The sequence below is a fragment of the Spinacia oleracea genome, chromosome 4 (assembly GCF_020520425.1).
Source record: "Spinacia oleracea cultivar Varoflay chromosome 4, BTI_SOV_V1, whole genome shotgun sequence".
NCBI lineage: Eukaryota > Viridiplantae > Streptophyta > Magnoliopsida > Caryophyllales > Amaranthaceae > Spinacia > Spinacia oleracea.
The window spans coordinates 97,471,038-97,543,126 of record NC_079490.1 but is presented as its reverse complement, the minus strand read 5'-3'; the positions used below and the strand labels follow the sequence as shown (position 1 = coordinate 97,543,126).

The window sequence follows — 72,089 nt, the reverse complement described above, 5'->3', positions numbered from 1 at the left end:
AACATTTCTAGATTGACCATGATTCTCACCAGATTCTTCTAAAGATCTCTGAGTCTCATCCTGAATGTCATCTTGAGCATTCTCTAGAGTTTGTTGTTCGACTCGAATTTCTTCGAGGTCTACTTTTCTCCCACTTGTCATTTTGGAAATGTGATCCTTTTCCAAAAAGACACCATCTCGAGCAACAAACACTTTGTTCTCAGATGTATTGTAGAAGTAATACCCCTTTGTTTCCTTTGGATAGCCCACAAGGATACATTTGTCAGATTTAGGATGAAGTTTGTCTGAAATTAATCGTTTGACGTATACTTCACATCCCCAAATCTTAAGAAAAGACACATTTGGAGGCTTTCCAAACCATAATTCGTATGGAGTCTTTTCGACAGCTTTAGACGGAGCTCTATTTATAGTGAGTGCAGCTGTATTTAGTGCATGTCCCCAAAATTCTAATGGAAGTTCGGCCTGACCCATCATTGACCTGACCATGTCTAGCAAGGTTCTGTTCCTCCGTTCCGACACACCGTTCCATTGTGGTGTTCCAGGAGGAGTCAATTCTGATAGAATTCCACATTCTTTCAGATGGTCATCAAATTCATAGCTCAGATATTCACCGCCTCTATCAGACCGCAGTGCCTTAATCTTCTTGCCTAATTGATTCTCTACTTCACTCTGAAATTCCTTGAATTTGTCAAAGGATTCAGACTTATGCTTCATTAGGTAGACATAACCATACCTACTGAAGTCATCAGTGAAAGTGATAAAGTAGCTGAAACCACCTCTAGCATTTGTACTCATTGGTCCACATACATCTGTATGGATTAAATCCAATAGTTCATTTGCTCTTTCTCCAACTTTAGAGAAAGGTTGCTTTGTCATTTTGCCAAGTAAACATGATTCGCATTTACCATAATCCTCTAAGTCAAATGGTTCTAGAATTCCTTCCTTTTGAAGTCTTTCTAAGCGTTTCAAGTTTATATGGCCTAATCGACAATGCCACAGATAGGTGAGATCTGAATCATCCTTTTTGGCCTTTTTGGTATTTATGTTATATACTTGTTTGTCGTGATCTAATAAATAAAGTCCATTGACTAATCTAGCAGATCCATAAAACATCTCTTTAAAATAAAACGAACAACTATTGTCTTTTATTATAAAGGAAAATCCCTTAGCATCTAAGCAAGAAACTGAAATGATGTTTTTAGTAAGACTTGGAACATGGAAACATTCTTCCAGTTCCAAAACTAGCCCGGAGGGCAACGACAAATAGTAAGTTCCTACAGCTAATGCCGCAATCCGTGCTCCATTTCCCACTCGTAGGTCGACTTCACCCTTGCTTAACTTTCTACTTCTTCTTAGTCCCTGTGGATTGGAACATAAGTGTGAGCCACAACCTGTATCTAATACCCAAGAAGTTGAATTAGCAAGTATACAGTCTATAACGAAAATACCTGAAGATGGAACGACTGTTCCGTTCTTCTGATCTTCCTTTAGCTTCAAGCAATCTCTCTTCCAATGCCCCTTCTTCTTGCAGTAGAAGCATTCGGATTCAGAAGTGGGTTGACTGACCTTCCTCTTTGCAGATTTGGCGCCAATTTGCTTAGTTGGGCTGGCCTTGTTGCCACCTTTCTTAGCATTCCTCTTCTTTCCAGATTTCTTGAACTTGCCCCCACGCACCATAAGCACATCCTGCTTATCACTTTTGAGCGTCTTTTCAGCGGTCTTCAGCATACCGTGAAGCTCAGTGAGCGTTTTGTCCAGACTATTCATACTGTAGTTCAGTTTGAACTGATCATACCCGCTATGAAGAGAATGGAGGATGGTGTCTATAGCCATTTCCTGAGAAAATTGCTGATCCAGCCGACTCATATTCTCAATGAGTCCAATCATTTTGAGAACATGTGGACTTACAGGCTCGCCTTTCTTAAGCTTGGTCTCAAGAATTTGCCTATGAGTCTCGAATCTTTCGACTCGAGCCAGATCTTGGAACATGTTCTTCAACTCACTGATGATTGTGAAAGCATCTGAGTTGATGAACGTTTTCTGCAGATCCGCACTCATGGTGGCGAGCATTAGACATTTCACATCCTTGTTGGCATCAATCCAACGATTGAGGGCTGCCTGAGTGACCCCGTCGCCTGCAGCTTCGGGCATCGCCTCATCTAGGACATACTCCTTTTCTTCCTGCATAAGAACTATTTGCAAGTTCCTTTGCCAGTCAAGGAAGTTTTTCCCGTTCAACTTCTCCTTTTCGAGAATTGATCGAATGTTGAATCAATTGTTGTTTGCCATATTAAAAACTACAATTGAAAAGAATAAACAAATAAATAACCATTCACAGTTTCTCTTAATAAACTTAAATTCTAGCATACATGCATAATTCAATGTTTATTAAGCATTTTATTCAAATTATGTGTTCCGGCAGGTGTGAATAAAATGATTCCAAGATCCTAAAATCATTGAAGAACTAAGCACAGTTTGTCGACTTAATTCTAGAACATCTTAGGTAAGCAAAAGCCTTTTGCTAATAGTCTAGAAACTATTCTTGGTTGATAGGTACGTCTAAGAACTTATTAGGTAAACCTATCGAATTTGCCACGACATAAAAGGACTCCTTACTTATATCGTTGAGTTTCACCAAAACTAACATGTACTCACAATTATTTGTGTACCTTGCCCCTTTAGGACCAATAAGTAACACCTCGCTGAGCGAAAACTATTACTAGATTGATGTAAAGGATATCCAAGCAAGTGTATATTTTGGCATGGCACCTTTTAACTCAATTTTTAAGTTTGGAACTTAAGGCTCTTACTATGTTGGTTAGATTTTAAGTGAACTAAAATCCTTAATCATGCAACATAATCAAGCTTTTGATCTCATGCATTTTAAGACATATTTAAAAGCAATAAATAACTTAAAACATGCATAAGATATTTGTGATCTAGTATGGCCCGACTTCATCTTGAAGCTTTAACTTCAAAGTCCGTCTTGAAAATCTCCGTGGGAGGCACCATTTTCTTCAAATAGGATAAGCTATAACTAATTACAACTATTTGATGGTACGCAGACCATATTTGAATTGAAAAACAACTTTGGTACTTTAGACCAATTACATTCAAATTAATGGTACGCAGACCATATTTTCTATCCTATTTGGGCCATACTAGTCACTTCATAACCTGCAAAACAGTACATATACAATATATACCATTCACCCATTCATTATCATGAATGGCCCACATAGCTGGTTAGTAAAACACATTATGCATCACGTAAACATTTGCAGCAATTAATCAAGGGCACCAATAATCTACCAATTATTCAGTCCTTATTAATTCTAATCAAGTTGTTTTAACCTTAAGGATTTGTAGACCTAATCAAGAGTTTATGACTAAAAAGCGCTCCCACTTAAACCAATAAATTTATATGCTTTACTAATTTTAAACATAAAAATGTATTTCTAGTCCAACCGGAAACATACAAATTTAATTAAAATTTAAAGCTCATATCAATTTATAATTGAATCCAAAAATTTAATTTAATTTCAGTCGTATTTAAATTAATTCATGATTTTAATTTTAGTAAAATAATTAGAATAAATAAAATTTATTATAATTATAATATTCAAAATTAAAATCCAAGAAAATAATTTAAATTATTAATTTTAAAATTAATTAAAATTACGTGAACTGAAATTTTCAAATTAAACATTCAAAACGATCTAATCGTAACGCAAACACCCTACGCATTGCACGCCCATGGGCCGCACGCACACAGCCATTGCTGGCCATGTGCGCGCAGCCCATGCGCTCGTCGCATAGCTGCTGCATCCCCATCGCAAGCCTCCGCACGCATTGGTGCTCGCTGCGCGCGCCAGCGCTCATCGCACGCGAGCTATCGCTCGCAGTGCGCGCGCGACATCGCTCGCTGGGCGCGCGAGCCATCGCTCGCTGGGCGCGCGACATCGCTCGCTGGGCGCGCGAGCCATCGCTCGCTGGGCACGAGACATCGCTCGCTGGGCGGGCGACATCGCTCGCTGGGCGGGCGACATTGCTCGCTGTGCGCGCGAGTAATGCTGGGCGCAGCGCTCGTGGCACGCTGTGCGCGCGAGTAATGCTGCGCGCGAGGCTGCGCGCTCTTGTGCGAGGCAGCGCGCGTTGTGGCGCAGCTCGCTTGCTGCCCACACGCGACTGCCTTGGCTCGCCCTTCGCCCATGCCCATTCGTTCATTGCTCGTGGCACACGACACAAGGCAGGGCTGCTGCCTTGTGCTCGTGCACTACGCCCTTGCTCATTGCATTCGTGCCGCACGGGCGACGAGCTCCCTTGCTCGTCGTCGCATGCCCGCATTATACAACACCCCTTAAGGGTAACACGAAGCGTCCATTGCTTCGTGCGTGCAAGTTTTATGAACGAATCGCATAAAATTTAAAATTTATATTTAAAATTAATGACAAATTAATAAATAATATTAATTTCATAATTTTAGGGCGAAAAATCGAAAATTTATTATCCAATTGATTTCCGATTGTTATGGATTCAAGTCTAGGTCATAAAAATTTAAAATTTATGATAAATTTACGATTTTTATAGTGGTTTTTAATCATAGGTTTCTAATTAAATTATAATTAATTATGAAAATCAAATTAATTCTAAATTATTCTAATTTTCAACAAATTAATCATAATTACAAATTAGATTGCATAATTAACAAGACTAGGCATTCAAACTTGTTAAACATATGCAGTAGGTCAATCAAAAATTCAAGATTTATCAACAAGAATCGCAAATATTTAATTTAACATCTTAAATTTACGAAATTTTGCATTCGAAAAACTAAAACCTTCGAAAAGTCATAGTTAGGCTTCGAATTTGAGAATTCTGGGTTCGGCAGAAAAATACTATTTTTGCCAAAATTTTAGAATGCCTTTTACATGCGGAATTGACACAAAAATCACTCAATTCGGATGAGTAACGAAGAAACTACCGAAAAACTGCGTACGTATAATTAAATAAACGCAATTTGCAATTAATTAACAATTACGAAAATTAATCACCCCTTTTAATTCTTGCAAATTTGTAATATTTAACCATGTTCATGCAATTTAGATTATGAAAATAATAAGGGGCTCGTGATACCACTGTTAGGTTATGATACATATGACATTACATAGATCATGCGGAAACAACCATAAAACCCAGGACAACATATTATTTACACATAATCATATAGCATAATTTAGATGCATACTCTTTGTTGCGTGCCTTCCCTAGCTGCGCCCGAACCGAACAAGAACAAGTCTTTAGGACTCCAAGTGTCGTCCCTCCGTAGATAGTCCACAGCACGTCCGGATCCGCCTTAAGATTGACCAACTAGAATCGCCCTTAAGGTACTATTATTTTCGGCACTTTATAGGCAAATGTGTGACTGAATTTTTCTCTCAAAACTCACTTTGAATACTTTTAAACTTGTTATAAATTGTGAGCCCTAGCCTCATATTTATAGGGGTATGGAAAGGGAATTGGAATCCTATTCAGATACAAATTAATTAAACCTAGAATTCTACAAGAACTCTAATTTAATTAATTTATCAATTAGAATTAGGAATTTAATCATTAACCGAACTCTGCATGTTTTAGGAAACGTGCACGAACACAAACACTTGCACACACACGCACGGCAGCCACGATGGGCCCCATGCGTGCGCGCGAGCAGCAGCCCACGCAGCGCCCGCGCGCGCTGCGCGCTGCGCGTGCTTGCGTGCTGCGCGCGCTGTGCGTGCTACGCGCGTTGTGCGCGCTGCGCAGCCTGCTGGGCCTGGCCTTGCGCTGGGCCTGGCGTGGCTGTTTGTGCGGCGCGCTTGGCTTGCTGGGCGATGGCCTGGCTTCGTGCTGGGCCTCGTCCGGCAGGCCTCGTCCGATGCTTATTCGTACGATGCGCTTCCGATTAAATTTTCCGATTCCGGAATTCATTTCCGATACGAACAATATTTAATATTTCCGATTCCGGAATTAATTTCCGTTTCGAACAAATATTTAATATTTCCGTTTCCGGAATTATTTTCCGATTCCGGTAATATTTCCGATTCTGACAATATTTCCGTTTCCGGCAATATTTCCGATTCTGGCAATATTTCCATTTCCGATAATATTTTCCTATACGTACCATGTTTCCGTTTCCGGCAACATCTACGACTTGGATAATATTTATATTTCCGATACGATCCATATTTCCGTTTCCGGCAATATCATCGTTTCCGGAGTATTCATTTCTTGCCTGTGACGATCTTAGCTCCCACTGAAACCAAGATCCGTCGGTTCCGAATATTCATAGATTGAGTATTTAATGCCATTAAATACTTGATCCGTTTACGTACTATTTGTGTGACCCTACGGGTTCAGTCAAGAGTAAGCTGTGGATTAATATCATTAATTCCACTTGAACTGAAGCGGCCTCTAGCTAGGCATTCAGCTCACTTGATCTCACTGAATTATTAACTTGTTAATTAATACTGAACCGCATTTATTAGACTTAACATAGAATGCATACTTGGACCAAGGGCATTATTTCCTTCACAACCCACTTCTGAATCTGAATGCTTCTACTGCAAGAAGAAGGGGCATTGGAAGAGAGATTGCTTGAAGCTAAAGGAAGATCAGAAGAACGGAACAGTCGATCCATCTTCAGGTATTTTCGTTATAGACTGTATACTTGCTAATTCAACTTCTTGGGTATTAGATACAGGTTGTGGCTCACACTTATGTTCCAATCCACAGGGACTAAGAAGAAGTAGAAAGTTAAGCAAGGGTGAAGTCGACCTACGAGTGGGAAATGGAGCACGGATTGCTGCATTAGCTGTAGGAACTTATTATTTGTCGTTGCCCTCTGGGTTAGTTTTGGAACTGGAATAGTGTTTCCATGTTCTAAGTCTTACTAAAAACATCATTTCTGTTTATTGCTTAGATGCTAAGGGATTTTCCTTTTTAATAAAAGACAATAGTTGTTTGTTTTATTTTAAAGAGATGTTTTATGGATTGCTAGATTTTTCAATGGACTTTATTTATTAGATCACGACAAACAAGTTTATAACATAAATACCAAAAAGGCCAAAAAGGATGATTCAGATCTCACCTATCTGTGGCATTGTCGGTTAGACCATATTAACTTGAAACGCATGGAAAGACTTCAAAAGGAAGGAATTCTAGAACCATTTGACTTAGAGGATTATTGTAATTGCAAATCATGTTTACTTGGCAAAATGACAAAGTAACCTTTCTCTAAAATTGGAGAAAGAGCAACTGAACTATTGGGTTTAATCCATACAGATGTATGTGGACCAATGAGTACAAATGCTAGGGGTGGTTTCAGCTACTTTATCACTTTCACTGATGACTTCAGTAGATATGGTTATGTCTACCTAATGAAGCATAAGTCTGAATCCTTTGACAAATTCAAGGAATTTCAGAGTGAAGTAGAGAATCAATTAGGCAAGAAGATTAAAGCACTGCGGTCTGATAGAGGCGGTGAATATCTGAGCTATGAATTTGATGACCATCTGAAAGAATGTGGAATTCTATCAGAATTGACTCCTCCTGGAACACCACAATGAAACGGTGTGTCGGAACGGAGGAACAGAACCTTGCTAGTCATGGTTAGGTCAATGATGGGTCAGGCCGAACTTCCAATAGAATTTTGGGGACATGCACTAAATACAGCTGCACTCACTATAAATAGAGCTCCGTCTAAAGCTGTTGAAAAGACTCCATATGAGTTATGGTTTGGAAAGCCTCCAAATGTGTCTTTTCTTAAGATTTGGGGATGTGAAGTATACGTCAAGCGATTAATTTCAGACAAACTTCATCCAAAATCTGACAAATGTATCCTTGTGGGCTATCCAAAGGAAACAAAGGGGTATTACTTCTACAATACATCTGAGAACAAGGTGTTTGTTGCTCGAGATGGTATCTTTTGGAAAAGAATCACATTTCCAAAATGACAAGTGGGAGAAAAGTAGACCTCGAAGAAATTCGAGTCGAACAACAAACTCTAGAGAATGCTCAAGATGACATTCAGGATGAAACTCAGAGATCTTTAGAAGTATCTGGTGAGAATCATGGTCAATCTAGAGATGTAACCCCGCGTAGATCGCAGAGATATAGATCTCAACCGGAAAGGTACTTAGGTATTTTGACGAACGAGAGTTATGATGTTCTATTACTTGAAAGTGATGAACCTGCGACTTACAAACAAGCTATGACGAGCCCTAGCTCCAAGCAATGGCATGAAGCCATGCAATCTGAATTAAACTCCATGTTTGAAAACCAAGTATGTGATTTGGTCGATTTGCCAGATGGCTACCAAGCCATTGGAAGCAAATGGGTTTTCAAACTAAAAAAGGACAAGGATGGGAAACTTGAAGTTTTCAAAGCTAGATTGGTAGCAAAAGGTTACAGGCAAGTCCACGGTGTGGATTACGATGAAACCTTTTCACCAGTTGCAACGCTAAAGTCTATTCGGATAATGTTAGCAATCGCTGCATATTACGATTACGAAATATGGCAGATGGATGTAAAAACCGCCTTCTTAAACGGCATTTTAACAGAAACTGTGTTTATGACATAACCTGAAGGTTTTGAGGATCCAAAGAATGCTAAAAAGGTATGCAAGCTAAAGAAATCAATCTACGGATTGAAGCAGGCATCAAGGAGCTGGAATATACGTTTTGATGAAGAATCTTGTGTATACAAGAAGGTCAGTGGGAGCAAAATTGCTTTCCTAGTATTATATGTCGATGACATATTACTTATCGGAAATGACATTCCTATGTTGAACTCTGTCAAGATTTGGCTTGGGAAATGCTTTTCGATGAAGGATCTAGGAGAAGCACAGTACATATTGGGCATCAAGATTTACAGAGATAGATCTAAAAAGATGATTGGACTTAGTCAAAGCACTTATATCAATAAAGTACTTGATAGGTTCAAGATGGCAGACTCTAAGCGAGGCTACCTACCCATGTCTCATGGAATGACTCTAAGCAAGACTCAGTGCCCAAAAACACTTGATGAGCGTAGACGAATGAATGGGATTCCGTATGCATCATTGATTGGTTCAATAATGTATGCTATGATATGTACACGCCCGGATGTTGCGTACGCACTCAGTGCTACGAGCAGATACCAGTCAGATCCAGGAGAGGCACATTGGACAGCTGCCAAGAATATTCTGAAGTACCTGAAAAGGCACAAAGATGACTTCCTGGTCTATGGTGGAGATGATGAATTAATTGTTAAAGGCTATACGGACGCAAGTTTCCAAACCGACAAAGATGATTTCAGATCACAGTCTGGGTTTGTCTTCTGCCTCAAGGGAGGTGCAGTAAGCTGGAAAAGTGCTAAGCAAATCACCATTGCAGATTCTACAACTGAAGTGGAGTACATTGCTGCACATGAAGCAGCAAAGGAAGCTATATGGCTAAGGAAGTTCATAGGTGAACTTGGTATAGTCCCCTCCATTAAAGGACCAATAGCCCTGTATTGTGATAATAACGGAGCTATTGCACAGGCAAAGGAGCCTAGACACCACCAAAGAGTCAAGCATGTACTTCGTAGATTTCACCTTCTACGAGAGTTCGTTGAAAGAAAAGAAGTCGAGATAAGAAAGATTGGAACTGATGACAATATATCAGATCCATTGACTAAACCTCTACCGCAGGCGAAGCACAACTCGCACACTGCAGCTATGGGAATCAAGCATATTGGAGAATGGCTTTGATGTCCTTATTTAATGTTTTAAAGTTTTAGAGTTTAATTCTTTGTAAAACATTATTGGTTAATCATTCACAATAAATGAATAGAATTAATTTTTCCATTTAATTTGTGGTTTATTAAATGATGAGTCCCTTCAATTTGACGATATATTCAAGATAGACTGTCAGGACCAGTCCTGTGACTAAGAAATGTCTATCAAGTGAACTTGAATGTCAAAGGTATAAAATAGTCCCTGGTCGGAGTTTTCTATAAAAATTGGACGCATAGAAAACGTTAGACGATTGGAATGCAAGATCACTAGTAGTTCTGTTTCTTGAACTATGTGGACATGGCAATGTCGTAATCATTTGCATAGATACTTACTTTGGGAAGACTAGTATCGGACAGACCTATGAAACTTTACTGTAAGAGATGAAAATCTGTCATAAGTAAATTTCATTAAAATTATTAGACACTAAATCCTCAATACCTGAGTGATTTGAGATTACTTGTTTGAGAACTGGTTGCTTTGACGTTGAGCAACCGTCGCACCGTAAAAGGAGGCTATAAAGGCAACGCTCAGGTAATCACCTATCGAACGGAGTCTAATCTCAAGATCACAAGATTGGGATTGTCCTCCCATAAATCGGGATGAGATGCTTAAAAGTTGTACAAGGCCACTCGGAGAGCTAGAAACTGTGAAATGCATGGCCGTGCTCGGATGAATCATAGGCTATGATTATCTGTTTATTTGATCAGTTGAACTCTGAAACCGAGAAACACCTCTGGACATAATAAGGATGACAACTCTTACCATATGTTCAAGAGCAAGCATCGAGCGATAAAGGAATTAGGTAATGCACACTTGTCCCTAAGGACAAGTGGGAGACCGAAGGAAATAATGCCCTTGGTCCAAGTATGCATATAATATTAAGTCTAATAAATGCGGTTCAGTATTAATTAACAAGTTAATAATTCAGTGAGATCAAGTGAGCTGAATGCCTAGCTAGAGGCCGCTTCAGTTCAAGTGGAATTAATGATATTAATCCACAACTTACTCTTGACTGAACCCGTAGGGTCACACAAATAGTACGTAAACGGATCAAGTATTTAATGGCATTAAATACTCCATCTATGGATATTCAGAATCGACGGATCTTGGTTTCAGTGGGAGCTGAGATCGTCACAAGCAAGAAATGAATACTCCGGAAACGATGATATTGCCGGAAACGGAAATATAAATATTATCCAAGTCGTAGATGTTGCCGGAAACGGAAACATGGTACGTATCGGAATATATTATCGGAAATGGAAATATTGCCGGAATCGGAAATATTGCCGGAAACGGAAATATTGTCAGAATCGAAATATTATCGGAATCGAAAAATAATTCCGGAAACGTAAATATTAAATATTTGTTCGAAACGGAAAATTAATTCCGGAATCGAAAATATTAAATATTGTTCGTATCGGAAATGAATTCCGGAACCGGGAATTTAATCGGGGCGCATCGTACGAATTAGCATCGGACGAGGCTTGCTAGACGAAGGCCCAACACGAAGCCAGGCCCGCGCCCAGCAAGCCGAGCGCCCAACATGGAGCTGCCACAGCCTCGCCAGGCCCAGCGCAAGGCCAGGCCCAGCAAGGCCTTGGCGCGCGCACGCTGAGCGTGCTGTTGGGCTGCGAGCCGCGACTGCTCGTGTGGGCCGCAAGGCCTGCGTGGGTGGTGCGATGCTCGTGGCCATACGATGCTCATGTTCGTAACGAATCCTAATCCTATCGGAATTCGTGTATTGATTAAATCCTAATCCTAATAGATTAAGTTTATTATTTAGAGTTCAAGTTGGATTCTAATTAATAAATCCAAATCCTAGTAGGATTATAATTCCTTTTCCATACCTCTATAAATAGGTGCATAGGGTCATAATTTATAGACACAATTGAAGTATTCTAAAGGTATAATTTTGAAGAAAAATCAGCCATACACTTGCACCTAAATAGCCAAAATTCCTAAGCTACCTTAAGGGCGATTCTAGTTGGTCAAGCTTAAGGCGGATCCTGACGTGCTGTGGACTATCTACGGAGGGACGACACTTGGAGTTCTAAAGACTTGTTCTTGTTCGGTTCGGGCGCAGATAGGGAGGGCACGCAACAAAGTGTATGCATCTAAACTATGCTAAATGATTATGTGTAAATAATATGTTTTCCTGGCTTTATGGTTTTTCCGCATGATTTATGTTTTGTCATATGTATCATAACCTAACAGTGCGCACACACATCGAGTGTGTGTGCGTGTTTTGTTCGTTCATTCGTTCAATTCTTTCGCCCCATCACAACTTTCATGGTTGTTCCGTGCTATAGGCCGGATTGGTATAATCCTCTTCTTCCTTACCTATTCTATTTCAATTTCGTATTTTAAATTATATTATTATTATTGTTTTGAATAATTAAAATGCGGGGAATCGGTTATGAACACCATACTTTGAGGATTTATATGTTGTGATTCATGAGGCGTATTTTAATTATTAAAGCATGAATTTTCAGATTCGTTTGTTTAATAAAGAATTGATTTTTATGATGTTAAATTGGTTTTATTGGGAATTTCAAATTAGGGTTTTAACCTAGACCTAATGGGTCAATTGATTAGCATATATAATTAGGTGATTAATTTAATTATGAAAATCAATTATATTTTTAGATTTATAAAAAGGTCTAAAGTGTTGATTTTTATTGATTTTAAGGGTGGAAAAAGTATGTGTTCATACTAGGGATTAGTTTTACAAATTGAGACGATTATTTTATTAAAGGACGATTAAATTCTTAAGTTTTAACAAGGTTTTATATTTTATAAAGTTGCTGGAAATTTAATGAACATGGAAATAATTAAAGTTTCATTATTTTGATGATAGGAGGTGATTTCTAAGTAAGTGATCGTTTTGCAAAGTGGCCCCTACGCTTAGGTATTCAAGGTACGTACAAGTCTAGGGCGACCACACTATTTGTCAAGGACATTACATAATTGTTGTTGATGTGAATTATATTATGTGGATTCATATTTGTTTGGTGAACGATCATGTGGATTATTATATTGACATTATTGAATTATTGGTTGAACAAGCATGTTGGGATTATTATGAGTATGGATTTCATTTTCAATCATGTTGTTCAATATTTATGCATGTATGGTTTGTTTCACATGCAAGGGATGAATTATTTATTGTTATGCTATTGTACGGGATGTCTAGCATACTTTGAGCCAATTATTCGTACCACGTTGTACTATTTATTCTACCACATGTGAAGGGTTAGCTCACGTAAGCCACCGCACATGTAGGGTTCAGTTGGGAATATTTTATATGAAATGAATTAGGATTTGTCGTGCAAGGGCACAACCCTCATGTTAATGGGCATGATGTGGAATCTCACCTTTTGGGAGAAGGAACTTGGTAATAATTTCACAATTTCTTGATGATTGACCACAAGTCCTAAAGAATTAAAATAAGATTATTTTGGTTGTTGTTTATTAATTGTATGTATGTATGATTGTTTGAGTCGCGAGTTCGCTTTAATAAAATATTAATAAACGTAAAGTGCAACCAGAACAAGCTTCAAAACTCTTGGAACGTATATGCCTTGAGTATGAACAATGGGGGGAGACTTGAGCTTGAATCTCCTACTAATGATACAAGACGTTATTTCATTCATATTATGCGCTGGAATTCCGTCGGTATGGCCCGACACTCGGTATGGTCCGTTATTTATTATTTATTATGGTGTTTGGTGGGATCCCAACACCCTTCCTTTATGGAACATTCTTTTGGCCCGTTCGAAGCTTATTCTAATTAAATTTTGAGTCAAGAGTCGAGTCAAGAGCCAAGTCTTGTATTCATTATTTGCTTGTTAATTATTAAATGGCTTTTGCATGTTGATTAGTACTTAGTGAGTGTTGTATGATTATAGCTCTATTTCACTCTAGTCTCGTAAGTGCTCAGCTTTTTGCTGACTACGTGCTTTGTGACTTTTGGTCATGGCCTTTGCCTTAATGACCCTATGATGATCCATCATTTTCACTTGCATATTGTTGGGGAGTAGAATAATATAGCAGGTTGGTAGATCGAAGTACGATCAAAATCATGTGGCTTGGGATGATTGAGAGAGTTGCATGCTTTCGTACTTTAAAACTATTTTTAGCTACAATTAAATTGTGTTTTGAATTGTTGAACTTTTAATACTTTGGTTTGGGCCATAATGGTTCCAATTCGTAGGAGGCCTCGATAATTTAATTATTTACATTTTGAAAAGTTAGTTGACATTAAATTCCGCTGCGTAATTCTGGTAATAGCCTTAACCGTTATCACAATGGCGGTAATACTTTAGTAATTCCTTTATTTTAAGATGGAAAATGGTTTTATAAAAGCAAGGAATTATTAGGGTGTTACAAAGTGGTATACTAGAGCTTAGTTTCATTCCTTCTTTGTAGTAAGCAATACTACAAAGTGGTAATCGGAGACTAATGCGGAACTTTAGGATTTTTAAAATGTTATTTTCCTAAAGTCAAAACGTATTATTTTGAGTACTCAATATTTTAAAGGTCAAATACCAATTATTTTGGGCCATTTTAAACAAGTTGAAAAGTTTAGATTTTTTTTATTTAATTTAATCAAATTTTAGAAATCTTTAATTATTTGAAATTTTCGAAATAAATTCGAATTAATTTTTCGGATTTTCCTTTAAATTTCCGAATTTATTTATTTATTTATTCTGATTTATTTTCGAATTTTAAAAAAAAAATCGGATTTTCTTAATTATTATCCGAAATTAATTTATTTAAATTAATAATTCTTATTAATTTTCGATTTTAATTTTAATAATTTCAACTAAGTTAGGAGTTATTTCTTAATTAATTACAAAAATTAATATTACTTTCAAGTGAGGATTGGATAGATTAAGAAGGGCATATTAGTTTAAGTATGCATTTTATGTGATTATGTGAGCTAAGAATTGCCATGTGTGTGTTATAACCATGTTTTATCTTGCTTTGTATGATTATTTGCATCATAATTCATGTTGAGCATATACTTGTGCATTGAAATTGTATGGCTCCACGAACCATTTATTGTATCCTTTTTGGGTTGGAATTTCTATGGGAACGCGTTAGTAAGACTTTCTAGTTGTGAATTTTCAGGAGTTAAGATGCTACCTTCTAAGTTCCCAAGTCTAGGATACCTAGAGAAGCTGGATAACGAGACTCCTCATATGTATGTCCAGAAGATCGTGTTTGCTTGCAACTATTTTGCTTCGACCAAGGATATGCCCCATCTTAAGCATAAGGATATGATGGCTAGTATGGTTATTCATTGTTCGCCCCATAAGAACCCTTACATAGACCTTAAGAACAAGTTCAGTGACATGCACTATAATGATGGTACCCCTAATTGGTACAAATATGGGGCTGGAGATGGTAGGTGGAAGTATGATACTGAGGTTCTCACTACTATCTTAGAGGTTGCGGAGAATAGCTATGAGGATGGGAAGTACTCTGCGGGTCTAGGTATGGGCTATCGAGGAGTAGAAAGTGATGGTGAAGATGGCATGATTCATGATGAGAAAGCTAATGATGTTTAGGAGGATGATGATGATAATGTAGTGGAGATTGAAAATCCTAATCCTGTAGTTCCTGAACCAACAATTGAGATATCTAGTGGATCTGAGGATGAGCTTGAAGAGAACAATGTGGTTGATAGTGAGCCACAACAGAATGATGAGGCTATGGATGAAGACTTTGATCCGGAAGAAGACTTGGATGATTCTAATGATCAAGATTTTACTCCAGAGCAATACAAAGAAAGAAATTATCGTCGTGATGACATTAGTCTTTAGAGAAGTGTAATCCTTAGTTATTTATTTCGTTGAATAATAAAGTGGCAAAGCTACTACTTATGGTTATTATTTCTATTATAGTTTGGATCAGAAATAAAAGTTATATCATTGGTGGATGTAAGACTTTATCATTGAAGCATTAATAAAAGCATAGAATTTCCTTTTCGTTATCTCTTAAGTTCAATTTCCAATTCTAAGTTTCTTGGGTATCGCAAAGGAATTAATTGTTATTTCTTCAATAAAATTTTATGTGCAAGGTGGTCAAAGTAGCAACCATCTAAAATTACATGCATCGAATAGGTGGGAGAGAAGGCCCAAAGTGGCGCCAACTCCCCTAGGGCACGTGTTGTTTGTGTTCTTGTTGTGAGTGGGTTCGTTGTCGAACTAGTGCCTTAGTAATGTCGTGTCCAACCAATATTAAAGTTATTCTTTTATTCGTGGCTAACCAAGAGATTTATGAAGTGGTTAGACAACTAGCTGAGGTAGTTAGAGACCTAGCTCAAATTAGAGCCAACCCAGTGCATGATCCGGCTGGGGAAATGTTTAAGAAAATAGCCCAAAGCAAGCCTCCACTGTATAGCGGAGAGATTGAACCAAGTGTGCTTGAAAACTGGTTGAGAGAATTCGATAAACTTATTGTAGCTGTGAATTGCCCCGAAAACCTTAGGGTAAACAATGTTGTGTACTACCTTAGAGGTGAAGCTGATTTATGGTTGCAACGATGTGAGAATACCCTTAGAGCCAAACCTAACTTTGGGTGGGAAGCGTTTAAAACCGCATTAAGGAACAAGTTTTACCCACCTTATGTGAAGAAGCAAAAGGCGCAGGAGTTCATCCAACTCAAAATGGAGGGTCTATCTGTGACGGAATACTATTCTAAGTTTATAGAACTGTCTAGGTTCGCACCTGAAGTGGTGGCGACGGAAGAGCTCAGGGCTCAAAGATTTGAGAATGGATTGACCATGGACTTGCAATTGTTGTTGTCTAGAGAGACCTTTACCTCATTAGACACCCTGTACGGAAAAGATGCTCACCTGTATGGGCTACAACAAAGGAAGAATGGAAGTACTGAGAAAAGAAAGGATGTTGGAAACTCGAATCAAGGGAATAACCAACAAAGTCAAGGGAATTTTAAGAAGCACAAAGGGAATGGGAATATCTAGTTTAAAGCTAACAATGGTGGAAACCGCAACAACCAAGGTGGTGGAAATCATTCTGGAAGCAATGGAGTAAGGACCTACGACTATAGGCTTTGTAACATGAATCACCCTGTAAAGGATTGTGACGGAAACTTAGTGACCTGTAGATTCTGTCAGAAGTTAGGCCATAGGAAGTACGAATGCTATTCTAAGAATGGAAAGCCTAACCAAGGTAACCACCAGAATAATAATTGGAACCGAAATGGAGGAAATGGAGGTGGAAACCCAAGGAATTACCAAGGTGGTAACAATAGTAATAGCAATGGCAATCACCAGAACCATGGAAAGCCTGGAGGAAACCAACAGCAGAATGGGAACCGAAACAGCAATGGAAACACCAATGGAGGTGGCTATAACAAAGGAGTTTCCCAAGGAAAGATGAATGTTATATCTAGGCAAGAAGCGGAGACTTCATCTGACGTCATAGTGGGTACTTTCTCTATTAACTCTGTTTTAGTTAAAGTTCTATTTGATTATGGTGCAACATATTTGTTTATCTCAGTAGACGCTTTGGGGAAATTAGGTTTGAAAAAGCCTGAAACAATTGAAGTACCTATAGTCATACCTACTGGTAGCATAGTAAAGTGTAACCAAAATCCATAGAGATGTGCCTTTGACCATAGCTAAGACCGTATTCTTATCTAACCTAATCTAGTTTGAGTTAGGAGGGCTAGATGTAGTTCTAGGAATGGACTGGTTGGCCATGTTCAAAGCCAAAATAGATTGTGAGAAGCTGAAGGTTCACTTAAGGTCTAGCTTAGGCAAAGTAGTGTCGTATCGTCATTTTGGTAAGCCTAAGAACATAGGGATTATCACGGCAATGGAGCTTGTGAAGCTAGTCAGTAAAGGGAACCTAGTCTTCTTATGCAATGTGAAAAACCTAGAACATGTAATCAAAGATCAACCTGAAGACATTGTAGTAGTTAATGAATTCCTTGATGTGTTTCCGGAAGAGATCCCGGGAATGCCTCCCAATCAACCTATTGACTTTACCATAGACTTAGTGCCTGGAACCGCGCCTATCTCGAAAGCACCATATCAAATGGCTCCAGCAGAAATGAATGAGTTGAAAGGCTAGTTGGAGGATCTATTGGAGAAAGGTTACATTAGGCCATGTGCATCGCCTTGGGCAGCACCAGTCTTGTTTGTGAAGAAAAAGGATGGAAGTATGAGGCTCTGTATAGACTACCGGGAGCTCAATAAGGTCACGATCAAGAATGAGTGTCATTTACCTAGGATAGAGGACCTATTTGACCAACTGAAAGGAGCAGGAATATTTTCAAAGATCGATTTGCGCTCGGGTTATCATCAATTGAGAATCGCTGATCACGATATACCAAAGACAACATTCAGGACTATACGGACATTATGAGTTTACTGTTATGCCTTTTGGGTTAACCAATAGACCTGCAATATTTACGGACTTAATGAACCGTGTGTTCCATGCCTATTTGGACAAGTTTGTAGTGGTTTTTATAGATCACATCCTAGTGTATTCGAAGAGTGAAGAGGATCACGCTGAACACTTGAGATCTGTGTTGAGTACCTTGAGAGATAACCAGTTGTATGCCAAGTTCTCAAAGTGTGAGTTTTGGTTGGAAAGGGTTGCATTTTTGGGACATTTTGTGTCTAAAGAAGGAGTGGCAGTAGACCCTGCAAAGATCAAAGTTGTTAGTGAATGGCCTACACCCAAGAGTGTGACTGACATTCGAAGTTTTCTGGGATTAGCTGGCTATTATAGACGCTTTGTGCAAGACTTTTCTAGGATAGCCAAGCCAATGACAACCTTGATGAAGAAGGAAGAAAAGTTTAAATGGAATGACCAGTGTGAGGAGGCGTTCCAAGCCTTGAAGACGCGATTGACAACCGCGCCGGTGCTAACCTTGCCAGATGAGAGTGGTACCTATGATGTGTATAATGATGCTTCCAAAAATGGTTTAGGGTGTGTGTTGCTGCAGAACGAGAAGGTTATTGCATATGCGTCGAGGTAGTTGAAGCCATATGAATCCAATTACCCTACCCATGATTTAGAGCTAGCCGCCATAGTGTTTGCATTGAAGATATGGAGACACTATCTTTATGGTGTGAAGTGTAGAATATTCACGGATCATAAGAGTTTAAAGTACATTTTCACACAGAAGGATCTGAATATGCGCCAACGAAGGTGGTTGGAGTTAATCAAGGACTATGATCTGGATATTCAGTACCATGAAGGAAAATCCAATGTAGTTGCGGATGCCTTGAGTAGGAAATCAAGTCGTAGTGTTAATGCGTTAGTAGTTGCTAACGAGTTGCGTAAGGACATGCAGCGTTTGAACCTTGAAATAGTGAATGGTGAAAGTCTTGAGGGAATGATGAATGCCTTAACCATCCAGCCGTAAATATTTGATGAGATTAAGGAGAATCAGGCTGGTGATGTGAAGTTGGAGCGAATCAAGGAAAATATTTCGCAAGGTAAGGAATTAGATTTCAGAATCTATGATGATGGAAGTTTGAGGTACAAAGGCAGGTGGTGTGTGCCTCAAAAGTGTGGAGAATTGAAGGAGAAATTGATGAAGGAAGGGCACAATACGCCATATTCTGTGCACCCAGGGGGTGACAAGTTGTATAAAGATTTGAAAAAGATCTATTGGTGGCCAAGGACGAAAAATGAAGTGGCTGAATTTGTGGCTAGATGCCTGACTTGTCAGAAGGTTAAGATAGAGCACAGGAGACCTCATGGAAAGGTCCAACCTTTAGATATTCCAAGCTGGAAATGGGACTGTATTTCTATGGACTTCGTCACTTGTTTGCCTAAATCGAAAACCGGAAATGATAAATTTGGGCCGTGATAGATAGGTTGACCAAGTCAGCAGTGTTTATACCAATGAAAGAAACCTGGAAAATGGAATAACTTGTTAAATCTTACATTAAGAATGTTGTGAGGTTACATGGAGTTCCTAAGGATATCGCATCAGATAGGGATTAAAGGTTTATTTCGAATTTCTGGAAAAGTGTGCAGAAGAGCTTTGGTACGACATTGAAAATGAGTACAGCCTTCCACCCAGCCATAGATGGATAAACTGAGAGAACCATCCAAACCCTTGAGGACATGCTGCGAGCATGCGTCATCGATTTCCAAGGAAGTTGGGAAGATAGCCTGGATTTGATTGAGTTTTCATATGACAATAGCTATCATGCTAGTATAGGGATGGCACCATTGAGGCCCTGTATGGACGGAAGTGTAGAAGTCCCCTTTGTTGGAATGACATTAGTGAAACCGTAGTGTTGGGACCTCAAATGATAGAGGACACCATGAACCAAATCCGAACCATCCAATCGAAAATTCAAGCGGCGCAGGATCGCCAAAAGAGTTATGTGGACTTGAAACGTAGGGATGAAGAGTTTAACATAGGTGATAAGGTGTTGCTCTAAGTGTCACCAATGAAAGGTGTCATGAGATTTGGAAAGAAAGGGAAATTAAGCCGTGAGTACATAGGCCCATATGAAAGCTTAGAACGAATTGGAAAGGTAGCCTATAGACTAGCCTTGCCTATGGACTTGCATAGAGTGCATAATGTGTTCCACATATCTCAGTTAAGGAAATATGTTCCGGATAAGTCGCATGTGTTGCAACCAGAGACCATAGAATTAGACCAAAGTTTAACTTTCGAGGAAAGACCTGTCAAAATCCTGGATAGTAAAGTGCGTAGTACACGTACTAAGGATGTGAAAATTGTCAAAGTGTTGTGGTCTAATCAAGAATCTGAGGAAGCAACTTGGGAAGCGGAGGACGAAATGAGAAAGAAATATCCGGAGCTTTTTCCCGAGGTTAGTTGAGTTACGGGGTCGTAACTCGTGTCTTTTAAGGGGGGTAGAGTGCGGTAGAATTTTGCGCTTTTACCTTGTTTACCCCTATTTTATGCTCAATTTAGTGCTTTCTATTGAATTTGCACTTATTATTGTCCTGTTTAATCATGTAAAGAGTACAACAACTTAAAATTTTGCAAGTGAACGCATTAAAGTCTCATAAAGTCTCAAGTTTTGAGTTTGAATTTTGATTTCCGAAGCCAAGTTTCGGGACGAAACTTCTTTTAAGGAGGGTAGACTGTAATACCTTGTATTTTTATAATATTAATAAATATATTTTATTATATTTATAAACCATTTTACGATTTTTAGAATTTAGTTCGCATTTAAATATTATTCGAATGTATTTCAATTAATTAGAATATTTATTATTTTAATTAATTACGAAACGAATTTAATTTTCGAGTCGGGAAATTTAATGGGTCGCAAGTAATTTTAAAAGGTTTGGGTTTAAAATGAAAAGTCTAAGTCGTTTTATTAATCAAGCTAAATCAAAAGGATTTAATTCTAAAGCTTAAGGCTAGCCCAATCATTTAAATGCTAAGCCCAATATCAAATTGCCAAGCCTAGCCCACTAGTGATATGAGAGCCTATAAATATGACTCTCCTCATTAAATGATCCCCCTTATTTTTCATAAACCCTCTCTTGCTTTTCTTGCCCCACACTCCTCCTCTCCTTTCCCTCTTGTCCGGCCCACAGCCCCACACAGCACGAGCAGCCTCGTGCCTTCGTGCTCGCCCGTCGCTGCCTTCGCTCGCCCACTCCCTCTCTTGCCTCGCAGCCCGCAGCGCTCACTAGAGTGCCCTGCGCTGCTGCTCTGCTTGCTGCCCCTCTCGCCCTGTCTTGCTGCTGCCCCTCTCGCCCAGCGCGCACACCCCCGCGCCCAGCGCGCGCGTCCCTGCTCTCATCCCTTCCTCGTGCACAGCGCCCAGCGCTGTTGTGCCTTGCTCGTCGCCCCTCTGCCACGCGCACACACGTCGAGTGAGTGTGTGTGTTTTGTTCGTTCGTTCGTTCAATTCTTTCGCCCAATCACAATTTTCGTGGTTGTTCCGTGCCATAGGCCGGATTGGTATTATCCTCTTCTCCTTACCTATTCTATTTCAATTCCGTATTTTAAATTATATTATTATTATTGTTTTGAATAATTAAAATGCTTGGAATCGGTTATGAAAACCGTACTTTGAGGATTTATATGTTGTGATTCATGAGGCGTATTTTAATTATTAAAGCATGAATTTTCAGATTCGTTTATTTAATAAAGAATTGATTTTTTATATGATGTTAAATTGGTTTTATTGGGAATTTCAAATTAGGGTTTTAACCTAGACCTAATGGGTCAATTGATTAGCATAATTAGGTGATTAATTTAATTATGATAATCAATTATATTTTTAGATTTATAAAAAGGTCTAAAGTGTTGATTTTTATTGATTTTAAAGGTGGAAAAAGTATGTGTTCATACTAGGGATTAGTTTCACAAATTGAGACGATTATTTTATTAAAGGACGATTGAATTCTTAAGTTTTAACAAGGTTTTATATTTTATAAAGTTGCTGGAAATTTAATGAACATGGAAATAATTAAAGTTTCATTATTTTGATGATAGGAGGTGATTTCTAAGTAAGTGATCGTTTTGCATAGTGGCCCCTACGCTTAGGTATTCAAGGTACGTACAAGTCTAGGGCGACCACACTATTTGTCAAGGACATTACATGATTGTTGTTGATGTGAATTATATTATGTGGATTCATATTTGTTTGGTGAACGATCATGTGGATTATTATATTGACATTATTGAATTATTGGTTGAACAAGCATGTCGGGATTATTATGAGTATGGATTTCATTGTCAATCATGTTGTTCAATATTTATGCATGTATGGTTTGTTTCACATGCAAGGGATAAATTATTTATTGTTATGCTATTGTACGGGATGTCTAGCATACTTTTGAGCCAATTATTCGTACCACGTTGTACTATTTATTCTACCACATGTGAAGGGTTAGCTCACGTAAGCCACCGCACATGTAGGGTTCAGTTGGGAATATTTTATATGAAATGAATTAGGATTTTTCGTGCAAGGGCACAACCCTCATGTTAATGGGCATGATGTGGAATCTCACCTTTTGGGAGAAGGAACTCGGTAGTAATTTCACCATGTCTTCATGATTGATCATAAGTCCTAAAGAATTAAAATAAGATTGTTTTGGTTGTTGTTTCTAAATTGTATGTATGTATGTTTGTTTGAGTCTCGAGTTCTCTTTAATAAAATATTAATAAACATAAAGTGCAACCAGAACAAGATTCAAAACTCTTGGAACATATATACCTTGAGTATGAACAATGGGTGGAGACTTGCCGGAAAGCTTGAATCTCCTACTAATGATACAAGACTTTGTTTCATTCATATTATGCGCTGGAATTCTGTCGGTATGGCCCGACACGCGGTATGGTCCGTTATTTAATATTTATTATGGTGTTTGGTGGGATCCCAACACCCTTCCTTTATGGAACATTCTTTTGGCCCGTTCGAAGCTTATTCTAATTAAATTGTGAGTCAAGAGTCGAGTCTTGTATTCATGATTTGCTTGTTAATAATTAAATGGCTTTTGCATGTTGATTAGTAGTTAGTGAGTGGCGTATGATTATAGCTTTATTTCACTCTAGTCTTGTAAGTACTCAGGTTTTTTCTGACTACGTTCTTTGTGACTTTTGGTCATGGCCTTTGCCTTAATTACCTTATGATGATCCATCATTTGCACTTGCATTGTTGGGGAGTAGAATAATATAGCAGGCTGGTAGATCGAAGTACGATCGAAATCATGTGGCTTGGGATGATTGAAAGAGTTGCATGCTTTCGTACTTTAAAACTATTTTTATTTACACTTCAATTGTGTTTTAAATTGTTGAACTTTTAATACTTTGGTTTGGACCGTTATGGTTCTAATTTGTAGGAGGCCTCGATAATTTAATTATTTATATTTTGAAAAGTTAGTTGACATTAAATTCCGCTGCGTAATTCGGGTCATAGCCTTAACCGTTATCACGGTGGCGGTAATACTTTAGTAATTCCTTTATTTTAAGATGGAAAATGGTTTTATAAAAGCAAGGAATTATTAGGGTGTTACATCAAGGAGCTGGAATATACGTTTTGATGAAGCAGTCAGTGACTTTGGCTTCGTCAAGAACGCAGACGAATCTTGTGTATACAAGAAGGTCAGTGGGAGCAAAATTTCTTTTCTAGTGTTATATGTTGACGACATATTACTTATCAGAAATGATATTCCTATGTTGAACTCTGTCAAGATTTGGCTTGGGAAGTGTGTTTCGATGAAGGATCTAGGAGAAGCACAGTATATACTGGGCATCAAGATTTACAGAGATAAATCTAAAAGGATTATTGGACTCAGTTAAAGCACTTATATCAATAAGGTGCTTGAAAGGTTCAATATGGCAGACTCCAAGCGAGGCTACCTACCCATGTCTCATGGAATGACTCCAAGCAAGACTCGGTGCCCAAAAACACTGGATGAGCGTTGACGAATGAGTGGGATTCCATATGCATCATTGATTGGTTCAATAATGTATGCTATGATATGTACACGCCCGGATGTTGCGTATGCACTCAGTGCTACGAGCAGATACCAGTCAGATCCAGGAGAGGCACATTGGCCTGCTGCCAAGAATATTCTGAAGTACCTGAAAAGGCACAAAGATGACTTCCCGGTCTATGGTGGAGATGATGAATTAATTGTTAAAGGCTATACGGACGCAAGTTTCTAAACCGACAAGGATGATTTCAGATCACAGCCTGGGTTTGTCTTCTGCCTCAACGGAGGTGTAGTAAGCTGGAAAAGTGCTAAGCAAAGCACCATTGCGGATTCTACAACTGAAGCGGAGTACATTGCTGCACATGAAGCAGCAAAGGAAGCTATTTGGCTAAGGAAGTTTATAGGTGAACTTGGTGTAGTCCCCTCCATTAAAGGACCAATAACTCTATATTGTGACAATAACAGAGCTATTGCACAGGTAAAGGAGCCTAGACACCACCAGGGAGTCAAGCATGTACTTCATAGATTTCACCTTCTACGAGAGTTCGTTGAAAGAAAAGAAGTCGAGATAAGCAAGATTGGAACTGACGACAACATCTCAGATCCATTAACTAAACCTCTGCCGTAGGCGAAGCACAACTCGCACACTGCAGCTATGGGAATCAAGCATGTTGGAGAATGGCTTTGATGTCCTTATTTAATGTTTTAAAGTTTTAGAGTTTAATACTGAATGAAATAATGCCCTTGGTCCAAGTATGTATTCAATGTTAAGTCTAATAAATGCGGTTCAGTATTAATTAATTATACAAGTTAATAATTCAGTGAGATCAAGTGAACTGTATGCCTAGCTAGAGGCCGCTTCAATTCAAGTGGAATTAATAATATTAAATCCACAGCTTACTCTTCACTGAACCCGTAAGGTCACACAAATAGTACGTGAACGGATGAAGTATTTAAGTGAATTAAATACTCCATTTATGGATATTCGGAATCAACGGATCTCGGCTCCAGTGGGAGTTGAAATCGTCAAAAGGAAAATTATGAATACTCCGGAAATGATGATATTGCTGGAAACGAAAATATGGATCGTATCGGAAATATAAATATTATCCAAGTCGTAGATGTTGCCGGAACGGAAACATGGTACGTATCGGAAAATATTATCGGAAATGGAAATATTATCGGAATCGGAAAATAATTCCGGAATCAGAAATATTAAATATTTGTTCGAAACGGAAATTTGTTCCAGAATCGGAAATATTAAATATTGTTCGAATCGCAAATGAATTCCAGAATCGGAAAATTAATCGGAAGTGCGTCGTACGAAATAATCATCGGACGAGCTTGCTAGACACAAGGCCCAGCATGAAGCCAAGCCTGCGCCTAGCAAGCCCATGCGCGCAAGGCTGTTGGGGAATACAGTTAAACATAATAACATGTGCGGAAACAATCCCCAAAGCCAGGAAACATGTATAAAGCACAGATTAAGAAAACTTACATTCGAAGCGTGTTTTCCACAATAATCTGTCAACGAACACGAACAATGAACTCCACTTGTCGTTCCTCTACTTGGTTCACCGACACGACCAGACCCGTCTTGATTATCGTAGCTTAGACAATCGATTAAGATACTTTGCTTTTGGGAAGAACTCACTTTGGAGGCACAGAGAGAATTAGGGTTCTCTGTGTGTAGGGTTTGAGTAGTATGAATTGTGTGTTGGAAAATACAATTGACCTATTATATTAATGATGTAACCGGCCAAGACTAAAGAGCCTTGACGGGCCATATCACGCAAGCACACGGACTACACAGCCCCGCCCAGCGACACACACTGCAGGCCGAAGCCCACAGCGCGCGCACACCGAGCAGCTGGGCCATGGGCCTGCTCGCTCGTCGCTGCGTTGCTTGCTGTGCGTGCTGTTGCGTACTCGCGCCCAATGGGCTGGCCTTGCTCGCCTTTGCTCGCGAGCTTTCTGGCTCGTTGGGCCTTGCACGCTTACGTGCTTGGCTCGACGGGCCGGAAACTCCGATTCCCTTCGTATTCGCGATTTAATATATTTCCGATATATTATTTATCGCTTCGTATACGACGAATCACCGTCGTACGATACGATTTATTTGTGTCGCCCAGCTTACGAATATTCAGAATACGATATACGATTCTGATGCAAGGTCGTATCGTATAATACGTTTTCCAACTAATTCCCGAAAAGCTATTAAATGAATTTCTGATTCATTTAATCCGTTGATCTGTTACGTGTCATTGGTGTGACCTTGTAGGTTCAGTCAAGAGTAAGCTGTGAGTTCAATATCCATTAGAACTCACTGATCGGAAGCATTGCTCCAGCTAACTGTTCCGATCACTTGATCTCACTGAATTAATTGTTCGCAATTAATCTGAACCTTTGGGATTAGACTTAATGCACCTTGGGTGAAGGACATATATCCTTCAATCTCCCACTTGTCATTCAGACAAGTGTGCATCCACATTCCTTTGTCACTTAGTGTTACTTACTGAACATAAGGTAAGATCCAAGCAATCCTTATTAGGTCCAGAAGTGTTTCTCGGATTACAGAGCCTGAACCATTCTGAGCACGGCCATGCATTTTACAGTATCTAACTCTCCGAGAGGCCTTGTTACACAACAACACCGTATCCTATCAAAGATAGGAGGACAATCCATTCTTGCAATCTATGAACACTCACTTTGATTCATAGTACGCCCAATAACTGCTTTTATAGCCTCCTTTTACGGTGCGACGTTTAGCTAGTATCAAAGCGAACTAATTCTCAAACAAGCAGACATAATCGCTCATGTTCTGAGGAACGGTTTCTAATCACCATTAATGAGAACTACCTATGACATGACTTTAATCTCTTAAAGTGTTCTCATGGTCAATCCGATACAAGATCCAATAAGTATCTATGCAAAAGATTCTGACATCCAGTCACTCTAGTTCAAGAAACAGAACTAAGCAATCTACTTGCAATCTAATCTTCATTAGTCATTGGTCGTCCACCTTTCAATGACCTGGATTAGGGATCCTTTGTGACTTCAATATTCAAGTTCACTTATGGGTGTTTGTTTGTCGAAGAATCCATCTTGACATCCCATTTGAATGATTTGAATCACATGGACTTATCATTTAATTCTAAACCACAATTAAATGAATATGAAATAAATAAATTTCATAAATATGAAATGGTTAAACCAATTGTTTTAAACATAGATCTAACAGATGTTCTAAAACAATACTTAGAAAATCAAAGCCATTCTCCAACATGCTGTTGCGTTTCACTTGTGGAAACGGTTTAGTCAATGGATCCGCGACGTTGTCGTCAGTTCCAACCTTGCAAATCTCAATTTCTTTTCTTTCAACGATCTCTCGAAGTATGTGAAATCGCCGCAGTACGTGCTTGGACTTCTGGTGGCTCCTAGGCTCCTTTGCCTAGGCAATGGCTCCGCTATTGTCGCAATACAAAGCCACTGGTCCTTTAATGGAGGGGACAACACCAAGTTCTTCGATGAACTTCCGAATCCAAACAGCTTCCTTTGCTGCTTCTAAGGCAGCAATGTACTCGGCTACAGTTGTAGAATCCGCAATAGTGCTTTGCTTAGCACTTTTCCAGCTTACTGCTCCGCCGTTGAGGCAGAACACAAACCCAGACTGTGATCTGAAATCATCTCTGTCGGTTTGAAAGCTTGCATCCGTATAGCCCTTAACAATCAACTCATTTGTACCACCATAAACCAGAAACTGATCCTTGGTCCTTTTCAGGTACTTTAGGATGTTAATTGGTAGCAGTCCAATGCGCCTCACCTGGTTCTGACTGGTACCTGCTCGTTGCACTGAGTGCGAACGAAACATCCGGCCTTGTACAAATCATAGCATACATGATGGATCCAATAGCCGAAGCGTATGGAATTCCACTCATCTTTCTACGCTCATCAGATGTTTTGGGACACCGATTCTTGCTTAGATATGTGCCATGTGACATGGGTAGATGACCTCTCTTGGCTTCCATCATATTGAACCTAGCTAGCACTTTGTCAATGTAAGTGCTTTGGCTTAGTCCAATCATCCTCTTAGATCAATCCCTATAGATCTTGATGCCCAATATGTATTGTGCCTCTCCTAAGTCCTTCATTGAGAAACACTTCCCGAGCCAAGTCTTTACAGACTCCAACATAGGAATGTCATTTCCAATAAGAAGTATGTTATCAACATACAAGACTAGGAATGCAATTTTACTCCCACTGACCTTCTTGTATACACAAGATTCGTCTTGATTCTTGATGAAGCCAAACTTATTGACTGCTTCATCAAATCGTTTATTCCAACTCCTTGATGCCTGCTTTAGTCCGTAGATGGACTTCTTAAGCTTGCATACCTTTCCTTGGTTCTTTTGATCGACAAAACCCTCCGGCTGTGTCATGAACACAGTCTCTTTAAGAACACCGTTCAAAAAGGCAGTTTTGACATCCATTTGCCATATTTCATAGTCATGAAACGCGGCAATCGCAAGGATTATCCGAATAGACTTAAGCATCGCGACTGGAGAAAAGGTTTCATCGTAGTCAACGCCGTGAACTTGCCTGTAACCTTTTGCTACCAATCTAGCCTTGTATATGTATAAAATTCCATCTTTGTCTTTCTTCAACCTGAAGACCCATTTGCATCCGATAGTTGTGAACCCATCCGGCAAATCAACCAAATCCCAGACTTGATTTTCAGACATGGAGTCTATTTCAGATTGCATGGCCTCTAACCATTTAGTGGAGCTTGGGCTCGTCATAGCTTACTTGTAAGTCATAGGTTCATCACTATCCAATATGAGAACGTCTAAGTTTTCAGTCAAGAGGACGCATGTCCATCAGTCCGGCTGAAAAATAGTTTTATTTGACCTACGAGGGGCAATAACGTTTTGAGGAACTACTCCCACTGGCTCTTCTAAAGACCTTGGAGGTTCATCAACCTAAACTGCTTCTAAAGAGTTCTGAGTTCGTTGTTCGTCTCGAATCTCTTCGAGGTCTATTATTCTCCCACTTGTCAATTTGGAAATATGATTTCTTTCCAAAAAGACACTGTAACGAGGAACGAAAACCTTGTTGTCTGACTTGTTGTAGAAATAATACCCCATAGTTTCTTTTGGATACCCAACAAAGAAACATTTGTCAGATTTAGGTTGTAGCTTGTCCGAAATTAATCGCTTGACATATGCTTCGCAACCCCAAATCTTCAGAAAAGACAACTTTGGAAGTTTCCCAGTCCATAATTCGTATGGAGTCTTTTCAATAGCTTTTGACGGAGCACGATTCAGTGTGAGTGCTGCAGTTTGCAACGCATGTCCCCAGAACTGTAAAGGAAGTTCGGCCTGACCCATCATTGACCTGACCATATCGAGTAAGGTCATATTTCTCCGTTCCGACACTCCATTCCATTAAGGTGTCCCCGGAGCAGTCAATTCAAAAAGAATACCGCATTCTTTTAGATGGTCATCAAACTCGTGGCTAAGATATTCACCTCCTCGATCCGATCTTAGAGCTTTAATTTTCTTGCCATGTTGATTCTCTACTTCATTTTGAAATTCTCTGAATTTCTCAAACGATTCAGACTTGTGCTTCATTAAGTAAATATAGCCATATCTACTGAAGTCGTCCGTAAACGTTATGAAATAGCTGAACTCACCTCTAGCTTTCGTACTCATAGGCCCACATACGTCCGTATGTATTAGCCCTAGTAGTTCGCTTGCTCTTTCTCCCACCTATGAGAAAGGTTGCTTTGTCATTTTGCCAAGTAAACAAGATTCGCATTGATCAATCTTCTCTAAGTCGAATGATTCTAGAATTCCTTTCCGTTGAAGTAATTCCATGCGCTTTGTGTTTATATGGCCTAATCGACAATCCCACAGAAATGTGAGATCTGAATCACCAGTTTTAGCCTTTTTGGTATTTATGTTATAAATGTGTTTGCTCGTATCTAGCACATATATAAAGATCGTTTTCTTGTTGTGCTGAACCATAAAACATTCAATTCAAAGAAAAAGAACAACTATTATCTTTAAATTGAAAACTAAAACCTTTAGAATCCAAACTTGAAACGTAAATGATGTTTCTGGTGATACTAGGAATATAGTAACAATTTTCTAGTTCCAAAACAAACCCACTAGGCAAAGAAATAAAATAAGATCCTACGGCTAATGCAGCAATCCGTGCTCCATTTCCCACGCGTAGATCCATCTCGCCTTTATCAAGCTTTCTACTTCTCCTTAGTCCCTGCGAATTGGAACATAAGTGTGAGCCACAACCAGTATCTAATACCCAAAAAGTAGAATTAGCAAGATTACAATGTATAACATACATACCTGAAGTAGAAGCAACGTTCCCGTTCTTCTCATCTTCCTTTCTCTTCAAGCAATCCCTCTTCCAATGCCCCTTCTTCTTGCAGTAGAAGCATTCAGAGTCGGCAGGAGAACGAGTCACCCTTTTCTGTTTACCAGAACTGGTGCCGTTGGACTTGGATGAGGGCGAAGCCTTTCCCTTACCCTTCTTGCCATTATTCTTGCCTGATTTCTTGAAGTTCTTGCCGTTACGCACCATAAGCATATAACACTAGTAGAAAAAACCTCAAGTGTTTGGGGTAAAATGCCATCAAGTTCTGGTGATTATGCCCCCATCACTTGAGGGTGAAGCACTTTGTAATATTTCAAGTGCTTGGGGTTGACCCCAAGCACTTAACATGTCAAGTGCTTGGGGTTTCAGAAACCCCAAGCACTTAACATTTTAAGTGCTTGGGGTTTACGAAAAACCCCAAGCACTTAACTAGGGATTTATGGAAAACCCCAAGCACTTGACATGTTAAGTGCTTGGGGTTTAACAAAAGCCCCAAGCACTTGACTTGTAAAGTGATTGGGGTTTTCCAAAACACCCAAGAACTTGATATTAACAATATTTTTTTAAATAAAATCTGCTACTATCAAGTGCTTGGGGTATTAAAAAAAAACTCCAAAGCACATAATACTCATTTTTTTTTGTCAATTTTGCCATGGCCGTACCACTTTAGCACAATATGTTGTAGCTATAAAACCTGTATCTACACCAAACAACCTCATTAAACCACAACGTATATACTATACACCAATAAACATGCCCTTAGCTCATCCATACACCATTCAATAACACAAGTGAAAAAAAAAAAAAACAAATATCAAACAACGGGTTAAAATATATTGTATCTAAATTGATTAATGGAAAAAGGTAGCTAACTAAAGTATTAGATTCATTATAATGCTAAAAATGTGAACAATCAAAGACATTCATTAGTAATAAATCGTGCCAACTTGTCTCGAACACATTTTATTTCATCAGTCGTGAAGGAACGCTCCCAAGGTTTGTTCATGAATACCTATAATCAAATCCAACAAAAAAACACAAAATAGTTTAGTTTTTTTTTTGGTTAACTTCGGAAACATAGCATTACTTAAATATTGTCATATAGTTCATTACAATCCAAAAGCAACTGCCGCAAAGAGTAGCTAGGGGGGTGGGGAAACATCCTAGTTACATTCAAACTTAAATTAAATTATCACTTCTACAAGTCTTGGCTAATCCATCTGCTACTTTGTTTTGCAATCTTGGCACATGATGAAAATTAACGTCTGTAAACTCCTCCTGCAACTCCCTGCAAGTATTATAGATAATAGAAAAACAGTGAGAGGTGTGTTCTTGAGCTCCAATTAATTTGATAGCTCTCGAACAGTCTGAAAGAATGTTAATGTTCTCCCAATTTTCCTGTCTTGCAACTCTTAGTGCTTCTTGGATACTTAGCAGTTCCGCATGCAACGGGGAGACCGCATAAAGTAACTTTGTATAGCCCAGCAACCAAGTCCCAGTGGGATCTCTAATGACGCCTGAAATGCTAGAAGGAGCATCATGTTAGACAAAGGATGCATCAACATTTATATGGACAATATTTCTCAAATTACCCAACTGCAAGGAGGTGGTAGGGGATAGTGTAACTGTTTGAGGTTGAAAATTTAAAAACTCCAAGGCTAGTGTGGTTGTTCTAGAGATAATTACCTGGGGTGGGTCATGGTTCTTCCCTTCAAAGACAAACTTATTTCTTTGCTTCCATATTTCGAAACACAAGAAAGGGAAGAAGGTCCTCCATTCTATACCTAAGTAAACATGAATCTTAGAGAAGTTGGTTTTAAGCCAGTCCTTCTCTTCATCAATCCAGAAGTCAGGTTGGGGGTGAAGAATGGACCAAACACTAGAGGCAAGGGTACAATCTCTCAACACATGGATTGAGTTTTCCACATGGTGAAGACAATGAGAACAAAATGGATCAGGCACAATTTGTCTTATGTGGAGAAGGTGTCTATGAGGTAAACGATCTCGCCAAGCTAGCCACATAAAGAAACTATACTTGCGAGGGACCTTATTCTTCCAAAGCCAGTTGACATTAGTTTGAGTAGGGGAGGACATCGCTGCTTTGTATGCTTGGGCAAGGGAGAACTTGTTAGCATAAACAAAGGGAGAGGTAGGCTTATCAGGCCTATTTTGGTTTGGATTAGGGAGGCTCCTAATGCGGTCTAGAACAGTTTGGGGGATCTCAAAGGATAGGGTACTGAAGTCCCATTGGTTATGGGTGAGGTATGCAGAAAGTTTTCTCCCCCCTTCCCCTCTATTTAGAGGGCCATGAATAATCGAACGAAGAGAGTCTAGCCCAATCCACTTTTCAGACCATAGATCAATGCTTTCCCCATTACCCACCTCCCATACACTATGTGATGCAAGAAGATCCCATCCTTTCCCTATACTTTTCCAAGTGGAGGATCCATTTGAGAATTTGGTAACATGGTTAGCATGGACATACTTTTCATGGATGCAACGATAGGCTAGGTTTTCCTAGTTACATTCAAACTTAAATTAAATTATCACTTCTACAAGTCTTGGCTAATCCATCTGCTACTTTGTTTTGCAATCTTGGCACATGATGAAAATTAACGTCTGTAAACTCCTCCTGCAACTCCCTGCAAGTATTATAGATAATAGAAAAACAGTGAGAGGTGTGTTCTTGAGCTCCAATTAATTTGATAGCTCTCGAACAGTCTGAAAGAATGTTAATGTTCTCCCAATTTTCCTGTCTTGCAACTCTTAGTGCTTCTTGGATACTTAGCAGTTCCGCATGCAACGGGGAGACCGCATAAAGTAACTTTGTATAGCACAGCAACCAAGTCCCAGTGGGATCTCTAATGACGCCTGCAATGCTAGAAGGAGCATCATGTTTGACAAAGGATGCATCAACATTTATATGGACAATATTTCTCAAATTACCCAACTGCAAGGAGGTGGTAGGGGATAGTGTAACTGTTTGAGTTTGAAAATTTAAAAACTCCAAGGCTAGTGTGGTTGTTCTAGAGATAATTACCTGGGGTGGGTCATGGTTCTTCCCTTCAAAGACAAACTTATTTCTTTGCTTCCATATTTCGAAACACAAGAAAGGGAAGAAGGTCCTCCATTCTATACCTAAGTAAACATGAATCTTAGAGAAGTTGGTTTTAAGCCAGTCCTTCTCTTCATCAATCCAGAAGTCAGGTTGGGGGTGAAGAATGGACCAAACACTAGAGGCAAGGGTACAATATCTCAACACATGGATTGAGTTTTCCACATGGTGAAGACAATGAGAACAAAATGGATCAGGCACAATTTGTCTTATGTGGAGAAGGTGTCTATGAGGTAAACGATCTCGCCAAGCTAGCCACATAAAGAAACTATACTTGCGAGGGACCTTATTCTTCCAAAGCCAGTTGACATTAGTTTGAGTAGGGGAGGACATCGCTGCTTTGTATGCTTGGGCAAGGGAGAACTTGTTAGCATAAACAAAGGGAGAGGTAGGCTTATCAGGCCTATTTTGGTTTGGATTAGGGAGGCTCCTAATGCGGTCTAGAACAGTTTGGGGGATCTCAAAGGATAGGGTACTGAAGTCCCATTGGTTATGGGTGAGGTATGCAGAAAGTTTTCTCCCCCCTTCCCCTCTATTTAGAGGGCCATGAATAATCGAACGAAGAGAGTCTAGCCCAATCCACTTTTCAGACCATAGATCAATGCTTTCCCCATTACCCACCTCCCATACACTATGTGATGCAAGAAGATCCCATCCTTTCCCTATACTTTTCCAAGTGGAGGATCCATTTGAGAATTTGGTAACATGGTTAGCATGGACATACTTTTCATGGATGCAACGATAGGCTAGGTTTTCCTAGTTACATTCAAACTTAAATTAAATTATCACTTCTACAAGTCTTGGCTAATCCATCTGCTACTTTGTTTTGCAATCTTGGCACATGATGAAAATTAACGTCTGTAAACTCCTCCTGCAACTCCCTGCAAGTATTATAGATAATAGAAAAACAGTGAGAGGTGTGTTCTTGAGCTCCAATTAATTTGATAGCTCTCGAACAGTCTGAAAGAATGTTAATGTTCTCCCAATTTTCCTGTCTTGCAACTCTTAGTGCTTCTTGGATACTTAGCAGTTCCGCATGCAACGGGGAGACCGCATAAAGTAACTTTGTATAGCCCAGCAACCAAGTCCCAGTGGGATCTCTAATGACGCCTGCAATGCTAGAAGGAGCATCATGTTTGACAAAGGATGCATCAACATTTATATGGACAATATTTCTCAAATTACCCAACTGCAAGGAGGTGGTAGGGGATAGTGTAACTGTTTGAGTTTGAAAATTTAAAAACTCCAAGGCTAGTGTGGTTGTTCTAGAGATAATTACCTGGGGTGGGTCATGGTTCTTCCCTTCAAAGACAAACTTATTTCTTTGCTTCCATATTTCGAAACACAAGAAAGGGAAGAAGGTCCTCCATTCTATACCTAAGTAAACATGAATCTTAGAGAAGTTGGTTTTAAGCCAGTCCTTCTCTTCATCAATCCAGAAGTCAGGTTGGGGGTGAAGAATGGACCAAACACTAGAGGCAAGGGTACAATATCTCAACACATGGATTGAGTTTTCCACATGGTGAAGACAATGAGAACAAAATGGATCAGGCACAATTTGTCTTATGTGGAGAAGGTGTCTATGAGGTAAACGATCTCGCCAAGCTAGCCACATAAAGAAACTATACTTGCGAGGGACCTTATTCTTCCAAAGCCAGTTGACATTAGTTTGAGTAGGGGAGGACATCGCTGCTTTGTATGCTTGGGCAAGGGAGAACTTGTTAGCATAAACAAAGGGAGAGGTAGGCTTATCAGGCCTATTTTGGTTTGGATTAGGGAGGCTCCTAATGCGGTCTAGAACAGTTTGGGGGATCTCAAAGGATAGGGTACTGAAGTCCCATTGGTTATGGGTGAGGTATGCAGAAAGTTTTCTCCCCCCTTCCCCTCTATTTAGAGGGCCATGAATAATCGAACGAAGAGAGTCTAGCCCAATCCACTTTTCAGACCATAGATCAATGCTTTCCCCATTACCCACCTCCCATACACTATGTGATGCAAGAAGATCCCATCCTTTCCCTATACTTTTCCAAGTGGAGGATCCATTTGAGAATTTGGTAACATGGTTAGCATGGACATACTTTTCATGGATGCAACGATAGGCTAGGTTTTCCTAGTTACATTCAAACTTAAATTAAATTATCACTTCTACAAGTCTTGGCTAATCCATCTGCTACTTTGTTTTGCAATCTTGGCACATGATGAAAATTAACGTCTGTAAACTCCTCCTGCAACTCCCTGCAAGTATTATAGATAATAGAAAAACAGTGAGAGGTGTGTTCTTGAGCTCCAATTAATTTGATAGCTCTCGAACAGTCTGAAAGAATGTTAATGTTCTCCCAATTTTCCTGTCTTGCAACTCTTAGTGCTTCTTGGATACTTAGCAGTTCCGCATGCAACGGGGAGACCGCATAAAGTAACTTTGTATAGCCCAGCAACCAAGTCCCAGTGGGATCTCTAATGACGCCTGCAATGCTAGAAGGAGCATCATGTTTGACAAAGGATGCATCAACATTTATATGGACAATATTTCTCAAATTACCCAACTGCAAGGAGGTGGTAGGGGATAGTGTAACTGTTTGAGTTTGAAAATTTAAAAACTCCAAGGCTAGTGTGGTTGTTCTAGAGATAATTACCTGGGGTGGGTCATGGTTCTTCCCTTCAAAGACAAACTTATTTCTTTGCTTCCATATTTCGAAACACAAGAAAGGGAAGAAGGTCCTCCATTCTATACCTAAGTAAACATGAATCTTAGAGAAGTTGGTTTTAAGCCAGTCCTTCTCTTCATCAATCCAGAAGTCAGGTTGGGGGTGAAGAATGGACCAAACACTAGAGGCAAGGGTACAATATCTCAACACATGGATTGAGTTTTCCACATGGTGAAGACAATGAGAACAAAATGGATCAGGCACAATTTGTCTTATGTGGAGAAGGTGTCTATGAGGTAAACGATCTCGCCAAGCTAGCCACATAAAGAAACTATACTTGCGAGGGACCTTATTCTTCCAAAGCCAGTTGACATTAGTTTGAGTAGGGGAGGACATCGCTGCTTTGTATGCTTGGGCAAGGGAGAACTTGTTAGCATAAACAAAGGGAGAGGTAGGCTTATCAGGCCTATTTTGGTTTGGATTAGGGAGGCTCCTAATGCGGTCTAGAACAGTTTGGGGGATCTCAAAGGATAGGGTACTGAAGTCCCATTGGTTATGGGTGAGGTATGCAGAAAGTTTTCTCCCCCCTTCCCCTCTATTTAGAGGGCCATGAATAATCGAACGAAGAGAGTCTAGCCCAATCCACTTTTCAGACCATAGATCAATGCTTTCCCCATTACCCACCTCCCATACACTATGTGATGCAAGAAGATCCCATCCTTTCCCTATACTTTTCCAAGTGGAGGATCCATTTGAGAATTTGGTAACATGGTTAGCATGGACATACTTTTCATGGATGCAACGATAGGCTAGGTTTTCCTAGTTACATTCAAACTTAAATTAAATTATCACTTCTACAAGTCTTGGCTAATCCATCTGCTACTTTGTTTTGCAATCTTGGCACATGATGAAAATTAACGTCTGTAAACTCCTCCTGCAACTCCCTGCAAGTATTATAGATAATAGAAAAACAGTGAGAGGTGTGTTCTTGAGCTCCAATTAATTTGATAGCTCTCGAACAGTCTGAAAGAATGTTAATGTTCTCCCAATTTTCCTGTCTTGCAACTCTTAGTGCTTCTTGGATACTTAGCAGTTCCGCATGCAACGGGGAGACCGCATAAAGTAACTTTGTATAGCCCAGCAACCAAGTCCCAGTGGGATCTCTAATGACGCCTGCAATGCTAGAAGGAGCATCATGTTTGACAAAGGATGCATCAACATTTATATGGACAATATTTCTCAAATTACCCAACTGCAAGGAGGTGGTAGGGGATAGTGTAACTGTTTGAGTTTGAAAATTTAAAAACTCCAAGGCTAGTGTGGTTGTTCTAGAGATAATTACCTGGGGTGGGTCATGGTTCTTCCCTTCAAAGACAAACTTATTTCTTTGCTTCCATATTTCGAAACACAAGAAAGGGAAGAAGGTCCTCCATTCTATACCTAAGTAAACATGAATCTTAGAGAAGTTGGTTTTAAGCCAGTCCTTCTCTTCATCAATCCAGAAGTCAGGTTGGGGGTGAAGAATGGACCAAACACTAGAGGCAAGGGTACAATATCTCAACACATGGATTGAGTTTTCCACATGGTGAAGACAATGAGAACAAAATGGATCAGGCACAATTTGTCTTATGTGGAGAAGGTGTCTATGAGGTAAACGATCTCGCCAAGCTAGCCACATAAAGAAACTATACTTGCGAGGGACCTTATTCTTCCAAAGCCAGTTGACATTAGTTTGAGTAGGGGAGGACATCGCTGCTTTGTATGCTTGGGCAAGGGAGAACTTGTTAGCATAAACAAAGGGAGAGGTAGGCTTATCAGGCCTATTTTGGTTTGGATTAGGGAGGCTCCTAATGCGGTCTAGAACAGTTTGGGGGATCTCAAAGGATAGGGTACTGAAGTCCCATTGGTTATGGGTGAGGTATGCAGAAAGTTTTCTCCCCCCTTCCCCTCTATTTAGAGGGCCATGAATAATCGAACGAAGAGAGTCTAGCCCAATCCACTTTTCAGACCATAGATCAATGCTTTCCCCATTACCCACCTCCCATACACTATGTGATGCAAGAAGATCCCATCCTTTCCCTATACTTTTCCAAGTGGAGGATCCATTTGAGAATTTGGTAACATGGTTAGCATGGACATACTTTTCATGGATGCAACGATAGGCTAGGTTTTCCTCCCCTTGACTCAACTTCCACCCTAGTTTGGCCATTGCACTAATGTTTAGCTTATCATGAGGACGAATACCCAACCCCCCTTGTTCTTTAGGTCTAAACGTGTGATCCTTGGCAACCAGATGGAGACACTTTTTGCTTTCAGAATCTCCCCAAAGGAAGTCATTACTAATCTTATCTAGGTCATTCAAGGTGGCTTTTGGGAGATAGCTGGCTTGCATGTAGTAGTTTGGTATGGTGTTTAGGGTTGACTTGATCAAACAGAGTCTTCCTGCTCTCGATAGGCAGGTAGTCTTCCAATTTGCTAGCTTCTTTCTCACCTTTTCAACCACAAACTGAATGGAACTCCTAGTGGGCTTTTTATGGGAGAGGGGCAGCCCTACGTATAACCCTAGGGAGGCGCTTTCCTTTACATTTATCAGGTCCTGAAATTGTGTTTTATGCTCACATGTGGTGTTTTGTGAAAAGATTAGCCTACTCTTCTCCTCATTAACCTTTTGACCCGAAATACAACAGAAGGTATCCAACACATCTCTTAGGGTTGTGGCCGTACTAACATCTACCCTTCCAAACAAAAATAGGTCATCCGCAAAGAGTAAATGGGAAACATTAATCTTTTTCCTACCAATTTCGAACGGTTTCCAACTCTTATCCTCACATGCTTTGAAAATCATTTGAGAAAGGGTATCTAATCAAATATTGAAAATATAGGGTGACATCGGGTCCCCCTGTCTCAAACCTCTCGAATGATTAAAATGTTCCGTTTTTCCCCCATTCACTAGGATCGAAGAGGAAGCATTGGAAATGCAATTCATAATCAAAGAAACTGTGGGATCATCAATGTTCAGGTTCATAAGGCAACTGCGGATAAAACTTCATTCTAAACGATCATAAGCTTTTTCAAGGTCAACTTTAAGAGCGAACCATCCCCAATTTCCTTTTTACTTATTCATGCTATGTAAGACTTCCGTGGCCACCACCAAATTCACATCAGGTCCTCTACCCTTAATAAAGCTATTTTGGGTCTCACTGATCCAATCTGTCAAAAGGGGTTTTATTCTATTCACAACGACTTTGGTGACAAGTTTATAAAGGGTGTTACAAAGGCTGATTGGTCTAAGTTGTTTCACTGTTTCTGGTTGGTCTTGCTTTGGGATAAGACATATTAGAGCATGACACAAATGGGTTGGCACGCGACTCGACCCAAACCACTCTCTAATAACCTGACTCACTTCCTTACCTAGGACACTCCATGCATTTTGGAAGAAAATAGGGTGGAAACCATCTGGACCAGGTGCTTTCAAGGGTTTCATTGAAAAAAGGGCATCTTTGATCTCAATATCAGAGGGAAGGTTGGACAGATGGATTTGTGCATTGACATTTGGGTGGGTTCTATCACAATCAGATTGTTCAGAAGAGTACAAGTTAATGAAAATTTTTCGAATATGGTCTACTAGTCCCTCCTGGTCACTAATCTCATTGCCAACCTCATCCTTAAGATTTCTAATCCTACTCCTTTGTCTTCTAATTTGGACTGTCCTATGGAAAAAGTTAGTGTTACGCTCCCCATGGATTACCCAATTAGCTCTGCTCTTCATTAACACAAACTCTCTTCTTGTTCTAGAATGAGAAGAAACTCATCCTGCAAATGGGTTAGGAGGTCTTGGTGGAATCTAGAATTTGGATTGTTATCTAAGCAATTTTGGGTACCCTCTAACCTAGCTAACACTCTCTTTTTTCTCGCATACACGTTCCCAAAAACTTCCTTGTTCCATTCTACTAAGTGATTACTTAGAAGTTCTAATTTACCTAGTGTTTCTCCCGCATTAGAATCCCACACCTGATTTACCAAGTTCTGATAGGACGGGTCTAATATCCACATTGGCTCGAAACGAAAGGGTTTTTTCCCCCCTAAGGGGGGGGGGAGTCAAGGTTAAGAAATATGGGACAATGATCAGATGTAATGCGAGGTAAGTGCCAAAGGGAAGAGTTTGGAAATTTAGCAGCCCACAACGAGTTACCCCATGCCTTATCAAGTCTCTCATGAATTGGGTAATCTTTTCTTTTATTAGTCCATGTAAATTTTGAACCATGATAACCAATGTCGTTAAGATTACAGGAACTCATAGTGTGAGCAAACAAAGCACTTTTCCTTCGATTAATCGGTCTCCCACCCCATTTTTCATTCTGACTAATTACTTCGTTGAAGTCACCAATAACCATCCAAGGCACAACCATATCGGACGCTAAATTAATCAAGTCCGACCATAAATTTTTTCTCAAATTAAAATCAGTACTCGCATAAATAGCTGATAAAACTAAAGAAACATTATTGTGTTTTACCTCGATAAGGCCATGTACTCCTTGGCGATTCTCATTGATGATGTGGACGTTGATGCGGTCCGTCCTCCACATCAGAAGAATGCCTCCAGCAACTCCCACCGGCTCGACCAAGTACCAAGAGTCAAAGGGGAGGTTAGCAACTATCCTAGCGGTTTTGGCTCGACCAGCTTGCGTTTCAGAGATGATAACCATATCAGGCTTGTGAGTAGTTAATAGATGACGGAAGTTGGGGTTGAAAGACTTCCTACCAATTCCCCTAGCATTCCAGTAGATAATTGACATATTATAAGGTAATTTAGGTTGGCGTTTCATCGCCTTGACCTTTGCCGTTTGGGCTTCCCACCTCGGGTCGATCTCTTCGTGAGTGATGGGGCACACCCACTTCTCCCTCTGAGGAATTGCATGGATCTTTGTGACCCTTAGGTTTCTTTTTCCTCTTACCTCTTCCCAGTTCACCCGAATTGAGAGTTGTTTGAGCTTTGGAAGGATCGACATGGCCATCAAAGCGTTTGTGTTGCATGTGGCTTTCACTCTGATCGGAGCATCCCTGAGTTGGGCAAATTGTCTCCACTTCGGGAGAAGGGGGGGTGGGTCGAGCCATGGGCCCAGGTTGTGAAGGAGACCGATTTCCTCTTGTTCGACTCCGACCTCTTTCTTGAGAAGCCATTCCATGAAGACGGCCATCACCGGCGGAAGGTGATCTCCGTTGTAAAATTGAGGTAGGTGGGCTATTTCGAAGTCTTCTCCCCCCGTGAACATTAAAAGATCGTCCACCTCTGGTGGAGCTGATTTCGGGTTGAGAATGACTTGCTTGACTTCTTGTAGTGATAGTTCTTGAAGGTGGAATTGGCAGGGTAGGAGATAAAAGGTGTTGTGGAGATTTATTTCTGGTTTTAGGGGGAGCGAGGGGCAGCGGAGGAGAATGGGTGGTTCCGACTCCATTAATGGAGGTGAGGCTGTCGAGGTGGTGGGTGATGAGCTTCCTGTTGAGGATTGAGGTGATAGTGTTTTTGGAGGGGTCATGGCTGATGTTTGTGTTTTGGGTATTGTGTTGGGAAGTGGAAGTTATTTGAATTTGGCTATGGTTTGTGTTTGGGTTTCGTGTCGTGCCATCATTACGGGGTAGAGTAAGGGTTTGGATGAAGGGTAGGGTGGTTACAGATTGAGTGTTGGGTTTCGAGGGAGTTTGAGTGTTGCGTGGCAAGGGTATAGTGGTTGATGGGTTTTCCATCAGTTCTTCATCTTCTATTTCCCTAGATTCAAGGGATTCTAGAGCAGAGAAAGGATTGGAGGTGTGTTCCATGAATACTTCTTCTGTTCTCACACTTTCCGAAATTTTTGAGGGTTCCCCATAAGTTTTTTCCTCTGCAAACGACGGCTCCTTGTTCTTTTTTGGGGTCCACCTTTGTTGGTTAGTGGGTTGGCCCCCCCTACTAATGACGTGATTATCATTAATCTTCCTTCCTTTTCTACTAATCATTTTCCACGTTTCGTCTTCTTCACTGGTCCACCTCTGTTTGGCCATGTTTCCATCTCCTTTTTCAAGTGTTTGGGTGTTGCCATTTTTATTTTTTGAGCACGAGTCATTTGCATGACCAAAAGCGTTGCACCCCTTACAGAACCAGATGCCTGTTGAGTAGACAAAGGGTTGGTAAGTTCTTCCTAGCCAAATTCCCTTTGCTGGTGGTGTTCCCTTTGGTACAAGCACGGAAAGGCTCGCAAATTTCCTCGCTTCCCCCCTAAGAGAATGTGTATCCACCTTAACCAGTGTGCCCAGTTGTTGGCCAATTCCTTCCAGCATCTCTTTTGAGTAGAATTCTAGGGGGAGTTCTGGTAGGGTGACCCAAACTGGTCCCATATCAACGTTGGCCATGGACGGTCTAAAGGATGGTTCCCAGTTTCTTGTCCACAGTAAGGCTCCCATAATGAACCATGGACCATTTGCCAGAACATTAGTTCTAGCTTCTGCTGGTAGCCCGTGAACTGCATAGAAACCCTTCCCTAGGGCCAGAAGTTCCAATTTTGACTGTATGCTCCATATTCTCATCATTTCCTTACGGAAAAATTGTTTTTCAAAGGATTTACCTATTACTTTTACAATCACCGATTCTAGCCATGGCTTGGAGATTTCCTCATACTTCTCCTTTGAAACTGGTAGGAAAAGACCATCCCCTAGGGTTACTGGTGGTGGTGGGGTAGTGGAGTATGGTAGATGTGGCTTGATTTGTGTTGGTTGTTTTAAGGATATGGTAAGTGGGTGTTCCAGAGAAACAACATCTCTAAAGGTCTTAGGAAGGGATGCTGTTATGGATGGTGTTGTTTGGGGGTGTGTGCAAGTTTCTGTTGGAGATATGGAAATTTGTGGTTGAGAGGTGGTTGATGATGTTGGTGGTTGACTCTTACCCCTTGGTCGTGCCTGTTGGTGCTGCTGGACGGAGTGCACGGTCCCTGTCAAGATGGAGTTTACCGTGAGGGCGGTGGTTGTATTCGTAGCTGGAGAGGATTTCCCTCCAGCTTCTCTCTCTAACATTCTCTCTCCTCTATCATATCATCTTCAAAATGTATCATATCCTCTATCATATCATATCATCTTCAAAATGTATATCATCTTCAAAATGTATTTCACAAAATAGTTTAGTTAGAGACATGAATATTGTAAAATATAATATAAACATTATTTTGAAACAATAATTGAGTTATATGAACAATTTTCACTTAAATGGCCATTTTCGGTTCCAACTCTTAACTAATGAACCAATAAGTATTCCAAACCCTTCACGTTTAATATACTTAATGTTAGGATGATAAGATTCATTCTCATCTACTTGGTCAACTTATGCACATTTAACGCTCGCTTGAACGGTGTAGGACATTTTTTGACTATAATTGATGTTTTCGCTCCCAACTCTCAATTAATGAACCTAAATACATATTCTAAGACCTTTACATATTAAATATACTTAATATTAGGATGATAAGACTAATTCTCATCTACTTTGGTCAAGTTATGCAATTTGAGACTCGTTTGATCGTTATATGTCATATTTTGGCTATAATTGTTGTTTTCGCTCCCAACTCTCAACTAATGAAGCTAAATAGGTATTCTAATCCCTTTACATGTTCAATATACTTAATATTAGGATTCTAAGACTCATTCTCATCTACTTTGATCAAGTTATGCAATTTAAGGTTTGTTTGATCGTTATATGTCATATTCTGACAATAATTGTTGTTTTCGCTCCCAACTTTCAACTAATGAAGCTAAATAGGTATTCTAAACCCTTTACATGTTCAATATACTTAATATTAGGATGATAAGTCTCATTCACAGCAACTTTGGTCAAGTTATGCAATTTGTGGCTCGTTTGATCGTTATATAATGGTCGTTTTCGCTCCCAACTCTATACTAATGAACCTAAATACGTATTATCTATCCTTTACACGTTTCATATACTTAGTATTAGGTTGCTGAGGCTCATTATCATCCACTTCGGTCAAGTTATGCACATTTGAGGCTTGTTTGACCGTTATAGAACATATTTTGACTATAATGGTTATTTTCGTTCACAACTCTCAACAAATGAAGCCAAATAGGTATTCTAAGCCTTTTACATATTTAATATACTTAATATTAGGATGGTAAGACTCATTCTCCTCTACTTTGGTCAACTTGTGCAATTTAAGGCTCGTTTGATCGTTATATGTCATATTTTGACTAAAATGGTCGTTTTTGGTTCCAACTCTTAACTAATGAACCTAAATAAGTATTCTAAGCCCTTTAAATGTTTAATATAGTTAGTAATAGATTTCTAGACTCACTCTCATCTACTTTGGTCAAGTTATGCACATTTAAGATTCGTTTGATCGTTATATGTCATACTTTGACAATTATAGTCGTTTTCACTCCCAACTCTAACCAATGAACTTAAATAGGTACTCTAAACCCTTTAAATGTTTTATATACCAAATATTAGGTTGCTACAACTCATTCTCATCTACTTTGGTCAAATTATGCACATTTAAGGCTTGTTTGATATTTATAGGTCATATTTTGACTATAATGTTTGTTTTCGCTTCCAACTTTCAACCCATGAACTTAAATAGGTATTATAAACATATTACCTGATTAATATACTTAGTATTAGGTTGATAAGACTCATTTTCATCTACTTATGTCAAGTTATGCACATTTAAGGCTTGTTTGTTAGTTATACTCATTTTTGGCCAACTCACATCTAATGAAGATAAATAGGTATTCTAAACCATTTACATTTTTAGTATACTCATTTTTATGTTTTTAAGGCTCATTCTTAGCTACTTCGGTTAAGTTATGCATATTTAAGTCTGGTTTAATTGTTATATGTCATAATTTGACTAAAACAACCATTTTCGGTCCCAACTATCAACTAATGAACCTAAATAGGTATTTAAAACCATTTACATGTTTAATATTCTTGGTATTAGGTAGAAAAGACTCATTATCTGCTATATTGGTTATGTTATGCAAATTTAAGGCTCGTTTTATTGTTATATAATATTTTGACTTAAATTGTCGTTTTCGCTCCAAACTCTTAACTAATGAACCTAAATAGGTTTTCAAAACCCTTTACATGTTTAATATACTTAGTTTTATGTAGCTAAGACTGATTCTCACCCAATTTGGTCAAGTTATGTACATTTAACGCTCGTTTGACCGTTATACGTCATATTTTGACTATGATGATCATTTTCGCTCCCAACTCTCAACTAATGAATCTAAATAGGTGTTCTATAACCCTTACATGTTTATTATACTTAGTTTTATGTTTCTAAGACTTATTCTCAGCTACTTCGGCTAAGTTATGCACATTTATGGCTTGTTTGATCGTTATATGTCATATTTTGACTAAAATAACCGTTTTCGCTCATCAGGCAACACATTTTTGGTACATAGTTGAAATTGGAAACTCATTGATATCTTTTCGAAATAATGTAATACTTTGGTGAGTATGGTGACTCGTTAAGACAACTAGAGAAATTTGATAGAAACATAAAGTACCATTTTATCCAGATCTTCAGGTGACAATGTTATAATGGATTTTTGAGCTTTTGCAGCGTCTTCTTTGGAAGCTTAAGGCCAAATTAATTGCTCACTCAAGCTGGCCATCATATATGGACTCATAATTTTCAACATCAAAGAGAACACCTGATAGATGCCATAACAACAACAGAATACATCAGCATTCTAGAGGCATTAAATATCTCATCTCAAATTTTAAATTAGAGTTGCACTTATAGGTTAAGAAACATATAAAATGCAATTCCGAAACGATAATTATCAGCCAACTCACTGTTCTCATGGCAAGATCTTCATCTTCTTTCTCATCGGTTCTTGCATATCACCCATTGATGTAGGAAAACTTGATTGGGATGAACTTCCTGGATTGGAATATAAACCAGAAGAGTTGCTCTTCTCACCAACAACATCAATATCATCAACAGGTACATTTTGAACGAGACTTTAAACTCAATCTACCACTTGATGAACCCAAAGAGCTGGGAATGATCTGCAGACAAGCAAGAAAAAGAGACCAACCTATTTATTATATGTCATGTAGGAAGTTTATCTGGTCTTTTCACTTTTACCAATTCTGTAAGACTCATCAATAAAAATGATTCCACTAAAAAAAGGCCAATAACAACAAAAGCAAAAAGTTTTGTTACCCTAACTACTCGTGTAATATAATACCTGTTGAAGTTCGCGTGACATCTCCTTTTCCTAGACTTTCTTTAGCCTCCCTGTGGTATGAATGAAAAAAACCTCAATTCAGATATGATCATGTTAACCTCAATAAATATAAGAAGTCTTTTTTTGCATGAAACTAGCAAACCTAACAAAATCTTTACAAATACTCGTACTATAAATTCTCTAGAACTTGGCAAAGCATCACACTTGACACAATTAAAAAGGTATGCACTGGTTAACATCAAATAATGCAGAGTCAAAAACATCAGAAAAAAACACCAAAATACCTTAAAACTTCAGCAATTGTGTCATCGCCAGGGGTAACTTCAAGTGCCTTTGCCAGATCAAAAACAACATTTTAGGACAAATTGAATACAGAAAGTAACCAGAGATATCACAAAAAAAAAAAAAAAAAACATTGAAGCCCTTATATAGAAACTCACTGCCATATAAATATAAACTTACCATTACCCAGCCAAAAAGAAACAAATTACAGATAATTACCTCTAATTGACCTAATTCTTTGCATGCTTGGCCCCTAAGGTATAAGGCCTTGACATTCTTTTCATCGCAGGCCAAGACCTGAAACAAAAACATAAATTTACGAAGTCAAAGAACCAAAATAATACTCTCAAAATTGACAAAATCAGAAAATTAAATTGCCCCTCGATCCCACACTAGCTTAAAAGTATTGGGGGTGATAGGCGGGAAAACATGGCCATTAGTAAACCAAGTGCAACATTGACAAATATGAGGTGAAGTCACTGAAACAATAACATCTTATTGCCATACAGAGTAGTTTTCAGGAAAATGATTTAAAAAATACTTCAAAGCCTTATATGACGCAGTCATGAAATTGCCTAGATTTTAAGTAACATGACATCAGATTAACTGAGCATGCCAACTGCAGTGTTATACTTCAGGCAACAGGAGCCCCTTGTCAATTGTTTTTTGCCTACCAATAAAAATGATAACTGATGGGATTACTAACCAAAATGTATCTTTATAATGAAGAAAACAATAGCACACTCACACGCAAGTATTTCTGTGCAGCATCATGATATTTCCCTGGTTGTGAAGCTCATTTCCATAAACGAATTGTAAAAGTTACAGGCACAAGCATGTTAGGCATATTCATGTGATTTCAAATAAAAACAGATTCAATTATTTGACTAATTATTAACATGCAAGTTCAAATAGGTATTAAAGTTGGCATTACAATACTCAGGGGCAGACAATACTTTGTCATCAACTAAGTTGAAATTGTAAAGTGTGGATATATCATCAACAACAACCACATCAGAATCAAGGTATACAACACGACCAACACACAACGGAAGAATATATAGCAAGCATTAATCCCATAAACTTCCAGCTTTCATTATCAAACTAATTATTTCGAGGGATAACTCAAAGAACTGTTATGGTATAGTAGTGAGGTCTTCTCTGGTTCAACCCGTAAACAAGGTGAATTAGAGGCGGTAGTATTAGCTACTGGTGTTGACACTTATCCCGGAAAGGTTGCACACCTTGCTGACATCGTTAACTAGGTTGGACACTTCCAAAAGGTGCTTACATCAATTGCTAACTTTTACATTTTTTCAATTGCTGAAAATCAGGATGCAATTCATTCTTATATGGTTGGGATACAATTCATTCTTATATGGTTGGGATGCAATTCGTTCTCGATGGTTGGGATGCTAACAGATCCAAAGGAGGTATAATATCACTTCCAACAGACTTTCACTTCTACACTGATTCATCAAATGGCAACTCAAAACTACTTACAGGGCTTAAAACTGGTGGTTAATTCACAAAATTGCAAAAATTTTAATAAATTTAACCTGCGGTTAACAGAACTAACAAAACTAACTGGTGGTTAATTCACTCATTGGTACTTTGAGGGATAATTATCAAATTTGCAGAACAAAATTAACAAAAATGGTGATAATTAATAAAATCGCAGAAATAACCTAGGGTAGCCAACGGGAGGAGAGCCAGCGACGGCGGAAGTGCACGCAGGAGAGGCGATGAGGCGGTTTCCAACAGTGGGCGAGTCGGAGAATTAAACACGGGGGGAAGCTTCCAGTAGTAGGCGACACGGCTTCCAGAAACGCAGGAGAGTCGCGCAAGGGGGGGAGAAACGCGGATGGGGGGATATGGCAGCCATGACGCGGTGGTGCTTTTGGGGTGGACGTTGTTGGGACTTGGGAAAGAAACAGTGGTGTTAGGGCAGCAACCAACGAGAAGGAAGCAGGCTGCGAGAAACAAAAGGCGGGGAATGAAATTTGGTAAAGGAGGGAATTTCATTTGCAAAACCTAAGTGAATTAGTGAAAGGGATTTTTAAGTGCTTGGGGTGAATAATAAATCCCAAGCATTTGTAAATTTTGCAATTTTGTGCTTGGGTGAATAGAAAACCCCAAGCACTTACTCAAAAAAAAAGTTGGTTCAATTAAGTGCTTGGGGTTTCTCTAAAACCCAAGCACTTGGCTCAAAGCACATGAGACTTTTTCTACTAGTGATATCATGCTTATTCTCTTGCTTGAGAGTCTTTTCAGCGGTTTTCCGCATATCGTGAAGCTTAGTAAGAGATTTCTCCATGCTGTTCATGTTGTAATTCAACTTGAACTGATCATAGCCATTATGAAGCGAATGGAGAATGATGTCAATAGTCATTTCATTTGAGACGTTACAGTCTAGAGCTCTCATGTTCTCAAAGAGTCCAATCATTTTAAGAACATGTGGGCTCACTGGTTCTGCTTTCTTGAGCTTAGTCTCAAGGATCAACCTCTGAGTCTCGAATCTTTCGATTCTGGCTTGGTCCTGAAACATGTTCTTCGACTTCGAGATGATTTGGTAAGCATCCGAGTTAATGAACGTTTTCTGAAGTTCAAGACTCATGGATGCAAGCATCACACATTTGACATCCCTGTTGGCCTGAATTCAACGATTAAGGGCAGCTTGAGTTACCTCCGGCCCAGCCTCTTCCGGTAACTCTTCCTCAAGGACATATTCCTTTTCCTCATGCATAAGAACTATTTGTAAGTTCCTTTGCTAGTTGAGGAAATTGTTGCCATTCAACTTCTCTTTGTTGAGAATTGAACGCAGGTTGAAAGTATTGTTATTGTTTGCGGCCATTTTGATTACTACAATCGAAAAGAATTTACAATAAATAACCATTCATACAATTCAATAACTTTGAAATAAAAGAAAAAACATGAAATCATTAAAGCTATTAAAACATTTCATTCATGCAAAAAGCAAAAACATGGTCCAAAATGAATGAAACGATTACCCCAAAAGTCCTAAATCCTTAAGCAGCTTTGGCATGTCTTAAGTAGTTTAAGATTTTAGGTAAGCAAAACCTATTGCTAGTAATCTCCAAATTACTCTTGGTTAATAAATTAATGCCATAATTTATCCCATTGCCACAACTTAATGCCATTGTTGTTTGAGTTGTAACCACAATCAACGTGCTCCTTTAGGACGCCTTACCACCTAAGTCAACTAAAATAGCACCTCACTTTAGTGTAAACCTACTATCTTAGATCCCTAGATTTTTGTAAGTGCTTGATTTGGAAGGCAATTTTTAAACTCAATATTACTTTGGACCTAGTTGTTTCTATGTTGGTTCGATTATTTAGTGAACTTAATCTAATCGATTCATAGGAAACAACCTGTTCATGCAATGCATACATACATTCATACATTCACGCATAATATATATATAGAAGTTCATAAATAATGGTGATCTAGTATGGCCCAAAACTTCTTGTCTTAATTTGAAGCATCCAATCTTCATCACCTCCTTGTTAGCTTGGCATCGTCTTGAATCTTCGTTCAAATGCTAACTTAAAGTTCTAAACTTAGAAATACTTGAAAATAATAAATTACATCAAAATTTCCATGGTACGCAGACCATATTTAAAACTTTACATTCAAAGATAGAACGGTACGCAGACCGTATTTAACTATCCTAAATTTGGCCATACTAGTCACTTGGAGTACCTGCATTACATAAAATATACATTCTATGCATTCACCTATTCGTGTGCTAAAACGAATGGCCCATATTAATATGCAAGTATTTACGTGAATTAATTAAAATTCACGTTCACATAAACGCGTCCTAAAAGATTAATCAATTTCCAAATTATTAATCCTTAGACTTTTTTCTAATTAAAATTGAATTTAATTAAAATAATGCGACCTACGAAAATAAATAAAATAATTATTTCATTTTAATTTCATTTAGTGGCTCCCACTCAAACCAATAATTATTCCGGATAATTAATTATGAAATATTAAATTAAAACTCGCGGCCCGGCCCAAGCAAATAAAATATTAAATTAAATACCCCGTTAGCCCAAATTAATGCAAATATACGAAGCCCAACGAAATAAACAATTTTCAACGAAAAAAGTCCGATTACGTACTTGGACTTGGCTTGCGCCCAACCCAATCCCTTGCGTGTGGCCCATGAGGCGCACGAGCAACCTCGCACACCCCAAGCCTTCGCGCGCGCGCGTGCCTGCAACCATCGCTACCCTTGCGCTACGTGTTGTGCCTTCGTGCGCTGGACGTCGCAGGGCCTTGTGCCTTGCTTCGTTGCAGCCTCCGCAAGCAATGCCTGCCCCTTCCTCGCCCAGCGCGCACGAGGCACGCAGCACGCTTGCTGCTGCCCATGTCGCTGCGGCTCGGCCTTCGTGTAGCAGCCCGTGTGGCTCGACGAGCCATACGTCCACCACACTCGTGTTCGTGCCTTTGGTTCGTGATACGGACCAACTCAATTAAAATTAAATTTAATTTCACGAACTTGCATTAATTTTATTTTTCAAAAAGTTGCGATTTTTATTTTCGAAAAACGATGATTTTTAACGATTTAATAAACTTTAACGACAATCCAATTTCATAAAATATTAAATCAAAGGCTAACATTATTCAAATTTTTTTATGGACGAACGAATCAACATGAAAATTTGAACTTTTAATTAATAAAATCGAAGCTTTAAATCGTTCTTTAACATTTAAATTTCAGATTTTTAATAATTTGGTTTAAGTGCGATTAAAATTAACGAAACCATTCAAAATTTTAATCCAATAATTTTTAAAATTAGCCACTGGCCCATGAAATTATATCCCCTTTCCCAATTAACAGAATGATTAAACCAAAATTAATTAAAATTCAATTAGGGTTTCAAATTGTACGAATTGGGGAAAGGAAAAATTAGGGTTTATACTTATCGGAAAAATCTTAAATTTTTACCATAGATGAAGAATATACCCAGAAACATTGTGTCAAAATTTCAAGCAATTTTGAGTAGTTTAGTTCGACCTTTTAATTGAATTACTGTTCGACACTTTTAATTTTTAATGAATCCTGATTCTGTATCTCTTATAATTGAACAAGTGGATGAGCAATTCATTCATTTTTCAGTTCATAATATTCATGGGGATTTTGAGTTCTTTTTTACAGCAATTTATGGGCTTCACACCACAGATACTAGGAGAGCACTTTGGAGGGAATTGGGGAATGTGAACTCTAAAGTTGGTAGCTGGCCTTGGATGCTATATGGTGATTTTAACACTATCCTTGCAGTTCAGGATAGAATTAATGGGACAGCTGTCACTTTGGCTGACATTAAGGATTTTGGGGAATTTGTAGATAAGTATGTTCTCACTGAATTAAAAAGCACTGGTCATGTTTTTTCTTGGCATAAAGGTGGGGATGGCACCAACACAGCAAGTAGAATAGATAGATGTCTTGGAAATGTGGAGTGGATGGATAAAAAGAGCATGGTTTGCATTGAGTATTTGAATACTGGTATTTCTGATCATTGTCCTGTTCTCCTTAATTGTCTTGCTGATGATAACAAGGGTGGCAGGCCTTTTAAATTTTTCAACTACTTAGTTGATCATCCAGATTTCATGGGTATAGTGGAACAATGTTGGAAGGAAACTCCTCCTGGTAATGTCATGTTCTTAGTGTGGCATAGGCTTAAACTGATTACACACAAGCTCAAGCTCCTTCATTGTAAGGAGTTTAAAGGTATTCAGGAGAAGATTGATCAAAGTAGACTAGAGCTTGTTGGCATCCAAGACCAGCTCAAATTGTTACCATCTGATGGTCCTCTCTTGATTATGGAACAAACTTGTTCTAGTAAGCTTCGAAAATGGTTAGCAATTGAAGAAATAGCTCTGAAGCAGAAGGCAAGGCTACAGTGGGTGCACAATGGTGGTTCCAACAATAAATTCTTTTTTGCAGCAGTGTAAGAAAGGCACAGGATTAATAGAATTTCAGCTTTGTATGATGTCAATGATAACAAACTGGTGAAACCCAATGATATTCAGAATGAAGTTCTTATGTTCTACTATGAACTCCTTGGCTCTTGTGCTGATCAACTTCCAGTGATTGATGTGCCAGTCATGAGAAGTGGCACTGTTCTTAGCTATGAAGAGAGAGCTTTCCTTTGTCAACCTGTCACTACTCAGGAAATTGATTTAGCTCTACACAGCATTGATGATAGTAAGGCACCTGGCATTGATGGGCTAAATTCTGTGTTTTTCAAGTCAACTTGGTCAGTGGTGAAGCATGATATCTATCATGCTATTCAGGAGTTTCTTAATCAGAAGATTTTGCTTAAACAGATAAATTGCACATCAATTACTCTAGTTCCTAAGATTCCTAACCCCTCAAAGGTCAAGGATTTTAGGCCTATTGCCTGTTGCACAGTTCTGTATAAGATTATTTCAAAGCTCCTAACTGCCAGACTTCAGAAATTGGTTGGTAGTGTGGTTCATGAGTGCCAAGCTGGGTTTATTCCTGGAAGGCATATTGCTGATAATATTCTGCTTGCTACAGAGTTAATCAAAGGTTATACTAGGAAAGCCCTTTCTCCTAGGTGCATGATTAAAGTTGACTTGAAGAAGGCTTATGACTCCATTGAATGGAGTTTATTAAGAAGTGTTACGGCAGAAATGGGTTTCCCTACCTTGTTCCTTGAGTGGATCTTTGCTTGCCTCTCTTCGGTCTCTTATAGTGTTCTACTTAATGGCAAACCTTGTGTTCCTTTTCTTGCTAAAAAGGGCTTGAGACAGGGTGATCCCCTATCTCCTTTCCTTTTTGCCCTTGGAATGGAATATCTGACTAGACACATGCAACATTTAAAGCTTGATCCAGATTTTAACTTCCATCCCAAATGTGAGAGGCTAGATGTAACCCATCTGATGTTTGCAGATGATCTTCTGTTATTCTGCAGAGGTGATGTAACTTCAGCAACCATGATGTTTCAGAAGTTCCAACTATTTTCTAAAGCTTCTGGTCTTGAGGCCGACTTAAATAAGAGCAACATTTATATGGGGGGGGGGGGTTAATAGTGAAGTTCATATGCAAATTCTTAATGCTCTGGGAATCCCTGCTGGTGATTTCCCTTTTAGATACTTGGGGGTGCCCTTGGCTACAAAGAAGCTGTCCTATACTCAATGTAAGCCCCTTTTTGAGAGAGTGCTTGCCAGAGCCAAATCTTGGACCTCTAGATACCTTTCATATGCTGGCAGGTTGCAGTTAGTGAAGACTATTCTGCTTAGCTTGCAGTCTTATTGGTGTCAGCTGTTTGTTTTTCCTAAAAGGGTGATCAAAGAGATTCAGGGCTATTGCAGAATCTTCCTCTGGACAGGTGATATTTCACCTTCCAAGAAAGCTCTTGTCTCTTGGAAAAATATGTGTCTCCCTAGGTGTGCTGGTGGATGGAACATAAAGAATATGGAAGTGTGGAACAAAGCAGCAGTGTGCAAGTTACTGTGGGCCATCACCAATAAAAAAGACAGACTTTGGGTGAGGTGGGTGGATAACTATTATATGAGAGGCAGGGATGTTGCTGATTTCAAATGTCCAAATACCATGTCTTGGTCCCTTAAGAAAATCTTTGGCTGTTGGCATCTTATTGAATCTGTTGGGGGATGGCAAGCAGTTGTCAAGAATGGAGCTTTTTCCATTAAGCTCATGTATCAGAAACTGAATGGTGTCCACAACAAGGTCTCCTGGAGAAGAATTGTGTGCAATAACAAAACCACACCTAAGAGTCTGTTTGTGCTTTGGCTGGCTCTGTGGAATAGAATGCCCACTCTTGACAGGCTGCTGCAGTGGAAAATGGTTAATGTTAACACCTGTTTGATGTGTGGATCAGCTGAGGAGACTGTGGATCACCTTTTCTTCAAATGTTCTATTTCTAGTCAAGTGTGGCAGAAGGTGCTAGCTCTTCTTCTTTTTAGCAGACCTGCTGCTGGTTTTACAGAAGAGATACAATGGATGATCAAAAGTAGCAAGAGAGGTAGTGGAAGACATAAACTGCTGCTCATGTTCTTCTCAGAATGTACCTACACTCTGTGGCTTAATAGAAATGATAAATTGTTCAACAACCATTGTAAAGAAGCTGTTGTTTTGTTTAGAGAGGTTGTTTTTAGAGTAGCTGCTAGAGCTCCTACTGTCCTTAGTGATCTGTTAACTAAGTTAAGCTGTAGGTAGGGGTTGCTTTTAGCTTTGGTTGTTTTGGCTTTCTTGGCTTTGAGGTCAGTTTGTAAAGGCTTTTCCTTTTTCTCCTTTTGGTAATAATTTCACTTTAATTGCCAAAAAAATAAAAAAAATTAATGAAAAATTAACAAAAACGCCCAAAAAATGATACTTCGAGGCATGTTTTTGCAATTCCGTTCTCATGAGTTGATCTTAGAAAATCCTTTCCAATCAGATTAGGGTTTTAAAACTCGAAAAAACAAATATTTTAGGGCAACAGTTATAATAAACCGTTGCCATAATTAACTATGTCAACGATTTTTATAGGCAACACTTTTAACTTAAGGCAACAGTTATTCAACAACTTAAGCCAACATTTACACGTTTAAGGCAACAGTTTTTGCTAACTTAAGGCAACACTTATTAGTTGGTTGTTGGTTGGAGTTTAAAACTAAGGCAACACTTTCTTACACTTATGGTAACACATCTAATTGTACCTATAGCAACATTTTCTATCGAGTTATGACAACACTTTTAGTTTTAGTTATAGCAACACTTTCAATCGAGCTTATGGTAACGCTTTCAATTAAGCTTATGGCAACACTTGCTTATGGTAACGCTTTCAATTAAGCTTATGGCAACACTTTCAATTGAGCTTATGGCAACACTTTCAATTGAGCTTACAGCAACGGTTTCAATTGAGCTTATGGCAACGCTTTAAATTGAGTTTATATACGGCAACGTTTTAAATTGAGCTTATGACAATGCTTTCAATTGATCTATAGCTACATTCTCAAATGGATTTAGTTATCCATATACACTAGTGGAAAAACAGTCATTTGCGTCGGTCATTTAAGCCCATTTGCATCGCACATTGGTGCGACGCAAATGAAAAAAGTCATTTGCGCCGCACATTTGGGCCACGCAAATAAGAGTCATTTGCGTCGCAGATTAGCTAAACTGCGACGCAAATGACCTTTTTTTAAATATTCCGAAAAGTCATTTACGTCGCACTTTAGCTAATCTGCGACACAAATGACTTTTCAATATGTTAAAAAAAAGTCATTTGCTTCGCAGATTAGCTAAAGTGCGACGTAAATGACTTTTCATCACGTTAAAAAAACGTCATTTGCGTCACAGTTTAAGCTAATATGCGACGCAAATGACTTTTGGATATTTTTTAAAAAATGGGCTGCTGATTTTATTTAATCCATATATTAAATAAACGAAAATTTCATGAAATGCCCTCGAGTTTTGCCATAATTCACCAAACGCCCATCAAGTTTCAATAATTCATAAAATACCCCTCACAATTCGTACAAATACCCAACATACCCTTACTAATAACGGGCCGTTAGTCCGCCGTTAGCCAAGTTTCCAATTCACCCAAATGCCCCTATTCTGAAACTTATTTCACCAAATGCCCCTATTAGGAAACTTATTTCACCAAATTCCACAAATTTAAATATAGCTATTCTGATGTTCCGGCGGCTAGTTTTTGTGTTTGAAAAGTGGTTCTTGGTCATGGTTGGCTATAAAAACCCCTTTGCTGAATGGTTCTTGTATTTTAGATGTTATTTTACTTTACTTTGCTAATTTCATAAGATTTGTGTCATGAGTTTTCTTTCAAAATCATCTTCCACACCCAATGAGTCCACATATATTAGGGTACCTAACAAATTTTGTTATTGTGGTAGGAATGGAGGTTGAAGTGGTGTTCCACAAGCTCTTCTGGATAGCTGCTAATGCTTTTTGGGGTAGTTTTTTGCACATCTGTTTTGATCTTGCACATATTCATTGAGTACAAAATAACATTAAATGTAGTTGGTGCAAAGATGTTTTGTAAGTGAAGCTAAAAACAGAAATGCTTCCCAGTTTGGTATTTTGTGCAGATTATGCAACATCAATTATTTATGAAATGTGAATTTGCTTCTCATTACTTGTGTTTACTTCATGATTACAAACAGTAAAATTACAAACATCAATATCCCCATTTGTATTACAACTTTGACTACTTTTTGTTGTTGTTTTAGCTTCTTCTTCATTTGCTTCAATTCTTCTTGCATCTTACTGTTTCGCCTGTTTTCAATACTTTCTCCTTCGTCTAAGCTTCCCCCGCATTGTCCTTCGTGTTGTTGCCCCTTGTTTTTTTGCTCAACTACTCCCTTTCACCATCTCAGATTGTTTCAAGGATCACACTTGTAGTACAACCTTTGTGGATTGAGTGTTGTATCAGAGCTTCGAATGACAAATTTCCTAGCACAATAACAAAATTTGGTAGGTACTCTAATATATGTGGACTCATTGGGTGTAGATGATGATTTTGAAAGAAAACTCATGACAAAAATCTTATGAAATTAGCAAAGCAAATCAAAATAACATCTAACTTACAAGAACCATTCAGCAAAGGGGCTTTTATAGTCAACCGTGACCAACAGCTACCTGTCAAACACAAAAACTAGTCGCTGAAACATCAAAATAGCTATAGTTAAGTTTGGGGCATTTGGTGAAATAAGTTTCACAATAGGGGCATTTGGTGAAATAAGTTTCAGAATAGGGGCATTTGGGTGAATTGAAAACTTGGCTAACGGCAGACTAACAGTCCGTTATTAGTAAGGGTATGTTGGGTATTTGTACGAATTGTGAGGGGTATTTTATGAATTATTGAAACTTGATGGGCGTTTGGTGAATTATGGAAAAACTCGAGGGCATTTCATGAAATATCCGTTAAATAAAATAAGCAGCTTTCAGAACTAGTATATTCAGAGCATAAAAATAAAAGTAAACTAGGTGAAAATTTCGGCAATGTTTCCTTTGTAATTTGACCCTCCCCAATACCGGGAATGTTACAAAATGTGAAAGTCTTAGTTTTATTTCCTCTAGCTCACACTAACAATATACAAATTAACATTCAATTTCAACAATAAGTCCACTATGTAAAAAGTCCACTATGAATGCATGGAGAAGCCAAAATATCTGCATCTACTGCCCTTACTTCTTGATGCCCTTAAAGGTTCACACGAGGCTCTGGCTCGAAATATGAATAGATTTCACATATTGCTCAACATTGACGGGAAGCGATGGTTGTGACCATAATTGTGTTGCGGTAGTTGAGCTCCAACAACAGTTTCATCAAGCTCACTAACCATAGAGAACAAAAATATTAAAACCTTTCCCAAACACCAACACTGTCAAGGAAATTCACTTTCATGGACATATTTTATAACTTTACAGGAATAGAAACTTAATCAACAGAATTTGTAGAGAGATTAACGGGATACAACAGATACGTACCAATGATGAATGGTTTCTATTCTATCTCAACTCATCTAAAACATACCAAAAATTGAAATTATTGACCATACCTCACTAAGAATGAGAACTCCTTTTTTCAAAGCTTGGCAAGCAACAAACTCGTAACTCACCAAATTCATCCCATCCCTTAGAGATGTCACAAGTGCAACATCTAACAACCACTAGTAGAAAAATATTTATTTGAGGCGTCACTTTTATATTCACTTGCTGCGTTTTGGGGGTAGCCGCTAATGGAGGGGCCGCAAATCAATGGGTATTCATTTGCAGCGTATGAAAACGCCTCTAATAAATGATTTATTTGCGGCGTTTTTTGTTTAAACGCCTCAAAGCAATCATCTTTTTTCCACATTATTGTGTGAAAAACGCCTCAAATCAATGGTCTTTTTGGGCTATTTAAAAAAAAACGCCTCAAATTAACAAAAAAATTAAAACAATAAATTAAATGCAATACTAGCTATACCACGATCAACAAAGCTAGCATACCACAATATAACTTCCATTAACACCATGCCACTATCATATACTACAAGCCATTGCCACCAATGCTATAACTAAATGTAATACATATTCCAATTGTTTTGAAAACAGAAAGAATATTACAACTACAATAAACCTAATTTATGTACGTACAACAAAAAAAAAACGGCAATTTCATCTCCTTGTTTTGTTGCAATCATATATTCACTTAGAATTTACACAACACAAATACTCTATGTTGTTCTTCAGCTTCATACGTTATTTGGATAGAAGTTAGAGTGGGAGGCCGCAGTATCAGAAACTAGCCTTACATTTGCATTCCCATAAGAGTCATTATTTTGACCTTGTTTTTCTTGGAGTGCATTATCATCTATCTGGATGGTATGATTTCTGCAATGACGAGATTTATCAACTGCTCTTGCTCTCTGCAAATCTGCAATAGTGCAATACCATTGTCTTATTAACTAAAAATAAAAGATGTCATACTCCAGCTTGACAACACTTAAGAGAACAAATCAAAAAATGGAACGAGCTTCAGAATCCTTGAGAAGAAAACAACATTGTTACTTGTTGAGGTTCTTTTCTAAGAGAAGTGAATGAGACTTTAATAAGACCATGCAGATAAGGAACAATCACCAACATTAGATGACACAAAGTTCCAAACGAGACTTGATCGAACACAAGAAAACTACATACTCTATGAGTTTTATTAACAATATTACCAAAGAAGAAACTTTGCCCCTTTCCTACAGGAAAGGAGGAAAGATTAATTTAAAAGAGAAAACTATTACATTACAAACACAAGAGCACATGAATCAAACGAATAAGACGTGGAGAATCTTATGTGCAACTTTTCAAATGAGACAAGACCAGTTGCGGATGTTGTATATTAACACACATACACCCTAGTTGAATTAATCCAAAAGTCATTACCTATGATTCACATGGGCTATGTAGAGCCATATATGCATCTAGTAACAGTAGAGGCACGTATTGCTGTTAGAAGCAAGCATATAAATAAACCAAAGACATCACTCATCCAAAGATTTTAACATATTTACATCCAATATCTCATCATATCTTATAATAAATTCTCTAGTTAGAATAAAAACAACAAGATAGAAGCTGGAAAAATGAAGGGATTGGTGGTTTAGATTATTTTACCACTGTAGTTGAAAAGAGTTGCAGATGTTGAGCTACCTCTCAATGATTTACTGATTATGTTCAGTAGATCTTGTAGACTCCTGATTCGTGCATTAAGCACCGTAGCTCAAAGCATGGTGTAGTACATCCTGTGTTAAGAGAGATATCACCAATATTACTATTACATAGGACTCTACTACTCTAATGCATAAAAAAGCTGGGAAATGCTGAAAGAACTAGACATGAAACTTTATTGCTAACTATTTTTGTACAACAACAAGAGTAATTAAATGAGTTAACATAATTAGTGCATCAATGAAAATAAGCAGCAAAATTAAACAACAAAAACAAAGGAACAAAAAACCTAATTTCCCAAGAGATAAGAATCAGAAACTAAGGGCACAAAAAAGAGAGTCCATAAGGGACACTCTGGTTAGCAAAATTGAGATGTTATTTCAATCCATTCAATCAAACTAAAAAGCATAATCCACTCAAAGTTTCTATTATTGAAGCTCCACTAACTAAAAAATAAAGGGTTAAAATTACCAATCACAAACTCATGTTAACTGACACAATAACTTAACCTAACTCAAACTAGATCAAGCAAAACTGAATTCAATCACAAATATCAGGAATCTAAGTGGTATTAGCGTGAAGAGCCTTCTACACGTCTGGCCTATTGTAGTACCTCTCAGCACACATTTTGGTACATGGATCATACCAAGATAACTTTCTGAATATCCGACAGGCCAGAAAAAAGGGCATCAGCATCCAGACATCAGACATATATTGATCTGATTAATACTCCAAAATACAAGAGACTAAGACTCAAGCATACATGATGAGACAACTTCATGCTCCTACGTGTTGAACCAGCAGCAGAACCGTCAGAATTATTACATGGTGGTGCATAAATGTTGTATTGGTCAATATTGTCGAACTATTTATCCATGGCATAAGAATATAATGTTTCAAATTTCAACTCAGTATCATCAAGTACACATATACCAATGAATCAAAATTCTTATTAAACTAACAACCCTATCAAAAATCAAACCATATTTAATAAAGAAAAATCATTTATGCCGCAGTCATTGGCACAGGTAATGAACAAATTAGAAGTTTTCATCATTCCAACTACACAAAGTAATTCTGCAGTACTTGTTTTGGATTTCAATACAATTTTGGTAGTATATTGTATATTAACACAGAGATAATTTATAATGGACATCAAAGATAAGTTCAATTTGAAAATTCACCTTTTGAATTGTCTTTTTAGCACTTAAGGTTGCAATAGTCTCCCTGATTTCTGCACTCATTTCAAACCAAACCCAAAAAATTAAATAACCAATTAAACATTTGAAGAAAAAAGTAGATTTTTAGCAAATGAAAAGACTTCTTACCGGAATTAAACTCAAGTTTCTTCTCAAATTTGCTCGGCTTTCTACGAAAGTTTTGACCTAGACATCAATTTCGCAGAATAAATTATCTATATCAATGGAAAATTTACAATACGTGTTTGGGGGAAGAACAATGGCAACTAAAACCCTAGAAATTAAAACCCAGAATTACAAGTAAAAATAATTGAAAGAAAAATAATTCGAACACTAGAAATCAAAAACCTGAATTACAAGTAAAAATAATTCGATAATTCAGACATAATTTATATAAATTAAGAGAATGAAAAGACGGGGCCAAAGTAATTGAAAGAAAAATACGGCAAGGAGAAGGAGGATTAAGTGGGAGTGTTACTTACCTAAGTAAGAACGGCGGTGGTGGAGATGAGATTGAAGGGCAGACGGTAGCGGTGGGGATCAATCTCAAGTTCATTTTTTCCGCCGAGAAACGGTGGTGAAGAAAGTTTGGAGGTTCAAAGTTTGGAGGAGGAAGAAGAAGGATTTTGTACTTTTGCAGCGAGGGAAAGGGGGAAATGGAGGAGATAGGGTGGTGGTTGTCTGGTGCGGGGACGATGGACGAAGGGAGTGAAGAGGGTGAAGAGGGTGAAGAGGGTGGCGAAAAGGTATTGAAGAAGAGAGTTTGGGAGATGAAAGAAGGGATATTGAATCAGATAATATAAAACCCAGGTTTTGTTTTCCCAAACAAAAGCTAGCTAACAGGTTTTAGGCGTTTAGGAAAGTAACGCCGCAGATTAATACTTAATATTGGTTTGAGGCGTTTTCTTTAAAACTAACGCCGCCAATTAATGGTCATATACACCTAATTGCTAATACACGATATTATTTTGAGGCGTATGAAAAATAACGTCGTAAAGACGTAGCCGCTAATAAATGTTTTTCTACTAGTGAACACTAGTAGAAAAAACATCATTTGCAACTCTCCTCTTGCAACTCAGCTAATCTGCGAATGTTGCAAAATGTCATGGTCAACGCGGGTCAAAGGTTAAATGATTTAACTAAAACTTTTATGGGCTATCAAACGCTGCGATTATTGGAAAAAAATAAATCAACGGTGCATTCTTAGCGCACCCAGTGAGCCCACGCTGCGAATTGGCCATGAATTGCAACTCCAACCAAACAAACGCGTTGTTTGAACCTTCATCAGATCTAAAATTTAGCTCCCTCGTTCTCCCTAGAACTCTCCGCCCATTTCATGTCAAACCCTAGAATTCGCCATCTCTCTATTCTCCTTGATACCGCTTTCTTCCAAATCGTTCAATGGGTTTTTTGATAAATCGTGCTTCAATCCTGTTTCTTCCAACTCTCATAATCTAGATGAGTAGAATATTTTCATCTCTTACAACTTTGTGTTATATTTTCAAGCCGATCTATAGAGAGAGAAGGATACCGACCTCGTACTACACTCGACGTTCGCTTCGGCTATTGTGGTAAGGTTTCGGTTTTTAAACTCTTCGTTTTCTTCGAATTTATGATTTATGAAGATTCGCTAATTTAATTGCTGAATTGTTGGTGATTTAATGTTCTTCGTTTTAGTTGTTAATTTGATGAAAATCTGGTGGGTTCTATTAATTTACAAAATGCAATAAAAATAAAAATCTACAACTAAGTCGAAATCCTTCTTCATGATATGTGGAAAACCCTATGTTAAACTGATTCGGGTCATTTTAGGGTTTGATTTGTTGTTTTGATGTTATTTAGGTCGATCTTGTTGAATTTGTGGTCAAATTGGTTTGGGATCTTGAATTTCTTATCTTTTTGGAGGAGATAGTTTTCATCCAGTGTGACTATGGGAAGTCATGTGGTGGTAAGGCCGTAAGGGTGGGGAAGGTCCGAAGGAGGAAGATGAGAAGGAGATAGACGGGAGAGATGAGAAGGAGATAGACGGGAGAGATACACGAAAGAGGAGGGAGGGTGCAGGATAAGGGGTGTTGTGTCGATTGATATGGGCTGCAGAAGGTGTTTTAGGAGGGATACCAACAAAATTATACACACCAAACCATCAGAGCATAGCCAATAGTACACTGAATCATTGATTAGTAGTTTCATTGTTCACGGAGAAAATTTCAAAGCTAACCGTGGAATAGCAATGCTGCAGCATATTCTAACTCAGCAGCCGTTTATTTCAATAAATAAAATCCGATCCAGATGCGTTTGTTATGTGAATCCACAGTGAAAGATGTCCTTCACCTTTTTGTCTGGAATGGAATGTGAGACCAAACCAGAGTATAATTTAAACACATCAATTAGTCACAATGTAAGTGGATTCTTTGCTTAAATAGAAATCTTTCCATTTTTTCAGTATTCCTGTTATCTATACAGTCAATTTATAACATTATCATTAAAACTATAGTATGTGAAAGACACTTCCCTGACATTTTGTTTCACATTTTCTCCTTTCCTTCTGTTAGGCAACAGGCCTTCCATGGCTACTAGGTAAAGGACTCGACACGTTTACCTCTATCAGTGAAATGGTAAGATATATCTAATTCGAAAAATAACTAGGAAAGCATATGGCTGATCATCTATCCTTGGTTTGTCAATTTTGTGCAGATTCCTGTATCTGCAGTGCCTGATCCTCATAACTTGGAGCTGTGGTTTGATGTGAGTTCAACTCTGTAATTAAATACATTCTATGTACTTGTTTGTGATTGTATTAATAAAAATGTAAACAAGTTTAGTTATATGAAAAAAGGTTGATGGAGAATCGAAGCAGAAAGGATCAACAAAAGACATGATATTCGAAATCCCATTCCTGATTAGCCACATCAGATCTTTCATGACACTTATGGAAGGAGATGTCATCCTAACAGGTACGAGCTTGGTATGACTCAACCTCAATGACACAATTTCTTCCTTACCCCAATTCAATAATACTTGTAGAATTCTTCGTTTACTGTCAGAACAAAAAGCACTAGTGCACCAAATCTACCAATAGTATTGATTCAAAATTTTAATTATTTGAATTTACAAAAGTTTTAAGCTTAGGATAATTTTAGTTTAACACTTTACATGTTTCACATATGGTAGAACATCGGGTAATGAGTCCTCACAGGTCGGGTAATAACAATAACAACATGTTTTGGGTTACAATCGTTTTCTGGTTCGTAGCGGGTCAGGTGTTGATCGGGTTCGGATCACTTTCGGGTCGGGTCAATTTGATTATCGATCATCTTTCTGTCGAGTTCGGGTTTGGGTCACACAACATCGGTTGTCAGTTTTATCGGGTTGGGTACAGATTAGGTTAAGGGTTTCTTGTTTTACCCAAATTTCAGGTATAAGTCAGTTACGGGGTTACGAATACAGGTTGGTTCAGTTGTGGTTCTTAGGTCGGGTCAGTTTTGACATCTCTACGTAGTATGTGCTATTCTATAATTTCTAAATGAAAAGTACATAATTAAGTTATGCTTACTTTGGGGGATTTGGAGGTGTATTACACTAGTACAGTAGCAGATTGTACGAGCAACTCTTAGCGTTAAGGTTGGATTTCGTCGTTATCATAAATTGTTTTATGGTTTCTTTTATTATCAGATCTGTGATTTTTGGTATCAATTTTACTCGTAGGTTTTCTTGATTTTACACAAAAATCTCAAACGAAGGAGAATGAAAACTACGGAGAAGAAGAACTCGCCGATCTCTACTAGGGTGAGTTTCCAAATCCTGATGCTTCAAAGGTCACCTTTTATGGTTCTTTTTGTCATTTGTGTGGATTTAGCTCTTTCTTTTTTAATTAATGTGCTTTTCCATTGAGATATGGTAGACCATGTCATGGTTGTGGTTGTAAGAATAAATCTTGTTACTTATGCAAGACGAATTTATGAGATAACTTGATTCTTTAGTGTTCCTGAACTTTTGTGTTTTATGAGATAACTTGATTGGATGAGCTAGGTTGGGTTAGATTTAGTGATGTATTTTGTGTTGGGAGTAAGTTGGTTGTATTCTTGCCGAGGCTATAGAAACCATGATGTTCACCATGTGTGATTAGGTCACTCTATCTTGCTGTTGAATTTCTGTTTGATTGGTCGATGGACGTCTTCTCATAATTTTGGTCATCTTTAGAGCAATTGACCTAGAACTCAATTGGCTATTTAACTACTTTCTTAGTTGCATGAGGTTGTGATAATGTGCTAGGTCTGATCTATGCAAAGATCCTTTAAAGATGAACTGCTGCCATTGGGAATTCTTTCTCTTTTTTTTTACATAACGGAAACTTAAGAGTTAATTTTCCAATCCTAGTCATTCACGTGGTATTCAAATGGTTGAGTTACAATATTTTGTTGCTGATGCAACAGATTTTATCCCACTCTCCAGTGCTTATCCCAAATCTTTTTGTTGATTGTAACTTATTTCACTTTCAATGCTCATCGTCCTTCTTTGTTTATCTTAAACTGAATTCCTAGGGTAATACTCTGTGTTGTCTGTACATGGTTTATAAGGCTGGTTGTTTTAAAAACTCATAAGGACTCTCCAGTGCTTCTTGTTTTGCAATGTGGTGTTTACTGTTTATTCCATTTTGAACTAATATCCTCTGATACTTGTTTCATCCTGTTAATAGCCACAAGACAAGGTTATATATTGGGCAATTAGTAAAGGATACTTCAGATAAACTCAAACAAGAAAGTGACACAGATCATGGCAATAATGTCAGTGTAAGTATATTTTCAACACTTCAGATTTATGGACTACATACCTTACTCAATTGGGTATTAATGCGTTCCCGAGCCAAAATTTGATTTCATCTTCCTTCCATTTATCCAGGCAAACAAGAAGATTGTTGACGCAAAACTTGTAAAAGATTTCCAAGCAGTTTTGAAGGAATTCCAGAAGGCTCAACGTCTTGCGGCAGAACGGGAAACATCATATACCCCTTCGATTCCTCAGGTTGTCCTTCCTTCTAGGTACTTATTTGTTTGAGAAAATTGTGTATTTAGTACTCATGTAGTGACATGTCATCCAGATGTTACTCCTAAATGATACATTCGATTATTCAGGATCATCTTTGCATAGCTTTTAGTCAAACATTGAGCGTCTTTGTTCATGAGTCACAAGTAAAGTAACTATTGTTATCATTTTTCCATCATCGAAGTTTTCTAGTCTACTTTGAAAAAAAGACAAGAACTTTCACTAATGTGCAATCATCTTATATTCTACTTTTGGTTGCACTCTTTTGTGAAGAAAATCTGAGAGTGTGTACTCTTCTAATGTTTGAGTGTGCATGTGTGTCTTGTGCTTGTGTGCGTGCATATTTTTAGGAGTTATAATAAATTTTACTCTACCTTCTGTATTGTATAAGAACTTTAATTCTTATGACCTTATCCATTTTTGTTTGGAATCAAAGTCAAAATTCCAAAGTTTATCTAGAACTTTAAACTTACTACAGTTTCATTTGTAGTTATAAATTACCGACCGCCAATTTTTATGTAATTGAATCCCGTGCAACTCCATCTTCTTTACTTTATTAGCTTGGATGGAAATCCTGATGTTGTTAGCATCAAACATCAGAAGTCCCTCTGGACCCGTGATCCTTTCTAACCCCATACAACTCCCATACAACTAGTGAGTCATTACAGCTAGTAAGGAATCATCTGATTTGCTGCTCTGATTTGTTGCTCTGCGTTCTGAACTGATTTTCTATTCTGCTAGCTTTTCCTAACCTGATTTCATGTAACTAAGCTGAGCTGATCTGATTTTTGCTAGTTTTAAGGAGTTTGTTATTGCTTGTTAGTTGGGATTGCTGAATTATCTGTGTAAAAGATTGGGATTGCTGTAAGGTTTGGGATTACTGAATTTATGGTTTCTGCCTTCCTCTGGTCATTATAGTTTTCTAATTTGGATTAGTTTTTCAGTTACAATGTACATATCGAGCTTTTGATGCTATGAATGAGATTACTGCAGCCTTTTCAATTGCTTTCAACCCTACTGGAACCAAGTATATACCATCATATGCTTGGAGAATTCTTTGTTGCCTTGCTCTTCTGGTTTTTACTTTCATGTATTTGTATCTTGTCAAATTCAAGTGTTGAACACCATCTAATTCGAGGACTGTACCTGAATTGTGTGCAATGTTTACATGATTTGGCAGAAATGATTGAGCGGTTTGTCTTATTCTCATCTTTTCTCATGTTACTCAATTCCTTCGCAGGATATTTGCTGGGTACAACAAACACTGAGGGTGTTTGATGTACATCGCCCTGGCGGAGATTTTAAACAACATTCAACTCTTCAAGGATCTAAAGAAAGGGCAGTCTGGTACAGCATTCTGCCTTTTCACATAATTGAACAACTTTTGCGAAGGTTTTTTTTTTATTGTTTTAGAAGTTTGTTCAAGCTAAATTTTAGTTTAGGTCTTAAATGAAGAATCTTGGTGGTTGATAAGAAAAAGATTCCAAGTTCCTAAACTCACGTGAACTTGTTTTTAGAACTTCCACTTGTAGAAAAAACCTCATTACCAACTCCTCATTCGCAGCATTCACTAATTGATCTCGGTGCAATAGCTTATGGTCAACGCGGGTCAATGAATAAATGAGGGCTAGAAATGCAAGTCTCAACTTTGGTATGTGTTGAATCTTGAATGTTTGGCTATCATAAATTCGTAGCCTTTTAGCAAGCATTAGGAAAGAGTGCTTGCTCTTTACTAATGAAACAAGTTAGGTTAACGATACAGTTGGAAATTTAGCGGGAGCGAAGTACTGGGAACTGTTTTATGTTTGATACAGTTAGGTTAACAGTACTAGGTTAACGATACAGTTGGAAATTTAGCGGCACCCTACATTTTCGATGTTAAGTTTTATGTTTGATTTGTGAATTGTTTTTGTTCAACTTGCTTTTGTGTTTGATCTTAATTTTTACCAATTCTTTATTAAAAAAATTCAATTGCCAATTTGATTGATTAGTTTGATAGATCATTGAATTAATTGCCAAAGATCTGTTTATTTGAAATTTTGTACGAAATCAATTGATGTATGCCGATTAGGGCTTAGTTTTAAAAATTTCCTAAATTGTTTCTTTGTTGATTATCTTTTTATTATCTAAGTACATAAATTTTGTATGCTGCTGGTCAACATTTTGGATGTGATCCTAATATCAAAAATGCATAGGCGAGGTACATACCTGATATTGTTTTCTCTATTCTGGTTGCTTTTGGATGTTCAAATTTAGTATGATGTCATGATCGCTGTGATCTTTGGAACAGGAACCAATGCGTGTTATGTGGAGGGATGGATGCCATTCCTAAGCTGCCTGGCCAAATATCAAAGTCGGGAACAACTGTAAGCCAGAATCACTTCACTTAAAGATTTCTCACTAACTTTTTTTTTCACTACGTAATCTGTAATTTCTATATCAATAGAATGGGGAGCATTTTCGACTGGACTTCTGTTGACTGAATATGATAGGGGAATGGATGCTGCTAGCATCAATCCTGGTGAGCAGGTATTTAGTGGCTTAGCATCAGAACTTATGCTTTTAAATCTCTGGACTCTGGTAAATATTTACATGTTGTTGTTACAGATATTTGAGAAAACAATATCAGGTATATACCTCGGCGAGATTGTGAGGAGGGTGGCATGGGAAGATTTCTCACTAACATCGAGCAAGCAGTGAGCTACAGAACATACTTTAAGTATTGTAATTAACATGTTTCTGATAGGTCAAGTTAATTCACCAATGTATTTCAAATTTATCACATTGGCACTACTTTTTGTGGATGTTATTTATGTATTTATGGATGTTAGAACATAATTATGGAGGCTAGTACCGAGTAGTAGTACAAATGTATTAATGTAGGAATTTATTTATTTTGTAAAATAAACGCACTATTTGCAGCGCGTACTGTTAAACCAAAGTTGTAAATTGTGGCAGAAAATTCCCTTTGAAAATCTCTTTTTGCAATGCCTATGCACATCAATGCGCTGCAAATAGACACTAATTGCAACGCGTGTGAAACATCATCCGCTGCTATTAATGGTTTTTTGCAGCGTTTATGTTCGCTGCAAATAAAAGTCCATTATTTGCATCCATCACAATTGCAGCGCTCAAAAGCGCTGCAAAAAGCCCCTTTTATGCGCGCTGCAAATGACATTTTTTCTACTAGTGCAAGAAAACTAAGCATATATAATAAGAAAATACAGAGTACAAAAGTTGGTCTATGGATATAGAATAAGTACGGCTTTGAGAAATATGTCGTGTCCAACATGTCAAGAGAAATATTAACATCAAAATAAACAGTAATCCGAGACATGAAAGATTACCAGTAAGAGCATATAGTGCACATAATGCATGGAAGTCAAGAGAGTGATCCTGTGTAAAGTAGACAACAAATCCAATAAATCTCGTATACAACAAATGTACACAAATATACCAATCTGAAGCAATAATCCCAAAAATTCATGAGATGTACCAACTATTTACCACTCAATAAGGTACTTTTCTTTACATAAAACCAAATAAATGAAATGCATGCATATATAACACAGTACAAGAGCAGTTCAGGGAGAAGAGTACAAACCAAATGATGTATAGGGACAGAGGTAAATGTCCCGAATCTTCCATTGACGCGTCCAACGATTTCATGGACTTTACTTTCAAGCTTCTGATCTATCAAAACAAAAAAGAAATTTACATTATATTACACATTTAAATAAGTTTACTTTGAAATACGGAGTACAGAATTTTGTTAGCCCAAGCTTGTATAATTCTGTAGAACAGGAAAAAGTTGCGAGAAAGGAAGGAGAGAAAGACAACACATGGAATACATTGCACTACTTGGGAATGCAATGTATTATGTCACAAGCTGACAACAATTTAATTTAACATGTGATGAAAGATGAATTTTCTTCCAAATGGAAAATGGCTTATAAATTGTTATGACATATAAGCATGGAAAAATGCTGTACCTGCAAACTAATTAAAGTCACAGTTATTTAAAGTTTAAAAATGCTGATCGAATAAGATTACAAGGCCTGCTTAAACATGACAACATAAACATGTACAAACAAGTACCTAAACAAGCAAACATGCAGACTCTCATGCCAATTCATTTCTTATTGTGGAATGTAACTACAGATCTGAAGGCAGGATAGTCAGCTTGCACTTAATCACATACACCAGGTGAGTAATATCAAGATTCTTTCTTGTCACCAATAGCCCCTTATCTAAACCTGAACTCACTAGACCGTATAAGAACTTTGTTTTCGTCTCAATAACTTAGGTAGTCCTTAACTCCGTATCTGACTAACTGGCTTATATCAGAACTTATTTTCCATTATCTAAACTTGAAGAACTTAATTACTTTTTTCTCAAGGTAAAGATAACAAAAGTCAATTATTGTAGAACTGGAAAAGGGTGCGAATCTTAGGAAAAGACAATATCCTCTCATCCCTAAGGAGTATAGCAAATTGGCTAAACTCGCTGGTTAATTATCAAACAGTTCTATTCTCTTTAACCACTGATTTTAAGCATAATCAAGAGGAAAGAAAAACTGACCATTTTCAGATCTTATTCAGTTTGGTTCTTCTGGAATTCTTTCGATGCTGTCAATTTTCTCACAAAAAATATTGCCGCTCTGTATTCTGACTTCCTGTGCACTTACTAAGAAGCAACTTCAGAAGCTCCTACTATTCAAAGAGTTACAGATTTGCAAGTTCAGAAGCTCGCGACACCAATATGTTTGCTACTGTAATTGTCATATGAAGTGATAATCATAGTAATCAATCATCTTTTGGTTAAGATTTTCTATTCATCCAAAAGTATTAGAAAGTCATGTACATAGAACTTCCATTTGACACATTCTGCACGTTATTTCAATGATTCACTATCAGGATGTTACTTTCAGGAGTAGCGTTTGATAGAGACAGAATATAACAAAGTCCCAAAGGTGAAGATAATTGTTACTCTAATTCAGAAAGAATGAGCACGTTAGGAGTGGAAGCGGAACAGAATCCGTATAGACTCGAAAAGACTGCAATCAAGCCAGCTTTATCAGTATGGTCCAACCAAGAATTTATTTTCTGTCCTGAAGTTATGCTTATCAGATGTCTTATTTCACAAACCTCCTATTCATCCTAATAAAGAAATTAGGACAAGCATAATTTAGATACCCTGAACCATCAAAATGGCCGGAAGGTCGGACACATACAACTTAAGAATAAATTCTCATTTTTGGCATCAAGAAAAACGAGCAGAATATAGGTGCTCACGCACAACCAAAGCATACTAGTTCATCTGCCGGTACGTACTCGGTAGGACGGCATAGGAGTTTGACATCGAAATAGAGTTTTATTTTCAATGTGAAAGGCATATTAGCAGCCTTCACCACAGAGATAAAAGATTATCTTTTATTAATAAAGACACGAAATCAATATTTCTTACTCAAATAATCATGTTTAAGACGTTTTCGACGGCTAATACCTACAATATCATTAAATCTCTCTTGGAAAAAATGAAGTATAAATTGACTCAGGTTTAACCTCAGATTTTGAGCTCCAATGAAGCACAAGATGATTTCTACAGAAGTTAGCTCTCTCAGTATTTCAAAGAAATCTTAACATAAATATAGTCAGGAATCAATGATAAGACACATGTGAATCAAATCCCATACTTGCATCAG

General features: G+C 38.3%; 2 protein-coding genes across 16 annotated transcripts in view; both read right to left on the bottom strand.

Moving 5' to 3' along the window:
* Positions 1–30,242: 30,242 nt before the first annotated feature.
* LOC110788506 (uncharacterized) lies at positions 30,243–48,998 on the bottom strand. 4 transcript variants are annotated; one of them, XR_008932147.1, is made up of 8 exons: positions 48,597–48,989; positions 47,128–47,205; positions 46,911–46,957; positions 46,627–46,676; positions 46,229–46,444; positions 45,937–46,083; positions 30,597–31,636; positions 30,243–30,507 (listed from the first exon to the last, which is right to left on the bottom strand). XR_008932147.1 is itself a non-coding variant. In XM_056842212.1 (8 exons), the coding sequence occupies exon 7, from the start codon at positions 43,426–43,428 to the stop codon at positions 41,194–41,196; it is 2,235 nt and encodes a 744-aa protein (XP_056698190.1). In that variant the 5' UTR covers positions 43,429–43,506; positions 45,937–46,083; positions 46,229–46,444; positions 46,627–46,676; positions 46,911–46,957; positions 47,128–47,205; positions 48,597–48,998; the 3' UTR covers positions 31,343–31,636; positions 40,899–41,193. The 4 variants fall into 4 exon arrangements, 2 of the variants coding, with proteins under 2 accessions (XP_056698190.1, XP_056698191.1); XM_056842212.1 differs by lacking the exon at positions 30,243–30,507 and adding an exon at positions 40,899–43,506 and having other exon boundaries at positions 31,343–31,636; positions 48,597–48,998; XM_056842213.1 differs by lacking the exons at positions 30,243–30,507; positions 48,597–48,989 and adding exons at positions 40,899–43,506; positions 47,657–48,586 and having other exon boundaries at positions 31,343–31,636.
* A 9,925-nt stretch (positions 48,999–58,923) lies between these two features.
* Positions 58,924–72,089, bottom strand: part of LOC110788514 (probable alpha,alpha-trehalose-phosphate synthase [UDP-forming] 4) — a 14,690-nt gene continuing 1,524 nt past the window's right edge. For 2 of the 12 annotated variants that reach the window (XR_008918656.1, XR_008918661.1), the window contains 8 exons: positions 70,967–71,156; positions 69,990–70,078; positions 69,733–69,781; positions 68,594–68,722; positions 66,174–66,449; positions 61,472–61,528; positions 61,328–61,377; positions 60,186–60,217 (listed from right to left, as the gene is read on the bottom strand). Coding sequence is in view for 3 of the 12 variants with exons in the window: in XM_056826617.1 (XP_056682595.1) it covers positions 60,182–60,217; positions 61,328–61,377; positions 61,472–61,528; positions 69,733–69,781; positions 69,990–70,078 (281 nt within the window). In the remaining 9 variants the exon portion in view is untranslated. Of the gene's footprint in view, positions 59,359–60,089; positions 60,218–61,327; positions 61,378–61,471; positions 61,529–61,824; positions 66,029–66,173; positions 66,450–68,593; positions 68,723–69,732; positions 69,782–69,989; positions 70,079–70,966 lie in introns of those variants that run through there. The other 10 variants (XR_008918659.1, XR_008918662.1, XR_008918657.1 and 7 more) reach the window with 9 other exon arrangements.

Excerpts from the sequence above, each read along its gene's own strand:
- LOC110788506 (XM_056842212.1), bottom strand. The coding sequence starts at position 43,428 with ATGTTAGAGAGAGAAGCTGGAGGGAAATCCTCTCCAGCTACGAATACA.